Genomic DNA, 72,089 nt, shown 5'->3' on the forward strand with positions numbered 1-72,089 from the left:
GCAAAACGCAGGAAAAACACCCTCACCTCACACACCCTCAGCTCAGTGTCCCGGAATGAGCAAGGTGAATTAGTGACCCCAAGAGGCCGGTATCTGAAAATGGCGGGGGAAATGCAACTCTAATACCCATTGTTAGTGATTATAACGCATAACAAATCAGCTTTCAAAAGGAGAAGGAATTTCTCTCACCTTGGAGTCAAGCAGAGAGAGTCGAGTCTAAGGGCGGCGTTGGAGGGGTGTTTGGTTTCAGCTGCCAAATCCTCAATGGTATGATGTTATGTGGTATGACTAGAGTAGAGTGATACTAATCCCAATCAAGTATCCACTTTTCTCTCTCATCCCTCTCTCCTGCTCTTCTGCCTCCTTCTCCTCCCTCTCCTCACCCTAACATCTGATAGCCCTGACCACTTGCCAAGTAGCCTACTCTCAGATCAATATGATGAAAACCTCTCACTCTTTAACGCTGTATACTTTTTCAGCCCCCCTATCTTGGTGCCCCCTCTGTTTTGTTATTGCTCCCTGCATATGTTGCACAGATAAGTGATTTTATCACCATAAATCACTATACATTTGGTTTGGGGGGGTTGGGCTGTGAAGTCGGGGGACAGATGAACATTCTGATGGTTTAATCTCTCTCCAGTAACTGGACTGCTTCCGGACTCCATCAATATCAAACATTGTCAAACTGCTAGAGAATTTAAATGAATGAAATATGACAATGATGATATGATGCCACTATTTCTAAACATGAATATGTATGAAGAGATTGACATGGCATGATAGTCAGTCTGTGCTTCCTTTCCTTACAGTTGATATCTGCCACATGAATCAGGGACATATTTTCCAAATGAGATTAGTGCAGTCAATGTGTCTGCAGAGCAATGCAAGGCTACAGTAAAGATATGTGACCAATTGGAAAAACCGATTGAAAGGCTAAAGGTCAATTAGGTGTGGCATCAAACTGTACTGAAAGCCATATCCATTTCATGGATACACACACTGCGTTCGCCCCAGGGATCTGTGGATGCCAGCAGCAATCTGAGACACACACAGGCACACACATGCAAACACACATACGCATACTGAAACACATACAGTTACTGTAGGAATGTGGTCTGTTCTGGTGTTGCGCGCACACACGCACACACACACACACACACACACACACACACACACACACACACACACAGCTATAGCAACACAGTGTAATCCCTAACGCAATAAGGCTCACAATGATGCAGACATTCAACTTGATATGCCAATTCATTAAGTACATTAAATTAACTGTATCATTTCGACAGCACTCTGCAGATCTGTGAATCAGTCACTCTACAGTTAACAACACTCAAATCTGCCTGTCGGCAGACACAAATTGTTTCTCAAAAGTCTCCAAAGTAAGTCCTCTGATATTTGTAACGTGATTTACGTAATAAATATTTTATTCAAATGGTATTATTGACTACAAATTGAATTTGTACAATCGTGCAAATTACTATTATCAGCTGGGAATGTGATCGCTGTCAACCGTCATGTAAATCCCAACCGTCTGTAAAAGCTATTACTGTTTGTACTATTTTATTACTGTAATTAAAGTGTGGGACTAATGTGGGAGTAAATTGTATGATGCAGTGAAGTCTCCACTAGGAAGATTAAAATGTCTGAAGTTTTGTATGTTCATTATGTTGCTGAAAATACCCACATATATTGTCTAAGAATAGGACTCAACTGTGTTTAGATAAAGGAGAACATTCCTCTGCAATGGAAAAATCTTAAAAGTTTCACTAACAAGCATCGGAATCCCTTTCAAATAACAGCAAGTATATCAGGATTTACATGCAAAGTTTTGTCCGTCAAATATTTGTTTAAATTTAATGGAATTTCCATGACTTACCTGTAGCTGCACAAATACATCTTAAAGTTAAACATGTCCTCTAACAGAGTGTAAAAACAACTGAAAACTGATACTTGAAAAAATTGACAAATCACCCATTTTAAGGGATGATTCTTCCATATCTAGGAAGTGATTACTCTCCAAGATTATCTAAATTCAAACAAGCTTGAAATTTGAATTAAATTTGAGAGCTGACCCAGGCATAGGAAATAGCTGAAAATCCTCCCTGGCCCACAATGTTCTGGAAGATGTCCATGTGTACTGAGCTCATTACCCGTCATGGCTGAAGATATTCTCCTGTTGGGTTTGGGTTTCCACAATACACGGCAGACACAGGGACAGCCAGGTTGTTGCTAGTCTATATCCTTGACGTTCCACTTCTGCGCTTGCTCCCTAGCCGACGGAAATTCCACCAGGTTTCACTCATTTAGGCCGGATATCTGTTGCCTTGGGCTTCCTTTGTGTTGGCATTTTAAACTCTGGTCGATTTATGAGGACTATGGTTAACTGCTCCTCAGATCTCTGCAGGGTAAATCCAGACAGCTAGCTAGACTATCTGTCCAATCTGAGTTTTCTGTTGCAGGACTAAAACAACTTTCGAACGTACACATGTTCTACCAAAACAAGTTCCTTTCCGAGGCTATTTTGCAGCGGCACCGAGCCTATTTTGCAGCGGCTTTTCCCGGTGCCTAGCACCGCCCAAGACGATTATGATTGGTTTAAAGAAATGCCAATAAACCAGAGCACGTTTTTCTCCCATCCCGGAATGCTGTGTGGACTAGCCAGACCCTCCTCTGCAGCGCCGCGGTGGAGGAAGGTCTGGCAAAGTGAGTCTAGGTTGTTGTTAATCATGCACAGAACTGTGCAATCTCTATCTCTACTGTCATTTACTAGGCCTACTCACCTGTCTGAAGGCATTCTGTGAGTCTTGAGCCCTGCAACGTCCTCCGCCATCTGCTCCAGGTTCATCTTCTCTGCTGATTCATTCTCAAAGCATGGTATAACCAGTCCACTCCACCTCTCTGTGCTCCTCAAAATGTTCAAGCTGAATGAGGCTGTGTAGTCACATCAGAGATTATTGTCACAAACAGCAGAAAGGCTTTACACACTATAGTGAAAAGTTCCTCAGTGAACGCAGAAGATCCATCATGAGCATTTTAGCATTTAGCATATTAGCCAGACCCAAAATGTCCTAATGTCCTATAATGTTGGGTCACCTGTTGGTAATGTTGCGTAAACATTATAGGTGTGTTTGATTTGCGTCACTTAGTTTGCTCACCGGGCCGTGCAATAAATCAGTGATCAATTAACCTTTTTTTTATATGTCAAGGTACAATAATGCTAACCATAACCCAAAAGGATGTGATCCTTAATTTGATTTGTACTGTTCACTAACTGCTAGGCCTGGCCCGGTGCTCGGCACCTCTCACCTCCTGAAACTCAGCCAGTGGATGTACAGTTTCAGTGTATTTGTTTTCCAGAGAGTCACATCTCTGGACATGGCCCTTCCTAACCTATACAGATGCAACGAAAACACCAAAGTTACTATAGAAACAAGAAAATCAAGAGAGGACTGGAGAGGTGTGGAGGCCAGATAGGCTTATTGAAGAGTGTTTAAAGTTCATCTGTGGAACATTGGTACCCAGCAGACCTTCTATCAACCTGACCTCCTTCCCAAAAGCAACAGAGTGATTCAAGACAATTCTTTCTTTGAGCATTTCGATTTGTAACAGTACTCTTTGACACTTCTGTTTCTTCAGCATCTCAGTGAAAAGCTGACCATAAACAGAAACAAGACAGACAACCATATTCCCAGATCCTATACAAATCAGATTGGATTCTAGATAGGAGCCCATTTTAATTAACATCTTGAAGACAGTAAAAAACAATTATATTTATTTAGTCTCATGACACGTAAACTACCACAAACACTGGATTTCCATGCTATGATTGCTATGCTGTTATGATTAATTAGCCCCGACTGTAGACCTGATCACTGCATGTGGATGTCTCCTCCTCAATAATTATGTTCACATGTCTGTAGCATGAGAGTTCTGTAGGCGACCACCTCCATTAATAAATGGGATGGGTAATGATACGGACATGAATAGTTTCCTTTCAAAATAAACAAAACCAAATGCATTGGATGTAACCACAATATATTTCCCCATTCAATTTGCAGTGAGTCTATACATAAAACATCAGAAACACTTTAACAACTGTAGTTGGTTCACTATCAAGTAAAAGACTTTTGGAGTGAAAACAATTATTAGATTGATCCTATATCTGGTAATACATTTTTTTTGTATTTTAATCTTTTACCTTCATTGGTATTGTATTTGTTTTTGCTTGTTTATTTTCTGTTTTGGATCCTACTGTATTTTAACAAATGTTTATTGTGTGAAGCACTTTGTGACTGTCTGTAAAAGGTGCAATATCAAATACAATTATTATTATATTATTATTATTATAATTATTTAGTGAGTAATTGGAGTGAGAAAGGTAATTAGTTTATTGTCTCATATCTCACAGCTGTTAAAAACTCAACCATGCAAGCAGCATGGTTGAGTGTCATCACAATGAATGCATTTGCCGACCACAGACAGAACACATTCAGAGGTTATATGATCAGGGAGTTTTCACGTGTTTGAAAAAAAATGAGAAACCTTTCCATGTCCCAGAAGGGAAAAACTGCATCCACAGGCCATATAAACTACCTTAAACTCACTCAGACACTAGATTTAGCCATTTAAGTTAATGTACATGTGTTTTATATTTGATTATACTTAAGACACGCATGTACAATCAGCATGGCTCATTATAACTTGCCAGTACAATACAATCTGAAAGAGTATTCCTTAAACTCTGGTACTTCGATACCAGACATGCTGAACCCCACAGCCACCTTTGTGACCCTTGATCTCTAATGAGAAGAACATGGGCCTGATCAAAACCTGTGTGAAAGCGGATATGCATGGATGCACAAGGCCAACTGACACCCGATATCCGATCAGCAGCAACGACCCCGCGGCCGAGAAATTACAACTTGCATCCCGCATCTACAAAGCATTTGCCACAGTGAACGGCGAGGCAAAGAGCTTTCAGAGGACACATCTCATTTACATGGATTTTTTTTTTTTAAAGCAGCTCTTCACACAACAAATGAACACATCTATCATTGGGTGTGTTCAGGTTATTCACTGCATCCTGCGTGTCCTTCCACAAATTCTGGAGCGAGGAGAGATCCTGTTCGTCCGTAAATCAGGCCGAGGGAGCACAGGTAGTCATTACTTCCGAGGGAACAACTGTTTGGAGCTTACACACATACCTCTTGCCTTCCAATACCCCCAGGCGGCCATCAATACCGCCAAGCCCGACAGCTGCAATACAACACTGGCTGTCTCCACCTAGCCCAGAAGTTCACTGTCAACACCTCACAAATACACACATCTACACAGCTGTAAATACCCTGTAATATAGAACCAGAAACACCTCTGTGTTCTGACATCTCAATTCCGCTCTCTTCTCCTCTTTATCTCCCTCCAGTCTTCCTGTCATGGTGTTTGATATCTTGATTCTGGCGTGGTCCTGTGGAAGTTTGCTGTAGGACAGTGTGAAAACATATTTGCTTTGAATTCTTGCACCTGGGCACACTTGCATAAACTAACACAAATATGTGCTCACTGTTGTCAGGTTAATGGCAATAGACAGAATTACAGATTTGGGTCAACAGATATCTGTATGGTTATTTTTATGTATCAACTCATCTCACTTTGCCAGACCCACCTCCAAAGTGCGCTGAAGGAGGGTCTGGCTACTCCATGGGGATGGGAGGAAAACGTACTCTGGTTTAATGGCATTTCTTTACACCAATCAGAATCCTCATGAGCGGCGCTAAACTCCGCACAGAGCCGCTGCAAAATAGTTGTGCGAGAGAAAACTCAGATTGGACAGATAGTCTAGCTAGCTGTCTCAATTTACCATGCAGAGATCTGAGGAGCGGTCAACAATAGTCCCCGAATTTAAAATTCCAACACAAAGAAAGCAGAAGCAAACGGAAAATATATGCATCCGGCGGAATTTCTTGCGGCGGATTATCAATTAACACCAGGTGGTGAAAGTCTTGATAATTGTTTTTTTGAGGCATATCTTGAAGTTTGAGGTGCTCTCCCTTTAAATCAAAAGAGACACTGAATTGTGTCACTTGGGGCCCGTTTCAGGAAGGAGGTTTAACAAACTCTGAGTGTAACCCTGATGTCTGAGTTGATTTACCCTGAGATGGGAAACTCTGAGTTTTCGGTTCCAGAACAGCTGATATGAGTTGGTTGAATCAACTCAGAGTAGGTTCATGCGCGTGCACCACCACAATAAAAAGGCAGCATGAATGGAGCCATGATACTACGATTCACCATGGTAACATGCGCACAAACAGCGAGTTTGAACTAAGGGGGTAAGCTTTGCTTCAGAGCTCGAACCTCCTATGGCGCCATTTTGATGCTACAAAGCTTGTCATTTTGACGTCAATTTGACAGCGAATAACTTTACATCTGAAGCGTTTAAAGACTCTATTTGTCCATTGTTTATTTCTAAAGAAACACAACAATGTATAAAAGGCTCCATTACCTTGTACCTCACGTTATGGCTCCGTAGTAGACGTTTTTGTAAAAATAGGCTAACGATTGTGTCATAACCATGCGACTTACTGTCGCATAGTAGAGGAATTACCGCATAGTACAGGAGAAGCTCGCAGGCAATTTCGACTTACATTAGCTGTTTAAGTTTAATTACTAATGTTAACTAGCATTTTAGTTAGCAATAATTAGCCTGTGTCCATGTTATCTCCTTACATATACCTACGCTCTCCGTCTCTGCAAGATTGGGAATGATTGAGATTTCTCTTGGCACAGCTACCAGAAGACTTACAACTTTCAGACACGTTGCTCACGTCACATTTATGTCGTCTCTCTCAGTTGGAGGCTGCGCAGTAACGCTCGGCGCTCACCGGAAAAGTGCTTCTAAAGGCCTTCACTGGTCTCCGTCCAGAGCAACGGGATCTGTTGGTTAATTCTTATATACAGTCTATGGTTTGAACATGCATTTTGTTAAAAAAAAAAAGCAAGACAGTGGCTGCTGTAAAAGAGAGAGAAGTGGTGTGGGACAAATGTGCTGCTCGAGTCAATGCGTAAGCATTAACAGAGTATTAATTTCATATTTAATCACAGTTAACTTATAATATTACTGGTGAAAACTGGAATTGTATTACACCTATAATTTCATTTAGGTGCAATCCTGCGGTCGAAAAAGTAATCTACTACTATATCCCATTCTGAGGCTGCAGCACCATGACCATTAACAGAACTATAATGTATAATCACTTATTTCTTTTTAATGGCTCTCACTGGTTTGTCTCCAACACAACAAAAACGTTTAAAAAACGTTTCAGAGCGAGTCACACTTTTCTGACGGCTCTGCATACAGTGGCTTTACTATTACAGTATGATCCGCATCACCAGTGTTATAAAGAAAACTGCCGTTTGCAAAAAACGTATGCGACATAAATAATCTGCTTGGATGTTAATAAAGCATGTCCACGATGGTGGATGTTAGTGATATGAGGACGGATATCTACACATCTGATGGACTGTGAAAAAAAATAGCCTACCTCTCAAATCGGTTATGTGGAAATGAAAATACATCTAGTCGGGACTCAATATCATCTCCCGACGTAAACTCTCTGTGAAGTAATACATCAGGATCGTCGTCAAAAGGACATGACATGTTTGAGAAATAATCGTTTTATAATCTGCCTAACATAAACCAATACGTTTTTTTATTCATGCAGATAACAAACTGCATTAAAATGCGCCTGATACAGACTGAATGAATGAAAGAGGAAATGAGAGAGAAGAAACCTCGAGTTTCTCTCAGTCTCCTCCCTCTGACAGACTGAGAGAAACTCGAGGTTTCTTGAAGAAAACCTGCTCCCGACCAGGTTAGGTTCACAGACTCAGTTACCATGGTAACTGTCTCTGAGGTTAAGTTACCTCTCTTTCTGAAACAGAAAACCCAGAGTGTCCCTCATCTCAGGGTTAACAAACTCAGAGTTTTCACTAAACCTGCTTTCTGAAACGGACCCCTGGTCATTCCTAAACTAACAAAGAATAACAAGTGTTTTATTTTGATTTTTTGAAAAATAAAAAGCTCTTACTGACCTATGTACTAGTTTTAAAATGATTAAAATTATAGATTTCTGATCCAGGGGGGCAGTGTAAACCACTTGAAACAGATTTTTAAACCAGACCCAGACAACATCAGTTAATTAGAGAGCCTCCAGCGCCAGTCCAACCTGTGCCTCCTACTGGGAAGACCCCAGTCCCATGCACTGTATCTGATCTTGATGTGTCCACGTGGGTCACTGGACACGGAAAAAACACTTAAAATGGAGACAGTGAAAAAGGAGTATAATGTGTGAATGTGCCTTTGTCTGTGTATCCTGTAAGACCCCTACAGGGGTTCTAAGCAGACTGGCTTGCTCATTACACCAATCACATCAAAGTAAGCACTTCCTTCCGTTAAATCTCGTTTATTTTCCTGAATTCTGGTTCCTAGTTCGACCCCCCACTGCCTCTGTCTGCCTGTCTTTCACAGCAAGTCATCTTTACTCATTGTTTTTTCTCCAGCCAAATGTGAAGCTCATGTTCACTGGCAACTGCCTGACCCCTACATTTGGGAAGAGCTCCAAATGAGGAAGCACAACATCTGACAATAGACTTCTTATGTAAGAAAGGACATCTACTTCAAAGCATGAGTGCAAATATGAGATTACTGTAAAAATAACCTGCATAAAATTGTAAAAATCTTGTTCTGTCACTGACTTGGTATTGACAATGTCTAAATGAGGACAAACACCACCAACAAGTACTGTAGTCCTTTTTTTTTTTACTATTGCCACCCTCAGCTCAGTATGCAAAATGGTAACCTTTACATTGCTAAAGTGTGCTATTACTGTAACAGGGTGTGGCAACTGGTGATTTCCATACATGTGTATTATGAGGGACTTTTCTGTCTCTCAAAGTTTTCATCACCTCTCAAACATCACATTTTGTAATATGTTTTTTGGAATGTTTTGCTTCTCCCCCTCACTATTTCCTTGACTCTCGTCTGACCTCAGTGAACTAATTAGTTCATGGCATTGCAGACCCATGAAAGTGAGAGGCAGAGCGGGTAAATTATTGAGTTGCAGGACCAGAAGAATGCAACAGCACTGGTTTTTGCCTAGAGAAGACTAAAAAATAAAAAATTAAATTTAAGAAATGTATGCATTTGCTGTGGTGCTTATCCAATAAATGATATTGTGATTATAGTGTACGTGGTTAAAACATTTGTTTTATATTTCTTGAGTAATGCTGTGCTAAAGCCTGTTCTAGCCCTTTCCTGGTGTCCCTTTGCAGTTTCCCTTTTTGGGGAGATGTAGTTTGTTCTTTGCAGCTGACTGATAAATAAACAATAGACAAGAATGAAGTTCTTGAAATATTTATTGTCTTTGTTACAAGAAACATGGAGAAATCACTGTGGAGACACACAGAATGGAAGACTTGAATGCTGTTAGTATGTGCATACTTATATAAAGGCCAAGTACAATAAGCACAATTAATTGAGGTGAATGGTGGTTTCTGTAAAAGTTAAGGCAAAAAAATGTGTTTCACTAAGAGATAGTAACAGTCATATATTAGGGGAGGCCTAAATATGAGATCAGTAAAATAATGAAAGATTTTAAGCATTAGAATTAAGTTTTTCAATGCCTTGCAAAAGAGTACTAGAATACTTTACTCAACAAAAAGTAGTGTTCCTTTAAATGCATTTTACACAGGTAAAAGTAAAAATACTTGTGTAAAAATGTACTCAGATAAAAGTAAAAAGTAGGTTAGTTAAAACGTATTCTGAGTAAAAGTTACTGTGCTACAATTTAAAAGGTAAATATTCTTATAAGAATATACGTATGTAGGCTAATATAGATTATACCCATTTAATTAAAGAAAACATTTAGGCTACAAAACAACGTCAATGCATCAATGTCAAACCACGGACACCTTATGTCCACACCAACACAACTGATTATCAATTATACAACACCTTACTCAGTGCAGCCTTAGAATAATTAACCAGGAAAGAGACAAAACCTAGACAGCAGACAAAATGGCCGACAATAAATAGAAAGTGTAAGGACACCGTGGCGGGTGCAACAAGCAGCCACATAAAGTAAATAACCTGCCACTTCTTACAGAATCAACAGTAGAATAAAACATCACCTATAGGCAGACAACACAGAGATGTATAAACAATATAAACCCCACAGCAGCTGCAGCCAAAAAAACGCATATTAAAGCATAGGAAAGACTGCACTGGTTTTACACAACTTGTAATGTAATGAACACACACGTACACAAAACTGTCTACTTTTGTACTAGCAACTTTGAAGTTCTCCTCTGGAGAGAGTTAGAAACATTAGAATGAGTGTGTTGTTGTGCAGAATGTTTGCTCATGAAACTGATGTTGATGCATTTAGAGCTTTACCAGGTTATTCTAGGAATTCTGTAAATTGCTTAGTTTGATCACAAACTTTCCTATTTTGGATGGTTTCCTGAAGATGCCCATTTTCCCTCTATCTTTTAGACACACACACACACACACACACACACACACACACACACACACACACAAGAGACCAGCTGGTCCTGAATCATTCTGACATCTGCATACAGTGCACAGGGACTTGTGTTGCTATATCAGGAAAGGCTCATTTGAACTAACCCAAACCCATTCTCAACCTTGTCTGCTGTTTGCTTGAGATTGCCTGTAACTGCACTTTCATAGATTTTCTGTATACTGATTCATCTCTTCACACAATGTAAGTAATTTATTGAACAGAGGCTACAAGACAGATTTATTTAAATAACTTTCAAAAACAGCAATTGAACCTACAGTAAATAGGAGTAACACATTTGTACAAAAATATGTCATTTTCTCTGCCCAAACATGATACATGATTATCATTTGAGGTATACAGATCAGTAATAAGACTAAATTGCGCTTGCTGTATCTCCTGTACATGGTATATAAATATTTACAGTCATTCAACATGAATGCATTGTCATCACCACAAGCAAACTCTTAGTTTTTTTGGTATTTTCTCAATCTCACTAATTCAACTATATGTTTCAATATCATCAAATGATCACCTCTAATAACTGTCAGTCTGTACTGCTGGGGAAACTACAGTATTTAGCTGGTGAAAGCTGCAGGAAAGACCTATGTGTCATGTTCCAATCCAGGAGAGATGAATGCAATTAGATATTCACAACCCAATACTACATAAAATTGCTTGTCGAAATCTTTTCAATACTTTAATTCTGACCTCTATATATTTCAGGGTTAGTCTTTCACGCCCCATTACTGTAACTCTGAGTTCGATTTTGCTTGCTCATGAATTGATCTGTGATTGCAATTTTGCAGTTATTTGTCACGTTCTGCTTCATCGTCCAACCGGTGAATATAGACAGCTAACCCTGAATGTTTTTTTACCACACCCCTCACTGCTTTTCTGTCCTCACCACCCTCCCTCGCTCCTGTTTTTCCCACTCTTCCTCCCTCTCTCTGTGTTGTCTCCTGTTCCTGCTCTTCTTCATTTCCTGTATATGTTTCCATTTGCCAGCTCCTAAGCCTCTTCCTCGCACCCTTGCCGGCCTCTTCTCCAGCCACAGTGAATCGCAATACTCCTCCAGAGAGCCAAAGGGAGAGCTCATCACTCTCAGGTAGTCTTTATAACGCTGACGGGACTCCACGCTGTGGCGTAGCTCCACCATGGGGTCTTCACTGGGCTTGGGCTTCCCATCCAGTTGTCCATGTGTAACAAGTTGTAGCGTGAGACGGAGGAGAGTGTGGGTGAAGTGTGTGTGCTCTTGAGCTACGCAGACATACACGCCAGCATCAGAGGTTTGGAGGGAGCGAATCAGGAGACCTCGATCTGTGTGTACGACACGATCATCCAGCCTGACCTGGGAGACAAAAAGAAACATACAGAGCTTCATCATAAAGAATGAGGTCATGTAACTACAGCTGCCTTCGCTTAGTACACAATACAGACTTATGTGATATATTCTCTTTATAATTTAAGATTTAAAGCTTTACTATAAAACAAGAAATTCTCTCTCCCAACCCCCAAACAATCAATCAGAATGACAGCACATTACAAAACTTTGGTTTGATACCTGCCTTCCTGTTTACACACATACAATTCCACGCCTGATTTATATCCAAGATGTGTTAAACATGGTACTGACCCCTGAGACAGGAAATGCATTGAATTGGGTGTGGTGAGTGTCTGGGGCCAGGGGTCATTATCTGGTGTAGAGAGATCTATAGATGCATGATGAGTGTAAGCAGCAAGCAAAGGCTAAAGAAGGTATTTGACAAAAAGTGTGTGTGTGTGTGTGTGTGTGTGTGCGCATGCGTGTGCTTGTCGTTAAGGTGTAAGGGTAAGTGCTAACGTTTATGATCCGCTCTTTTCATTTAGCATCCACCATGATTCATCAGGTGGCATGGCTGATGTCAGGGCCTAAAACAACACAGCTGTGTTCAGAGGACAGAGAAAGAACATGACAGTGTGTGTGTGTGTGTGTGTCCCCGTGCATGTGTGGATGCTTCAAAAGGATACCTCCCACAGCTCAGACCCCCCAGAGGTGTAAATGATAAGAAAGCTTAAGAAGGAGGCTAGGCATAAACTGCATGTAGAAAGCAAAACTGTTGTGTTTATTCTTCTATATACTTAAGGACATGTGTGTGTGTGTGTGTGTGTGTGTGTGTGTGTGTGTGTGTGTGTGTGTGTGTGTGTGTGTGTGTGTGTGTGTGTGTGTGTGTGTGTGTGTGTGTGTGTGTGTGTGGCTCTGTGGTGGTTTCTAGGTCTGACACTGATGATGTGTTGTCCAGCCAGAGGCAGACCCCCAGGCCTCAGAGGCTCTCTGGACCTTAACCCTTACCCACATTAGATTTACTAGTCTGAATCACATTTTCACATTTCATGACACACCTCACTGACTGTGACAAAACACATGGGATATATATATATATATATATAAATATAAATCTTACTTGTGCAAAGCCTCTGTGAAGACGGTGGTCAATTTGTAAAATCATTCAATCAGTATTTATGTGTTTTTGTGTGTTTCTTTAAAGCCATCCTCCCTCTGCCATCCAAAATCAAAGGCATATGTGACTAAATGGCAATGCCAGACTTTTAAATTCACCCAGATGGTCTGTCTTTATTTGTGTACCTGTGTGTGCGTATGTGCCTGTGTATGTCTGGGCATGTGATTAAGCCAACAAATAGCGATACAGCTTTTAAGCGTATTGTATGGAGCTCTGTGTTCATAGGGACACTAACATGCACATTTGTGTGCATGTGGGAACAAGTGTGCATGCATGTGGAGTAAGGGTAACCTAATGAAACACTGCTTTTAATTGTTAAATGAAGCACAAGTAAGTGTGCTTAAGCTTTAAGATATGTTTAAGTGTCAGGTTAAAAACGTCCCATGCTTCCAGGAAGGCTGTGCTTTGTTCTAATGAACACCATGAAATGTAACGTCATTCATGCTTTTTTTATTGCAAATTTTCTAATGGGCCTGCATTCCAGGCTCCAGGAGGTGACTACACACACAAGCACTAACAGACACAAACAAACATGCTGTGAGAGAGTCAGAGGAATCTCTTCCAGCTCAAATATTTAATAGCTGACTTTTTACAAGGGGATAAGAGGAGAGTAGTGTGTGTGTGTGTGTGTGTGTGTGTGTGTGTGTGTGTGTGTGTGTGTGTGTGTGTGTGTGTGTGTGTGTGTGTGTGTGTGTGTGTGTGTGTGAGTGTATGATGAGAATAAGTGTTGGGGTGTGGGGACTGCAGGTGCTGCGAGCAGCTGGTCGAGGATGCCTTCATCAAAACCCATCAGAAGGCAGAACGTGTGGAGAGAGACGCAGAAGGAAAGAGACTGTGGGAAATTGTGGAGACGACAAACAAAGTAGACGGAGTAAGTAGCGTGAAGGCAGGAATAAAGTGAGGAGAGATTAAGGTGGGACTGATGAGGGAGGTTGAGGGACAGAGGAGGACAAGGGATGACAGACAGAAGTGAACAGGGTGGGAACAAAAGCACAGGGAGTGAGAGGTTGACGTGAGCCAGACACTTCAGAAATCACCTGCTCCAACACCACAATGTCCAAAAGGCCACCTTGTCCTTCATGAGGGAAGCCCTAAATCACCACAATCATCTGGTCTATAAGAGCCACTCTTGTAGGGCTGTGTGATAAATTCATTTTACAACCAGATTTTTCTTTTTTTTAATATGGGTTTGATATTCTTTCCAATAAGGTTTCAGTTTGTAAAATGCAGGTAATCAGGCTGCAGTATTTTTTTTTGTACTTGACACAGCTGCCAGTAAACGCAACTTTACCGAAGGATGGTGAGAAGAAAACATTGACTAAAACTGGAAAGAACAAAAGCAACAGCAAGATGAGGAAATTGTCAAGTACCACCAATTACAAGAAAGCTATTTGAATATATTCAAAGTAACAAAGCTCAGATAAAGACACTCTGAAAAACATGCCGTGCTACACAGTTCAAACTAAGACACACACACACACACACACAGCTAATCTCTTCCATCACCTGAAAAGTACACAGAGTGTGTTTCTTTGACCTCCAGCTTGGTGTGGTTCACTTGGACTCCTTTACTTTGTTTTGACTGTCAGCCACATTGCTAGCGTTCAGCCAAAAAAACAATCAATCAAGTGCTTAATCCACATGAGAAAGAAGCAAAACGGAGTGAAAACTAACTAGCACTTTTTTTTATAGCTAAAGACGTGTTGCTTGTAAGAGGAATAGAAATAGAACACTTATCTAAGCATTAGACTCAGTCATTATTAAGAAAATATTTCACTCAAACTACTTCATATTTTTATTATTCAGTTTAAAAGCCATATAGTCTGACATGTTACTTAAAAGCAAATTTATTAGCTCTTTAAAAACAATGTATTTTTCAGCCATGTGTAATTACTTAAATGTCCACTTGCTGCCCTGCCAAAGAAATACATTTGATATACGAATGTGGTTTCAGTAATTATCAGGACATTCTTCAAGCACCAAAACCTCCTTTTTAAGTTATCATGATAAATAAAAACATTGGTGTTGCCTCTGCTGTGTGTATCTTGTTTTCTCTCTCTCTCTCTCTCTCTCTCTCTCTCTCTCTCTCTCTCTCTCATTCCCCCCTCTCTCTCTCTCTCTCTGCCGGTTAAACACCTGAGTGTAATCAGTGCTCAGGTAGAGTGGGGGAGGTGATAAGAAGGCAGAGAGTGAAGGAACAGTTGCACATGGAGAGCACACTTGTGAGGAGGAAATTCCTCAGTTTTTTCTCCACAAGCAGGTTTGTGTTTCCAAACCTCCATGCACACTTAGGTGGTGGAGATTTGTTATTTTAGTTTATTGTGTTAGTTTGGGCTGGAGGTTAGCGGTAGTTCAGTTATTCGTCTCTTTTGTTTGTTTTAGGATTAGTTGATCCTTTTTAGGTAATTTAGGGGGAGATGCGGGGCGCAACCTCCTTTTGGGTATATTTTTGAATAATTTAATAAAGCTTGTTGGTTAATTGTTAACCTTGTGTCTGGCATCTTTTTAATATACTGCATCCTCCAATCCCTTTTTGAGCCTTGGTTTGATTCTTTAAATGGAGGCTGTAACGATTGGTCACTATGACAAACCTGTGTAAAAAAAAAATTTAGCTATGAAGCCCAGCCTTTGTCTCAATTATCATTCAATATGAATAGACATTTTACCCCCCCAAAAAAAAAATAAAAATTGTAACCCAGGTAGTGGCTCTCTCTGCCAATGAAAAGGTAGAGAAGACAGTGAGATGAAATTATGCTCGACACAGCCAAACCTCTTGACGTTATAATAGACACTGAACTTGCTGTTGATCTATTATATTCTATACTTTTTTGGCTTCTGTGTCTATCACATCACAGTCCTGAGGGAGGAAGAACTCCGGCATTCACTGCTTCATCACTTTGTCTAGAGTGCAATAAGTCACATATCATTGCATGCCTAGGCACACAAACACAGAAAACTCCCCATTGTGTTCATTACCCAAAAACACATGGCTGTCCCTGGGGAGCGCTCTGTTATGATTTCTGCTGTAGGGGATCATAAAGAAACACACATTCACTCACACACACACACACACACACACACACACACACACACACACACACACACCAAGGGAAACAGGGCTTTCTGCTTTGCGGGCCTATAAAGGAACTCCTGGGTCTTTAGTGGCCTCTGCACCTGTCACTGTGTTTACATTCACCCCTAAGAGAGAGGACAGGGGACCAGTTGTGGGAGTAAATAAGTGTAGCAGGAAGTGGGGAGGTAGAGGAGGAGTGAGTGGGTTGAGTGGTAAGAAGGCCACTCGCAGTGGGTAAAGGAAGGTTTTTATGTTTGGATAGGGGAGGGGAGAGCACTGAGTTGCTGAGTAAGCAGGTCTCTGTTGTCTCATTCAGGAGACAAGCGTCCTCATCACACACCTTTCCTTTCCACACCTCAAATACAAACACATTCAACTCTCTGTCCCTATATGTCCTTCTGTCCACCACCTTGTCTCCCAGGTTCTGAGTTTTAAAGTGACTTTGGTCCTGTGCAATGACAGCAAAAATGAAAAAGTACAAATTTGTTTAACACTTATGTAAATAAACATACATTTGCACCACAGATATTTATTTGAACTTCTTTACAACAGCTGGGAATTCTGCTTCCAATGTGCTCTAAAAGGGCCATTGTCTATACTCTGTTTTAAGTGATGCCTTGTTTAGGTCAGTATTTTATATATTTATATTTTCTGATCCACCACTCCATTTTCCCATCCAGAACACAATCATAGTCTCCCTTGAACCTACCGTGTTCCACAGGGGAAAGCAGTTGCATTCCAGCATGAATACTTGCAAAAAATGCAACAAAAATAAGAAGGTTAAATGTAGGGTAAAATGCAATTCGCATGTTTCTTCTCCCCCATTTTTCATATAAGATAGATTATGTCCCATCCCCAGGTGGGTCTGGTTTAAGTCATTCATCAACTTCCTCAAAACCAGAGGAGCTGCAGAAAATTTCCGAAAGCCCTGGACACTCATAAACATCAATAATGACATTATTTAAGGATCTAGTGAGAACCTGGATTGCTCCCTTATTACCTATAATTCTACAACGGATGTGACTTTTGGGTATTCAAGCTGTGAACAGTATCCTATAGGACCAAGCACTGTTTTCTATCTTCCCCGAAATAAGCAGGACCTGCAGCAATGTGATTTGTGGCACAAACATTTGCTGATGGGTTCAAGACTCAGACCACATTGCCGGTAATGTTTAAGTCAGGTTGGATGCTTTGAAGTACTTATGTAAGAAATGATTGTTGCAGTGAAAAATGTCTTTCTTTGGCCCTGTAACTTCCCTGCTTTGTGACCTGGCATGAAGAAAATGTAACCCCTCAGGTCTATTAGGAAAAGGAAAAAGGACCACCTTCAGACTTTAGAGAGAGTGAAGAAAGAAAAGGAAGTAAGGAAAGGAAAAAGTGGGGAGATCATTCATGTTTGGGTGGTGTCTGACCTCCTCCCTGCGTTCAGATCCATGTCTCTGTATGTACCACCGGATCAGAGCCTGTTGAGATTTGGGGATACACTCGAGGAAGGTGGAGTTGCTCTGCACCCCATAGAGGACCCTCTCCTCCACCCGTCCCCCAACAAGACCTAAAGAAAACAAGACGTTTATTGATCCAATGGTCTTTTCTCTGGTTCTAAAAAAAAGTATGTCATGTAGGTATCCTCTAGCGACTTTTTAAGTGATTCATTTATTTGATTGCTGGTTGTGTGTAGCTAGCAATGTAGCTTGCAAAGAGAAAAACAGAGTCCTTACAAAGAGAGATAAAGGCTGAACTTAGGATAACAAAGTCTACATACTGTCTTCTGTGTCCCAGCACTGACTGGCAGGGTCTCCATGCTTGATGTCCTGTCTTCTGGCTCTCCTGGAGAACAAACACACAGAGTTTATTAAGATTAGATTATGAAATGTCACCAAGGTGTTTTCTCTGATTTTGTTCAAATGTAGAATTGATTATTATATTTAGGAATTCACATTTTAGCTTCAGTAATACCGCCATCAGGGTTCAAACACAAAAATAGCCAAACTGAATGTAACACTGGACAAGCTGAAAATAATAGTGCCAATAACCATATTTTCTCATTCAAATTTGTTTTCTGTGCTTTTCAACTGGGCCAGAAGTTAATAAAAAGAACACATCTCAAACTGGAATATGTTTTCTCAAATGTCAGATTTGCATATTGGGAAAATAAATAACGTAAATAACGTTTCTTTGGTCTCTAGTTTGGGGTTGCTCACTTGGGCTTCTACAGTTTGTATTGATTTCACCTCTTCCACCTCCTGTTATTCTTGGGTGATTGGACATCTGTAGCCTACACTCACTAATATCAGCTTTCAAAAAGATGTGGAGACCAAATGCAGGGCCTCCACTTTTCCACAAACCATAACAGCTTCCCCACTGGCCAATAATATGGCAGTGTGACCTCTAACTGTAGGGTCTAGATTCTGTAGAGCCTTAGTTCATGCAAGCAAGCACACAAACAAAAAACACAGCTACACAGGCAGTACGCACACACATGCATTTCCCCTCTCAAGGACTTCACTCTATGTAGAGGTGTGAAATGACAGCAGCAATATCAGCTGAGGAACGGCATCTCTAATCAAACCCTCACATGGACTAATACCCTCTGGCATGGAATAAATGCTGAAAACGTGACGAGAACTAACAGTTCCAGAATAAAGAACCAGCCCCAGGAACAAACACACACACACACACACACACACACACACACACACACCATGGAGAAGCAGGGCAACAAAGGTTCAGTAGATACACTAGTCTTTGCTTTTTTTAAATCCCACATATTTTCAGGCTTATTGCTGTAAAACATACTATGCCGCAACAAAATAATTAAAAAATCCTAATCGCCATGACGCCAATGTGCACCAGCTCTGCACACATAAGAGCAGGGTTCTTCAACGTTGTTTAAGCCAAGGACCCCTTAACTAAGAGAGACAGAGCAGGGACCCCCTACTGCATATATTGTAAAAAAAATAAGTTGCATATTAAACTGGACCAACAATAATGTGTAGGGCGGCCTAAAGCCTTCATACATAAAATAGCCTAATAATTGTTGGCATGATTTCATAAATCATGTTTTAATGTTAAACATACATGTGGCACAGTGAATCCTTAGGATTAACTGTATCTGTGGATGGTCTTAGTGACTACCTTACCTATAGGCCAGTAAGCAGTGGGGATTTATATTTACTAATAATATGTTGGATTCATGTTAAGACTTTTTCATTTTTGAAATTGTTTAAAAAAAATTAACAATAGCTTGACTCTGAGGACCCCCTACGCGTCCCGGACCCCCTGCATAAGAGGAAGTAAATGTAATAGTAAATTTAAAGTAGTACATTTTGAATTTGCATTGTGTGTTTTGTGGTTACACATGTACACATGAGTGTATGCATGTTTGTGTACAGGTTACAAATGCATATGTTTGATTTTGTAATTTCCAATCCAAATTTGTGTAAAAAATGTAATTTGAAAAATGTAAAATGTAAAAATGTAAACTTACAGTGCTTACTCTACTTGTTTCTAAGTGTATATTGGGTGGTGTTAAGCAGTGTACAACGGACTAACTCTGTACAATGAACTGACATGACCTGTTAGCTTAAATATTTAAAAAGAATTATTCTTGCTATATTTTTCATCTGTATGTTGGAGTGTGGTCTTGTTGATAATGCCAGTACTGTGTAACTTCATCATCTCCATTCAAGAAACATTTGAGCACAAGTTGCATGGGCTGTCATTAGTGTCATTGGTATGTGTTATGATCATATTATTATCACATTATATTATGAGTAAAACAATTAAATAAATTAAAAATCAACACTAGACACTCCATCCTCTTCCCTACCTTATCAATGTGCAGATATAGTTACAGATTTGAGCTGCATTTTTACTGTGAATGTATGAATCTACAGGCTCTGAACAAAAAATAAATAAGTAGGTTGATTATCATGCTACATGTTCGGCAAAGTGAATTTTCAAGAGTTTAGCATACCTCTTCGATGCAGGGACGTATCGTGAGCATGTGTGTCCGTCCCATGCGCAGTAAGGGTCTCGTGCCAGGCAGCATTCAGCACAGGCTTGGCCATACAGGTGACATCTACTGAGTGAAACCTGGGCTAGCCCTTCATTTGAACCCACGTAGAGCTGTTGCTATAGTGAAACACACACCACACTCTGCTTTAGAGAAGGTAAACATACAGATCAATTTCATGTTCAAATGTATTATCCATAAAGGAAATTCCTTTGGTTAGAAACTGTACTGTAAATAATAAAACTGTACATTGTGTGGTCTGTGCTAAAACAATATTACACATATACTCTTTATATATCAAAAGTCCTCAGGGTTCCTACTGTTAATTTAAGCTCAAGAATAACTGGGGGTCAAGGCTTTATAACAACAAGACTCATTTAAAATGTCAAAACCTTAAACAGACACATGAAACAAACCACAGAGATTTAAGGATTTCTCAATGTGAGGACTCCCTAACAGAGTTTCCAAAGAACTTTAAAAAAAACACTAGGGAGCATGCACAAACGGCCACACGCACATGTCTAACACTGCTGGGGATTAATGGAAGCATTGATTGGGGTTGAAGTGTCTGCTGACACCCCTGACCCTAAGATAATGAGGCAGAAAGGGGAGAGAGCGCTACAAGAACATGGGGAAGGCTAAAGCGAGCGAGAGAGCGAAATTGAATAGATGAATGATTTGGGGATAAAACGCAGTATGTCTTGTGCCACATCAGGCATATACAGTACACACAGCTGAATACATGTGGCATGAATGAAGGCAGAGAAATAGTGTGGGAATAACATGGATGAGAATGAGGTCGAACCTGTTTAGAAGACATCTCCATACTGAGGATGGGAGTGGGAACCTGCAAAAAAGAAAACAAACAAACATCACCAGCTTTAACACCTCAATAAATAAACACTGCTGGGGCACTGTTTGAGTAAAAAACAACTAGATTAGTTTGTTGATTAATAGCTCAGAAAAATCCATCAGTATTGCACAGTTTGTATCAATTTCATGATGAATATTTCACTGTCTGATGAGTCAACTTTCCCACCGAGGACAGCTCGAGAATCAAAAACCTCTATCAAAAAGCTTAGAGCGACTCAAAGTGTGTGTGCTTCTGTATCTGTATTTGTGCATGTGGCTGTGTTGCGCCCAGTACCTGGAAAACTTGAAGTTCTTCAAGCACCACTTCCTCTGTTGACCAATTCTCCTGAGTGATGCTCACCACCTTTAGAATTGAGCCGGCATCTACGACAGAGAGTGAGACAGGAGGGGTGATTGGGATAAACCAAGCAAACCACACAACATGATTTTTTTCTGTCAGAAGTGAATAATGTAGCCAGGTATGAGTGCTGTGTTGTTTTTGTATCCAATGAAAATGGACACGGTCTGTACACTCATTCACACTCTAGTTCTCAGACTGTGGTTTGAGAATTTCTGTGTTAAAATGAAGGCCTACAAAAGTCCTAAAGACAGGATAGTTTTTTGTTTTTTTTATGTAAAAGGGACAACGCACATTAATCAACATGAGCACAGAGTCCAACATGTAAATGTGCATGATTTAGCCATGCAGGCTAATTTCCATCTGCAGTCCCTAGCAGGTTGATGGCTTAAAACAATAGATAAGTTACACCAATACAACACATAAACATAAAACAAGAACACATAGGCATAGACAAGCAAAATGGCATGACCACTATACCAGATCACGACAGCTGGCAGGTTGATGGCAAAGACAGGATAGTAGACCTAAATGCAACCTTACATGTTTTCATCTTTCCAACTTCAAGACCATAACAGCATCAGCAAAAATCTCAGGCCAAGGACAACTCATAGTGATCCAGTGCCCTCTGCTGGTCAAATATGGAATTTCAAGAGACAACAGAGAGGGAGGGGTGTTTGTCTCACCTGTTCCCAGAAACATGACCTCATATTGTCCATCCTCCGCCAAAACTCTGTCCACCACGATCTGAGTCAGGGTGTAGTCCACTCGGACGCGCGTGAACACGGGTTGACCAGTCAGAGGGTAGACAGAGCGATACATAAGAGGGTGGAATCGAATAAAACTGACCACCTCATCTGGGAAGTCTTTGGTGGTCTTGATCCTTGGATCATATGTCTTGCTGGGACACTAAAGGGCAAAATAAAAAATGTTGATCTTGTGCAAAAGTCTCACAGTCACAGACGATTTCACTCCCTGAATGTGTTTCCCATATTTCTTTTCAGATAACTTGACTAGTGGTTTCTATCTAACAATGTAATGGTGCATGTCTCCCTCTGGTGGTCAAATGAAGGAAAGCAGGAGACAAAGCACATCTGGAACATCTGTGTCTCTCCAGCTTTCCCTTTCTGCATATACTATAGCTCAAACAGCTGTACACCTGAAGCATACTTTGAATTCTCTATCCGCCCCTTTCCCTCCCTTGATTACGTTTTTTAAACAAAATGAAACAAGAATCTGACTAGCATGCCGAGTAACCTCATTGAAGCCAAGGTTATGTCATATATCATGTGCAGATGTGAGCATGCATACCCTACAGCATCTTGAACATTTCACCCTTGAATCCACCACTTTTAAATTAGGCCATGTTTATTATTCTGTAATTAGCAAGAAAGTTGAGGAGCTTATTCATCTAAAATCATCTTAAGCTCGGAGCTATCAAGTATGAGCTGTCGGTTTTTCTCTGTGGGAAACGCACCGTTCCAGGACGGGGATATGGTATCCTCCCCTCGTATTCTACCCATCGGTGGTCGGGCCCCTCCTTGTGGGCGTAAGGTCCGTTAAACACGGCCCTTATGTCCGCCATGCTGTACACACACACTGCTGAGCCACGGAAAATTGAGCTGAGAGGAAGGAGAAAACAAGAGACCAGGTTAAAGCTAGCAAAGAAAAGGGAGAGACCATGGGTGGTGTTGATGATGATGATAGTGTGATGAATAATAAACTTACCTGGAGGTGGTGAAGACTGCATACACTTTGGGGTTTTTGTCATCTCTGGTAGGGAGCACAAATATGTCCTCTATAAGAGAGAGGGGAAGCAACACAAAGGTTATTTGTTTTTATTACCTCTATCTGCACAGAAGAAATGTGTCTACCACTGTGCCATAATTGGAAATGCTGTGCCTTTCTAAAGTAAACCCAGAAGGTTGATTCTGACAAAAATAAAACTCAGTTTATTGGCCCAGATTTTCTTTTTATTCTCACAATCACTTACGGAGCTCATCAAAGTGTGTGTCCACTCCATCTGGTCCAGGGATAGAACACACAAGTCTGGTTTTGAGGAAGGTGGTCCATTTATTGGTCAGACTTCTCAGCCCACCCACATCATTCTGAAACACAGCCACATACAGTGTAACAAAACCACAGTCAGCATAGTGTAGCTGTCCAATGTGACCAAAAGAAAAACACAATTAATAACACACACTTAACCACAATCCGACTGTAATCTATCTAACGGACTTACACACAAAGACAACACACAGCATCGCAGCCTGACTCCGATTCCCTGCACTAATTAGGAAAATAAACAGGTGAAGCCCATGCCTGTAGTATGAATCTGCTTATTTAACCAGCACAAAGGAGGCCTTCTTGTTAGTATAATGACAGTCAGGAGTAATTGAAAAGGGAGAGGAAACAGAGAGAGACGGCGGAAAAACATCAAAGGAGAAGAGAAACCAATGTTAGTGCAGCATGTTGGAAGAGAGTACTAAAATCAAGTGAAGCTGCAGACAGTGCATAATGCAGGATTTATCTTTGCATATGAATTGCTGTTTTAAGTAGCAGCCTTTGATTGAACTATGGTAAGAGCATTCAAGTGCACCTCTTTGTAACGCATAGAACAATTAAGAGATCCTCCCTATTTAAGTTGGCCAGTGCACTAACCTAGTGATAATAGAAAAGTTGTTATGGTTCAACACACACAAAAACACACTCGTGTTTAAGAGACAGAAAAAATGTAAGCACTTAATGAGGATGTTTCACAGTGGTAATAATCTTCAAAGAGGATTGAAGTGAAGTGCCCTCACTCCTTTTACATGCAGGGGAAAAGACACAGATAATGAAGGAAAAATACAAAGACCAAAAGAGAGAGATGGCAGAAAGAGAGGGCTGTAATCCAGAGGAATCTCCTTCCAGTCTGCTTTACAGCTTACTCTTAAGTCATAAATACGCTGAAAGCTTTTCTCTTAGAATGTAGCAATAGGCCACCGAATGCTAATGGAAAACTGCTGTGTGGGCTAGTCCCATTTGGAATGACTTATGGCACACTGTATGGTATACAAAATGTCCCAATAATGAATCTATTCGGCCCTCAGTCAGCTGTGCAGCGCCATCAAATAGAACTTAATAGGCACTGAAACATGATATGCTTCTTAAATGTCTTGCAGCATCTAACAACTGAACAGAGAGAACGTTTGTATTACCAAAATGCTTCGGTTTGGGTATGAATTTGAAGTTTGGCATTTTGCTTCAAGCATAGACCTTTGAATGATGACTTGTAGTTCCAGTAGAGGTTCCAGTATAGTATCATGTAATGTAATGGTACCACACAAAATATGTCAAAATATGTTTTCTTTATCACCCTTTTAATAGAGAATACATGCAAAAACAATGAGAATGAGATGGCGCGAAGATCTATATCAATCTCAGCGATAGTGTAGGCAGCAGCCCTAAGATTGCACTGTCAGCAGGCCATAAAGGGGCTAAAACCATGATTCACTGCCCCAGACAGATTCTTTCAGATGACAACAAAAGAAGAATGTATCAGAGAGGCCTCCTTCTGGGGTACATAAAACACTCTTGTAGTGGCCGACACAATGATCTTTATCTGATCAAATCACTGCAGGAGTTATGACTCCCTCACACTCTGTAAGAGGTATTGCACTCCTACTGTCTTTCTCTATAGTCCCACTATGTTGCACCTATCTATCTTCCAAGGATTATTTCTCTCATTACCAACTGGGTCTTGAAGTCCATGTACAAGTATCTTACAGTAGTTGGGGCTTTCATTCTTCCAACCCCTTCTTTCTCCCCTACCTATCCAACCATCTGTCATATCCTCACCTCCATTCCTCTGTATAGCTCCTACTTTTTACAGTACACTTCTGTTGTGTAATATCTCACCTTGCACACACGAGCCACTCGGGACAGGATGCTCTTGCCGTTGCCTTCCCATGACACCTCGCGGAAGAAAAAGTATATCTTATCATCATCTGGATTGTAGGTGTCTGCAATGGGATGAGCAGATATAAACCTGGCCTCTGAAGACACGGTGAGGAAAAGAGAGAGAGGGGAGGGTGTTAAAATAAGTCAGGTAATGGATTTGCCATGCGCTGCAGCCTTGAGGTGGCATTAACACTACACCTAGCACATGTTTATTTACAATATTGTTCTATTTCTACAGAAAGGTCTGACATATTGCCTTTCCTATTTTCTAAACTAAAGCTTGGGCCGCACACTCAACCTGCCGTACAGTTTGATGTATGGATAGACAAAGTGATTGCCAGGATTTTTAGGTTAGTTTAAAAGCAGTTTTGTTTACTTTTCTGTGATTTTCAGCCTGTCTGGCAGTATCTGTTAGGCAGCATTGTGGCATAGAGATCATCTTGAGCTGGAACCAGAGGTGTCGAAAGTATTCACATTCAATCCTCAGGTAGAAGTATAGATACTAGGGTTTAAATAGACTTCTGTAGAAGTTGTCAGAAGTATCAACTCAAGCTTTTTACTCAAGTAAAAGTGTAAAAGTACTGGTTTCAAAACTACTTAAAGTATAAAAGTAAAAGTAATGTAAGGGAACAAAAATAATATCAATATGCTTTTTCAAATTAGACGGTGAGTTTTGGAAACAATTAGCTTGTGGTACTTGGGTGCGCAGAGCTTGCAGCGCATTCAAAAGGAGTTGTTTTTGCATTCAACCATTTCGAAAAAATTCTTTCCAAGGGTTGGCTGGTCTTCCTGGCTACCAACTTCCTTGCTGGTGCTTGGTTGGGACATTTTGCTCGAGTTCTCTTGAGTCTCTGCCCACGGACATCTTCGTACTAGGCTACATACGTCTGCTATTTCCTTGCTGGAGTGTGACGTGATTTGTGTCATGTGCAAGTGCGATGGATCGCAATGCAAGTATTAGTATAATTGTCAAATGCATAATAAATTAATGTGGTGCAGTTACTATTACTAATAGCAATACTATCAAAGGGTTTCTGGGCTGATCTTATGTGAATTACAGTACAGACATCAGAAAAACAAATACTAAGAATGATGAGTAATTACTATTTTATAATGTTGAACAGTGTGACACGAAGAACATGGACAATAAAACATGACGTAGGAAAAAGCCTGTGGGGATCAACAGCATGTTGCCATCAGTGTCTTGATTCAGGCGGGGACTACAGTCTACAGGCTTAAGTGTTGCAGTGACATTACATCAACATTAGCTCAACCTCTAGAAGCCGAGCCAAACACCAGGGTGATTCCCCAACTGGAACAGCTTAATGTACGACTGCTAACACACTCGACAGAAGGTCATTGTTAGTCCTGCAGCACTGGAAAGATGTTCCACGAGGCTCACAGGAATAGAAAGACTGCAAGGCGGGATGTGCTCTTTCTCTCTGCCTGCCCTGCACCAACACATGCACTCTATACACATACTTAGAGAGAGAGAGAGAGAGAGAGAGAGAGAGAGAGACATAATTACTCCAAACATCTCTGACTGTGTGGTTGTGAAATGTGGAGACCATGTGTAAGGATTTAGATCCCGGTGACAACTGTTGATACATGACAACCCATCAGTGGCTGTAAAACACTCAAGACTGGAGATGTATACAGAGAGAGTCGACTCCCTCTTCAGTGATGACTGTGCATGCCTGTGTGTGCGTGCGTGCGTCCGTCCATTCGTACGTGTGTGTGTGTGTGTGTAAATGTGTGTGTGGCTATAGGGTTGTGTGACTAAGACCCTGCATTTTGTGGAACACTGTAAATTCCCCTGTAGGTGTGGTCCCTGTTCAGCTATGGCATTCATATAAAAGTTCCAGCTAAATGAATAAGTGGGCTGTTTCCTCCGCACTGGAATGTCAATAACCATCCTGAGGGCACAGAGGGGCTCTTTGTATCAGTAGAGAGGCTGGAAGTTTGGAGAAAAAGCAATAACAGGTTTTGAGGGCACTCAGCGTGCTAATGTGGATATGTGCAAGCATGTGCGTACCATTGATCCAGTATTCTTCAGACATGTCTGTGCGTATGTAGTGCTGGTCAGGTGGAGGGCCAAGGGAGCGTGTGAAAGTTGTGTCTTTGCCCAGGAAGTCTGATGATGTGCCCGCATACAGGTACTGATCTGGACCAATTACAGACACAGGTCAATCAGTCATGACATTACTATATGCAATAGTAAAATCAGCACATATAGAACATTATTGTACATAAAAGGTCAAATAGCAGTAGCATCTTACAATCCTATTCAACATGTACACCACAAAAACAAAAAACAGATATTATTGTTTAGCTTTTAGCATTACATAGGCTTACCTCAGTGAACCTACATAGAAAAACACAGACTGAGAAACATTTCAAGAAACAAACATATGAAAGACAGATAAGGCTCTAAAGCACTTGTGTTTACAAGGCTCTGCCAAGTGAATGTGTTGCTGACTGAAAACTGTCTGCTTGCCTCTTTCTTGAGTAAATCATTTGCAGAAAAGTGCTGGGAAAACAGACACATGAATACAACAACTGAGTGGAAACTTGAGGAGAAGCATCATTTATTTAGCAATAACATGCTGCACAACAGATAAGGCAGGCAGAGGATAGCCATGTTGTGTGAGTGTTGTGTGATGGCTCGTATTACCTGTGAGGACTGAGGTGAATGGCTGCGAGGGATCAAAAGGACATTTCAATCTGCCAGACTCCACTGTCCTAGACAGCAGTTGAAACACGCCATCCTGGGAGACGAAAAAAGAGATAATATGAAACTTTTGCTAATTTAAATCCAACTCCTGAACTTGTGTCAAAATTATCCCTGCTGACATTCACTCGCTCATATCTACTTTACCTCTCTGCGGCCAGTGATTTCAATGAAAGCACAGTTGGGATGGAAGGATCCTGTCCCACAGGCATAGACATGTGTTCGATTGTAGTTGTGGAGGACCCTGACAAAGTTAGCACACTCCAACTAGGAAAAAGCAAGGATGAACAATTATAAGATGTCGGATTGAACAGGTATACTGTATATTACAACACACAGATATACTTAGAATCTAAATGACCTACATTTGCATTTTTGCCTGCCAGTTTGCACATATCCACTCGGTCCCGGGGAGCAGGCCAGTGAATCTAATGACAGGTAAATAAGAAGAGAAAACATTTTACATTTCATAATGTCGTATGTGAGCTGTCACTCAATCAAAGAACTTGAACACTGCCATTTACACGTTCATTAAATCTCCGCCAATCTCTGCTATTGCAAAGCGCTATAACCCTTTAAGCCAATAAAATAACAATGTAATGTGTTTGAGCTGCAGTAGGTTCAGAATGCAGCAGCCAGACTTCACACAACATCTGGAAGGAGAGTACATAATACTCCTGTTATAGCATCTCTACACTGGCTACCTGTGCACTTTAGAGTAGAATATAAGATTTTATGGATCACTTTAAAGGGTACTACTGAGTAAGCTCCTGACCCCCTAACCAGATATGAGCCTAAGTGCAGCCCAAGAGTGGCTCTTAAAAGCTAAAAACCAAAGGAGGCCAGGAATTTGCCATCGGGGCCCCTTTAACTCTGAAACAAACTGCCAGAGAAGTTCAGGCAAGCCAGTTCTTTATTCTGTATCAAATTCCTTTAAGAGACACAATATTTAGCTTTTACTGTAAAAATTCAATTTCTGTTTCCCGGTGAACTCGTATGGTTTATTTCCATATTGTATTTTAATTCCCTTTGGGCTATACATGTTCCACTGTTATGTTATAAAGTTGCGATATAAATTAAATGAGCGTTGGAATATGTTCGCTCCTCGACTTTATCTGTAACATTTTAAGGGATTATTGTACAAATGATCTCAGTTGTACAATAATTAACACCTCCATGTGCTGGTACGAGAGAGCAATGGACGTATAACATCCATTGTCCATGCAATGTATTCCGCCATGTTCACACATGTGTTATAACAGGCTTATGTGCTTAGCGTATTACATCCCTTAAATCCTACCAAGGAGAGCTATCGCCAAACTTATTCATGGGTCTACAGAGCCTGAATACGCATACAAACACACCGTCAAAAAAATCAAAACATCTCATGATTCCAAATCAGTGCATGCCGCCTAGGAATTCATACAGAAAACTAGTGTTACAACGTGATGTGTTGACTGAGTACGGTGTGGGGCCTGTGAAGGGCTGTTTTTAAAACAGTATGAAGTTTAAAATATGAAGTGATCTGTGGTCTAGTTTTACCCCAGCATATGGGAATATATTAAAGACAGTGGAAAAAAGTTTATGACATAGCAGCTATCTCCTGAAAATCAAGGTAGAAACAACTGGAACGTTTGCTTGCAGAATATTTGGTCGTGTTTTAGTGCCTGATGGTCCATTCTTCAAGGTATGCCTCATCATTAACTGATGAACACCAATATTGCTTTTCTAGATCAAATTCACTGTGAAGAGCTGGGCCCAGAGGGCAGAGGGAATTGGACCTTTGGTGCATATCTCCCCGGCATCAGTATCAGTAACCAGAGAGGTAACAAAAAGCCAGACTAAGAGTTAAAACAACCAGATAAACGTCACACTGTCATCATACTTGCAGATCAATCTCAGCTGCATAAACACACACTCAGTCCTACAATTTTGAACATATGGCATCCTTCTAAATGCATTTGTGTGTTTGTGTATTTGCATAAGGGTGAACTTGCATACTCCATAAATATGTATATACTTGTGTGAGTGCCCTATAACATGATGACCCTGACCTCGCCAGACAGACAGTTTTAGACTGCTGTTGACTGAAAGGTGAGCTCTTCTCTAAAACAATACACAGTTGAGTACAACACATGGGGGAAAAATACCTTACATCACCCCAATTAATGGCAAGACAGGTATAAGTGTCAAGAGCTGAAGCGTGGGCTGTCTCTATAATAATGAGCTGCTCACAGGAAATAACAGAGGTTATTAGGGTGTCTCAAGGGACTCCAAGCATGAGTTTGCACACCTGGGGATTGGGACCTTTACAGTGTGTGGAGGAGATACTCCATATCCTGTTCAAACTTGAATTTCTTACAGTCACATTATCCTCCTGTCACAGGGTGTGGAGATTCTTAAAACTGCTGTAAACACTTTGAAGTCTACCTAAACAACCTTAAAGTGCTCATATTATGCTCATTTTCAGGTTCATACTATAAATGTATTTAGAGGATGTACCAGAAAAGGTTTATGTGGTTTCATTTTCAAAAAACACCATATTTTTGTTGTACTGCACATTGCTGCAGCTCCTCTTTTCACCCTGTGTGCTGAGCTCTCTGTTTTAGCTACAGAGTGAGGTATAACACTTCTGTTCCATCTTTGTTGGGAGTCGCACATGCGCAGTACCTAGGTAAGCACAGCTAGGTTGTCAGTTGCAGAGTATGAGGGTGTGCCACGCTAGCAGCTAGGCGAGCATTATAACGTGTGTTACAAAGTGACGAACGTTTGTCACAGAAGTAAAGGCTGGACTACAATAGAGCAGTTTGTGAACAGTGTTTCCTCTGGAAGATGGTAAGTCCCTTTGGGTGGACTTTGGGCTTTTTCACTTTGTAAACCTATAATGTGCACAAAAAGATATATAACACAATAAAGGAAAGGGAAAAAAGCCCAAAAGCATAATATATATATATATATATATAATTTGCACATTCTGTGCTCTTCACAGCATAGCGTACCTTTCTGGGGGCTCTGGCCAGATTGTCAGTGTCAAGCAGGTAGATGTGATCTCTGGCTCCCAACAGAAGACGACCTCTCTCCTCATCCAGCAGCAGCGAGTGGGAGTGGAGGCCATCGGAGGGGCCCAAAAACAGAGATACACTGCCGGCTTGCAGCAGTTCTGGCCCAGAGAGAGTGACAGACAGGCAGAGAGACAAACAAAGAGATTAATAAATCCCTGCAGTACAGTGTATGCATAGAGCTTACTTTTAAAAACACACCATCTAGAATTGAATTACAGTACATTGGAAAAATTATGTCAGCAGGATTACGCTGTTAAATTGAACTTATTCTCTTCAGTTCACTGATACAGAAATCCCAAAGACAAGCACTGGGTTTCCTCAAGACAAAAAAATGTGTCTTGGCTTGACTTGAAACTTGCCTAATCCTCTGTGGTTCAACACCTTAGCTTTACATGCTGATAGAGAAGAGATACAGTAGCAGAAAAATTAGACGGCACACTACCTCAGTGGATGCATTATCAGATATCTTTATCAGGGTATTTTCATAGCTACTTCATTAACCATGAAGACATCTCTCACTTTAAAAACAGCTGTTTAAAAGGAGGCAGGGGTTTATTTATTGTAAAACTATCTGTCTCTCTACCAGTACTTTCCTGACTAGACCTCATTTGCAGATGACTGAACATCTTCATAAACATGAGCTGTGGCTGCACGGTATGCCTGTCATGGGCAACGTGAGATTAGATCATGAAAAGGGCAGGTGGAAAACCTGTTGCTCACTCATAAGACGATGGTATCGTTTGCTGTTGACTTCAATAAGATTTATAGTGGTAACACTGTAAAGGACAAATATCATGCTCATTTTCAGGTTGATACTTTTGGGGTTCTACTAGAACATGTTTACATGGTTTTATGTTAGAAAAACACATTTTTTTCATACTGTCTGTCTCAATACACCTGTATTCACCCTTTGTTCAAAATGCTTCTTTTTAAGGCTGGCTTGTTGACTCTGATGTTTTGTGACCTAGGCAGCCCACTGGGTTGTCTTATTTCACAGTTTGTTGGTTGGTAGGCACTCCAGGTGTACTGCACTGACAATTTGAGTTTTTCACGACATCTCAACCTTTAAATAAACTGTATATAAAGAGTTAAAATATACTGTATTGCTGTGTTTGCGTTGGTATCGTTTGGTCTCCCAGCTTCCATGGTCCATTTCTGGGAGCTGAACACTGACTACATTCTCAGCTCAGTACTGTGTCCTTGATCTACTTGATCTAAGGAAATCTCTTCTATCACCAGGCTCTTTTCAGTGCACCAGTATAGCAACATGCCTTGAATAAACACTGGCTCAATGTGGGGGAGTCCTGTGGGAGTCACTCTGAAAGGATTGACATTGTGATTACCCTCTTGGTGTGAAGGATTGGAGAGGTTACCAACCCTCAATATTTGAACTTCTAGGACCCCTCCACACCACGCAATCCTGGTTAATACCTCCTCCTATACAGCAGCTCACACACAAAGCACCCCCACATGCTCATATCTCTCACCCCTATACATACATCATGCCCCCAGAAAACTCACAGAGAGATTAGGCCTGCTAGCCCTTGGCTAATGCTAATCTGCTCTGTAAACACGTAGCACTATGAGCCCACTGAAACAGCCTGCTTATCTGTTGCCGCTTAGCATAGTGCTCCACACATTTCTCCAGAGAAGAAAGCCCTCATCTTCCTTAACAGCTCTTGATTAGTTCCTCAGCTGGAGCTCTGAGGCACTCTCATCCACACATTTATGTGAGTAAGACATGACTTGCTGCCACCAGGTTTAGGCTGACAAACTATTTAAGCTCTATAATACTATGACGTCTGCCGTTGTAGAAGTGCAGACCACCTTACACAGCTGCATCGTTTCCTTTTGTCTGAATGTTGAATTATAAGAGGATTAGGTCGAAAAGATACATTGCTGTAATGATGCTGTTAATGAATCTGCCATATGGGCTGGAAGAAGAGTCACATCTTTTAAGCATGAATTAAAACAATATTCATTAGAAGAACCTATCGATTGTTGTACCCTGCATTAAGCTAGCTGTAATAAGGCCGCTGTTTTCATGTTGCATGATCCAGGCCTGCGATTATTAATAAGCAGCGTAGGAGTCACGTCACAGCTAGGATTGTTGATAAGAATGTATAAACAAAGAAACCAAGAAAGATGAGCTCAAGAACAGCCAAAATGAGTTCACTAAATTGAGGTTAGGTTTGGATCAACTGTTAACAGTAAGAAAATTGTCCCTAAAATTGTCTTCTTACTGTAACTAATGAACTAGCTTTTGAGTAATACAGGCCACAAGACTAAGGATAGAATGCATGTGGTGTAACTTAGTCCCTTTGGGCACGCATTAGAAACAAAGGCATACCAACAATATGAATGTGCAGCGTATGAAAAATATTTAAACCAGATGATTTTACGTCTCATTTGGCAGAAGGCCACAATGTCTATGTTGTGACTCTAGATGAAACTTAAACTTGTCCCTCGAGATGTGTTTTTTTAGAGGAAAGTTTATAAGTTTGGAGTAGAAGGCAGTTGTTTTTTAGGTGTTCACTCAATCAGGGATGATTTCACTTTGATCATTTCACCCTTCACTCATTAAAGCCGTGCTTTTCACAGGAGGGCGATGCTATGTTTGAAGAGTGATCTCTGCTGGGTGGTGTTGCTTTTGAAGAGTGTGCACTGATGAGATGATGACAAGATGTGTGCATGATGTGCACACTGGGTTGGAGATGGGTTTGCTTTTGATAGATTCTTCTTTGCTTCAGTCATTCTGACTGAGAGAGCCAAAAATGGGCATTGTTCTACTGTTGTTAATCTGAGGTCCAAAGGAAACCACTGCAGATTCGCCTCTTGACTGAAAAGTAAAGTTTACTCAGCCGTGTGCTCAAAGTCGAAGCCAAGAGACACACCCTGATAGAGTATCAAAGTTGTGGTGATGGCGCAGTGGATATGACATATGCCTTTAGTGTACATACATCAACCAATGTGTCCCAGAGCAAGACACTTAACCCCTAGTTGCTCCAGAGGCGTGCAACCTCTGACATATATAGCAATTGTAAGTCGCTTTGGATAAAAGCGTCAGCTAAATGACATGTAACGTAATGTAACGTCTCAGATATATGGCCCCATTAAAATTCAATCATATATGAAATGATGAACAGATTTATTTTGGTTGGTTTGGAACAAACATTAAATGAGATAAACTGTAGAGATAAATACTAGCCTAACTGCTGAGTAAACACTGTCCCTAGCAATCATTATTCCTTCAGCTACTTACATATATTTATTTTGGACACTCAAGACATACACGTGTCTCTATTTCCAGCCATAGGTTTTGGAAGCCTTTGACCAGAAGAGAGCTTTTGGAGGTTGAAGACAGAGGGAGTTTACTTTTAGGTCACAGTAGGGATTCAATTTTATGGAGCAAGACTGAAGTTCATTTTTGTGGTTTCTTGTAGCTAATACATAGCATGAGGGATGGAGACTTTGAAGTAAAGTTTGCACTGGAGTCTAGAATGGGTTTTAAAGGGAGCAATAATTCAGCTTTCCCCCCGGTGGCACAAAGTAAACAGCTGACGCAAAACTAAACACATGAACACAGTGCACTGTTTGAACGACAGTCTGTTATGAACCAAGAGCATCCACATGAAATGTATGTTCTGCATGTGAATTAAACATATAGGACTGGACTGCAACAACACTGTATTTTATTAAGTGATTGCAGGTTTATGAAATAAAGATTTATATGTTGTGTTCATGTTTAAGGAAAAAGTGAGAAGGGAACATTATGAGGTTGGCAAATGGATCAGCAAGTGAGTCTTAGATCTCTCTTTACAGTGTTGTTTTAAAGACCATTTACTTTAACAGTGCAACTGAGTGTACTAATCTCTCTTTTCACTTTTCCTCTTGGCTGTGTGCACAAAGCCACATGAGAAATAGAGACAAGGGAAGACAATGTTACAGGAAGAGAGAAAGATAAAGCTAGACATAGCCTTTGAAGATGCACACTGAATGGCTGAAAACGACAACAAATTCAAGAGCTTCATAGGTATGAGTCAACAGGGTCATAATCTCATGTAGCTATAACTATAATTCCATCTAGGTGCCAGTGCACATGCTGACGAAAGTTGTTGGCATGAGGTAAAATATCCTCAAACCTCAAATTACCCAAAATTGTATTTAGCTTTAAGACTGCCCTGGACACATACTGTAATAATACAAAAGTATCAAAGTAAATGTAAATATGTAAAAACAATACAATTAACAGACAAATCAACAATATTTCAGTTCTTACCTCTGTGGCTGAGTTTAACCCTGGGGACACTTTGTTTGATGCTTGCTCCAAAAGGGAGGGTGGCCAACAAGATCAGTACCACCAATGGGACCCCTGGATGGGATGGTACCTTAATTATCTTCCCTTTGCCCTCATAATTACTGCCAGACATGCAGTGCAGAGCCCTAACTTCATTCAGACTCTGATTACCAGAGTCCCCTTTCTTCATGGTGTGTGGAGTGGTCTTGTTCAGTTTTCACTCTGTCCTTTTCTGCAACCCTGGAAAGAGACGGGAGTGAAGAGTCAAGCTAGGGAGGAGCAATCATAAGTGTGTGTGTGTGTGTGTGTGTGTGTGTGTGTGTGTGTGTGTGTGTGTGTGTGTGTGTGTGTGTGTGTGCGTGCGTGCGTGCGTGCGTGCGTGTGTCTGCATGACTGTGTGTCTCATCTAACTTTGTGCAGGATATGTACACAGGATTCTGTTGTGACTATTCAGTCGTTTCACCATGGAGCCCTACAGGCATGTCCCCTCTCTTTACCCGTCCTACATCAGCTGTTGCCTGTCACTGGCTTCCCTTTTGTGTCTGCTTTAAATCTGTTTGCCTAAAACAAAGGTCAGGCTAACAAAACAGTCACATTCTACTATCTTTCACTCGGCCATGCCTTTTTCAGTTTCTCTCTCTCCTCTGTCTTCTTTTGACCTGGATAACTCATTTAATTCTTTAGCTAAATGATACTTGCCAATAGTTTTAGCATTGGCCAATGACCCTGTCAGCTCCACCTTTATGTCCTGTAAAAAATGGGCCACGTCCTGTCTGGGACTTCACAGTGCATTAATGATGCCTGTAGCACAATCATTAGTTCACACTCAACGGAAAGTGAGACGTATGAGTTAACAGTCATGGGAATGCTCACTAGCTTTTCTGGCACTAATAAGCAAGGAGAACTTGAGCGATGTGCACTAATTGAACACAGGACAAAGTAAATTCATTCTGTAAGAAACTGGACATTTTATTGGTTGATATTCAGTGGGGAACTCTAACATTTAAACATTAGAAATATGCAAATGTGACAATGTTTCAATCGCAGTCATTTGGAACTGACAAAAATCTAACTGGAATTAAAAAATTGTCCATTTAAATACATTTGTGGTTTGGTTACTCTCTGATTTCCAATAGCCTTGCACTGTATATGTGATGAGCATATACAGTAACTACACTCTTTCAAACATGCAAATGTGATCATAACAGGACATAGGTTTTAAAGGACGTATGAAGGAAGCATGCAACTGCTGGTTAAGAGTCTGCAGAGTGGAAGTTTTTTTTTGGTAACATTTAATATCAAGAGACAAGTTAGAATAAAATCAAGAACAAAGTGCTAATTAACGAACAAGTTGTGCCTAAAACTAAAAATTATTGCAAGGAACCAGTATCAAATTATTTATAGGTATCTATGAATATTCACTGTGATTACTTTCTTAACTTATTGTTACTGATTGACTTTGATTCAGGTGCTAATCAGCATAATTACACACACATATTGGTTGTGTGTTGTGCCACCTCAAGACAAGTGGTGCACTGTACTACATTGGAATGCATTGTTACCTCATGTAACCTTACCCTTAATCAGAATTGTTGTGGATGTAGTGCAACACTCTACCCAAAGAGCAACTAAGTATGAACAGTCTTTTTAAACCTGCATTCCTGCACATTCCACAGCCATCTAGCTATTAATTAACCAAACAATCGATGAAGAAATTAATGAATGCATCAAAAGAATGCCTCCCCCCTAAGGCCTTATTGCTACTTCTCCCTTATTACTTTCCTTCCACCCCCATTTCAGATAACACTATCAACCTGTCTAGTGACAACATAAACAATGTCAACCTAAATTAATAGATCTGATGTGGAAAATTCACACATCTCAAATACTAAAACCAAGCATGTTGCTTCCTGTTGGAAGAATTGAACAGATAGAGAGAAGATCACCTTTTGGGACAAATGTATTGGGACAATATTGTCTATGCAGTGCCAAGAAAATTATATACTGTAAGTTGACATTCTGAGAACATACATGCATTCATGCCTACGTACACAGATTTGCATGACATGTTGGCAGACAGATACAAGCTGTAAAAGTCATTTCACTTTATTTATTTTCCTTGTCCAGTTTTGGCATCTGGTGTTCGAAACTTGAGTTCATTACGGAGCATCAGGACAGAGTGGCACCCATTCAAGCGCCCCGTAGCTTTAAACTGGAGAGGATTAGACCCTGATAAACAGACTGCTGTTTACTTAAGATGACAAATTGAGGCACCTTCACACCTTCAGGGTTGGAAACAGAGATAAAGAGCTGTGTGTGATGGATGGGCAATCAGCAAAGAGAGTGAGAAAGTGAGCAGGTTTAAATCTGTGCGGTCTTTGCACACTGCGAGTGTGAGCGACAGTGATAGTGCTGGTGGTGGTGCTCATCCTCCCTGCAGTATCTTCAGGGGAGCAGTGACACGATCTCACCCATGTGAGTAGCGTTCGAGTAATGTATCTCTCTTTACCGCTTGAGTGCCTACATCTATCAGCAGTACAGGCCTGTTTAGCACAAGAATATGTCCCAAACAAAGGAGAAAGCTCAAATCTTAGAAGAGGAGCATTAAAAACTCTCCATCTGTTGAGAAAAGGATGTCAACAGGAGATCGTCATGCAATATAGCATGGAAGGACATAATGTGTTGCCAGTCAGTCAATACTTCGGAAAGGCTGAATAATAGAGATGAAAAGAGAGATAGAGGAAAAAGAGTGAGAGAGAGTGAGAGGTGCGAAAGAGAAGAAACAGACAGCTTGTGCCATGTGGGTTAAGCTAACACCCCTGTTTCCTGGCGGCTAGAGTCCCTGTTGTCTTTGGCAGCATGGCCGGCACACGGTGCAGGGGGTGATGGGAAACAATCCTGATGGCGATGGTGACAGATTTAAAGCTAGCAGCCAATTATGCGCTGCTGGCATCTGATCTCAGCCCAAAATATAGCATCTTATAGATGACACATCCTCAAATATACAGGCTTTTCCGATTTGGGCTCAACATCAAACAATTACGGTGTACATTTGCCATAAAACAACCATTTCACCAGCAGCCATTAATTAACAATGATCCAAAATATATTATTCAGATGCTATGTAAAGTACTGTAGCTAAACCTTTAAATGAAACAATATTCCCAGCAGAAGTTGTCAGCCGATCTGAGGAAGGAGCAGATGGTGAAGAAGTGCTCTGGCCATGGGCATTCTCACACAGAGACCACCCCTAATGAGGCATTTAGCAACACCCGGCTGCCCTGTAGAGTACACTATTATCAAACCCCTCCATCTCCACAGGACAGAGTGCATTCACGGCTATTTGTCTTTATTCCCCGACCACAGGCACTGACCTGGCAGAACAACATAGGTAATTGTTTCTAACTCTCAAGACATTGGTTGTTTTTCTTGGCAACAGTCAATCATCTTTTTTTTGTTTAACCTTGCATTTAAGCAAGCATGTAACTCTCCTGTGAGTCTGTGTGAGTTTATGTCACAAAGGGAAAATACAGGACAGCCACCAGGCCAAACTGTTTGTGTGTTCACTAAACACAAACTATAAAGCATATGTGTACTGTGCAAGGAGCATTAAAGTTGTTCTGTTGGCTATAACTCCAGTTATAGATGGCAGTAAAGAAGGAAACAAAACACTGTTCAAATACAAGCGCAGTCTTTTGATTTCTGTCTTGGCACTGTCATATACGGTATATTTTATTTCCATCACAAGCTAATAGACTTCTAGAAACAAAGTAAAATAGAAACGTCAGCACTGTTCAAAATTCTGTGAATAACAACTATTAATATTGATCTGAAGGGTCCAACATCAATGTCTTCTAACTTCTGTTTAAAATATTTTGCCTTAATAATGTTAACCCATGCCACACTTGGTGCAGCTCTCATGGTGTTTAACTGTACGCAGAGAATTAACTGTTGCCAGACAGAAAGTAAATATGAAACATGTGATCCTTGTTTTCTGGACTGAGATCAAAAACCTCAACCTGCATACTGTTACACTAAAGCTTTTTGGTAACTTTAATTGTATCACTTACAATTTTTTTTCTCAAATTTGTTTACTCAAGTCATAAAGTAAACATCTGGGCAGCAAACTGCGATTCTTTTTACATGTTATCCGAAAAAATCAATTCCCCACCTTATCTGAGGAAAACACCGTATCTATCAGCACAGCATGTGTATCTCTTGGGAAATTACATATCACTCCAAAAAATGAATGCAAAATAAATTGCCGAAATATCCCCTTGCGAACAAAATGTAATCATCCAAATAAAGTGATACAGACAGAGATGGGCTTTGAAGTTGAAAATGCAGCAGTAAATTAGCCCTAAATAATGAATGAACGCATAGTACAAAAAGGATATCTAATACCTCTCCATGGACTAGAACAGGGATCATTTGATCCCTTGCCATTAGGAAAGTCTGTATTTCCTGCAGCCGTTTACCTGCTAATTAATCCTATATATCAGAATTCCATAAGCTGTCTGATTACAGAATGCCCCTCACAAGACTAAACAACTCTGACAGTTAACTCCAATGCCCTAGTAAAAGAGTTTATGTGAGGTTTTGTCAGAATGAACCATTCATGCCCTGTTCTGCATCACATAAACACATTCACAACACCACATTCAAAATAACAGACATCTCATGAAAATCACACTTTGCTTGAAACCTCTATGCATGAAATCAGTGAATGGTTTTGCCCAGATGAGACAACATTCCAGTGGAATTTCTTCCGTTTTAGAGGTGAAGAGTATGTCTGTGGAGAAAATCCTAAGGATATGGATAACATTCCAACCCTGAGGTCCTGTCTGTCCACATGTTGTCCCTCTCTAAGCTGTTATCAGGAAGAAGAAAAAAACTGGTAAGAGAATACTCTGGGCAACTTCTGGTATGGTAACCAAATACACCAAAGACACATTATAGTGCTTGTGCTGCCTTTGTTAAAGACTTGCTTTATGTTCAATGTTGCTGTTTTATCCTTCAATCTTTGTAAGGGGACAACTGAGCCCACAGCTCTGGGACGGTGTCAGCTCTGGTCTGCTGTTCACACCAAGGGTGAATGGAAAGGTGGAAGAGCCGGAGCAGGAAGTGATACTGGATCTGTGGTTTAACTCATTTCAATAGAGAGGATGGTAACGGAAAACAATAAAGTGGAAACAAAGTTGAGAGGCTATTCAAGAGACAACGGCATATAGAAACACATGCCGATAGGTTTGTTGATAAGGGACAACATAACAAGTAACTCTGCACATGCTGAACAGGGCATGACCCGGGCCTGCAACTCTGAATGTGTCTGAGTCTGCATGCATGAACATATGTGCGTAGGTAAGCTGATACCATCCTGAGGTAGGCAGATGGGAGCAATAAGGCATGAAAACAATGACTGACAGTTGTAAGTGCTCTCACTTGTCTCCTGATGGCCTGAGGATACAGGTACACCCATGTATGCTATGCAACAACTCCTCTCAAGAGCATTACTGTCTTTTCCAAATGTGGGAAGCAACTCTACTGTTCTTTCTCAGTCCTAGGCGGGCTTCTGTTAAGTGGTTAGCTCTACACCAGTTCCAGTACAGTTCAGTAGAGACAAGGAAAACACGGAGACCACTCCACTGAAACACGGTGCCTCCTAAACGACCAGTATCCACCGAACTGAATAGCAATTTCGGGGCCTCATTTAGGTGCCACTTAAATGCCTGCATTGCCCTCTGATGATCCGAAACCGACATTACAGGCAACAGAAGCATCGCTCCACATGACGCTAGTTAACACTTGGCAGCAGGTAACGTTAGCCTACTGTTAGCTAGTAGCTGGATTAAACACGGTTTAAATGCTGACAGCTAACATTAAATGGTGTAAAGTAGAGGATTCCAACACCGGGACGTAACAGTCTGCAGCTGCCGTTGTCGGAAAAACAACACAGACAATGCGGTGCGTTCACTGAAACTGGTAGCCTAAGCCCCGTGGTGCATTCAAAGTTTTTGTAAAATACCCTTTTCCCATCTGGTGGTTGTTTTTGTCATTTACCAGCAATTTACTGGTGAAGTAAGTTATCGTTATGTTATTGTTATTACATTATTAATAAATCATTTAATTTTGACCATATGGCCTTAGCAATAAACAAGTCGTTCTTAAATATCGCCGACTGTTATTTAGAGCTCTTCTTTTTTTTTTTTACTTTTTAAAAAAAAGTATCAGTTCAGGCACCGTTTAGGCACCGACATTGTTTTAAAAGCAACGTTTTAGCACCGGTAACCCGGTAACGATACCCAACCCTAGAGACAGAGCAGGCATACCCAGCCGGACTGTCTGTCTGCAAGTCATTGGCACCTAGCCGTTGTAGACTCTTTAAACTAATCACATCACTGCTGCAGTAAAGGTGCCCTAGCTGCTTTGTCTGTGTGCACTGAAGGATCTCTGGAAACATGACCATTTAAGGTGAGGCTAGTGTGCAGCATGACTACAAGTATGTTTGAATAACACTTTCCACCGAAAAAAATTAGTTTTGAGAAAGAACTCTTTCAGTTTTTCATTTTCATCACCGTCCAAGCCTCGGCATGAACGGCATGACGTTGTCACAGAGCGCAGGAATGGTGCTGTAGGCCATTCAAAACACAGCTGAATATTGTTGCTGTGATTTTTAGGGTAATGATCAGTCCAGACACGAATTACAGAACAGGAGTGGATAAAAGCACACAGGAGGCTCAGGGTTAGCACAGCATGGGTTTGAAGTGATTGATACAGTGAACAAAGGTACCCACATATGCTACATAAACCCTTCACCCAGACACACATTATTATGAAATCCACTTTCCCAACCATACTAGAGCTCTCACGGAAATAAGACTACAATACAGATTCAAAGTTTGCTGTCACTTTTCAAAAGTCCCTTCAAAGCCCTCAAAGATTATTAGCATACATTCACATCTTGTGATGTCAGCAGCAGTCCTTAGCTTGCTCCTATCCACAGTTGCTGTGTATACAGCAGTCTGCATTAAGTATGCCCAGCAGACACTACTTGAGTGGCATAATGATTGGACAATGTTTAAAGGAGAAAATCAGATTCAAGACTTTCTGAGTTGCCTTTCTGTGGCCCGAAGCAGAAATCATTTATTTACCCCAGTCATGCTGATCGAAAGCCCTGAAACGGCAAGAGAAATCAATAACCACACAAATTCCATCGCTTCCTCTCTCTGCCTCCCTTCAATAGTTTATTTGCTTCTTTCACAACACCCCCTCAACCCAAAGTGCCTTGTAGGGAGTTAGAAAAAGCTTTAGAAGTGCAGTAAGTGGAGAGTGGGTCCTTGAGACTGTTAGGTATACAGACAGGGGAAGGATGGTTTAATAACTACACCACTAAACCCACATGAGTGTTTCTTAATTCCTGTATGCTGCACAGTAAACCACAGAAATGCACACAGTGCAGTGAGCTCCAAAAGTAAAGCAAATATGTTCACTGCAGCACGTTTGATGTACTGTAGATCCGCAATGTGAATATTTTGGGTCATTGAAGAGGACCTGGCAGTTTAAGTGTGTGTCACATTCAATTTGAGGGTATTTGGAGCCCCCCTCCTCAAAAATAAAAATATTCCAAACACCCACACATTCGGTATCCTAACATCCTGCAACTCACAACTTACATTTATATATATATAGATTAATATCACAAAACTGCTTTTATTCATAGAAACCCATTAGTGTTAGCACTGTTAAAAACACATTACGGCTGTCTCATAAATAGCATGTATTACAAAGATTTGTGATTTTTACAATTCCAGTAATTCAAAAGGATTACTTGTACCTTGCAGGTTGATTAACATTCTTCATATAATATCTGGAATTACAGTATTATGTGAAAAGTTAATTGTCACCATGGTTTAAACAAAGCTCTTCAGAACCATTAAACGTTGACATTTTGGAGACACATGTATGAAATCCTGGTTTTTAAGGGTGAAATTAAGGAAAGATGTTCTGCAGAACTTAGAGTCGGGATATGATAGATAGACACATCAACGGTAAAGGAAGATATGTAAGTGTAGCGGGGGAAAGTCTAAAAATGCATACAAATATACAAACGGTACTGTGTCAAAAACATTATATTGCCTAAGAAGATGAAGTTAAATAAAACGTGTAACGTTACTGATAGATGTCTGTATCGGCTAGGTTACTTTAATAGCCTCAAAAGTTAGGTTAATTACTATAAAGCAACAGATGGGAAAGGCAATAGCTGAGTAAACATAAACTGAAAAACAGTAGGCTAACTCAAAGTTATACGTTTTAAATCAACTGCACGTGATTTCCATTACCGTTGTTGTCGTTATCTTACCTGCGTATTCAACTCCGTGTCTTCTCACATGCAACACATGTCCTCGCTGTGGACAGCAGCGTCACTTTGCTCAATTGCCTGACGCATAGAGTAAAGTAACCAAACGTATGGATAGACACTTGCGAAACCTCGTCCCGACCGAAAGAAACGTGGATGGATAAACTGAATACTGCCTCAAAATACTTCCACTCCCCTTAATTGTAGTCAAACACACTCTAGCGCTCTTGAACTCTTGGTGCACTCTGGCTGTCTGTGTGTGTGTGTGTGTGTGTGTGTGTGTGTGTGTGTGTGTGTGTGTGTGTGTGTGTGTGCGTGCGTGCGTGTGTGTGTGTGTGTGTGTGTGTGTGTGTGTGTGTGTGCGTGTGTGTGTGTGCGTGTGTTGGGTGGCTGGTTACTCTGTGGCAGTTCGCTGCGGGAAAGACAGACGGTAAAGTCCCAATTATGCTGCTGCTGCTGCGGGAGGGGAGGGGCCCTCAGCATCTGCACCGCGGCCAGCCAGGACTGAGTTGTGAGATTCCAATGCCAAAGCACACTTGCAAAGTGTGCAATAATGCATCAAGTCCGCAGTTTTAACTGTTGTTTAAAACTGGTTTAGAAATGGATTCTGTTCCAGATGCTCTCCAGCCCTTTGCCAGAAGATGAGTGGTTGAACAGTCCATTGGATGGGTCTTCCTGATGGATGAATGAGCTAGCTAAATATGTTCCACAACCTGGCATCCCAAATTATTTTTTTGTAATTGATGACTTATAACTGATCTATAAAGCATTAATAAATAATTGATTAAACATTAAATCATTACAGACATTTATAAAGGAGGTCTTATTAAAAGGAGGTACTAGGAAATATGATGTGATAAATGTGATATATTGCCTATCATAAAATACAATAAGCTAATTGATTTGAGTAGCTTAGACATATACTAAGTATAAGAATATTAGAATGTCATTGGGTGTAATGATGAAGAGCCTTGCATGACTTAATTTTTAGCAAATGGAAGTGACTTAAAGTGCTCATATTATGCTTTTTGTCTTTTTCCCTTTCCTTTATTGTGTTATATTTTTTTTGTGTGCACGTTATAGGTTTACAAAGTGAAAAAGCCCAAAGTCCACCCCAAAGGGACTTACCATCTTCCAGAGAAAACACTGTTCACAAACTGCTCCAAACAGCTCTATTGTAGTCCAGCCTTTACTTCTGTCACAAACGTTCGTCACTTTGTAACACACGTTATAATGCTCACCTAGCTGCTAGCGTGTAACGCCCTCATACTCTGCTTCTGACTCGCTGGTTGACCTTACCAAAGCCGGTCTACGGAAAGCCGTTCCACTCCCTATTCAGCCCCATTGTACCGAATTTGGTTGCAGTTCCACCAGAGTTCCACTGGGGGATGATCGCAGGCGAGTGCAAAATGAATGGACTCTATGAAGCTAGACGGCTAAATGTGTCTCTTTCGCCTGATTGTCGTTGAGAAATCTCAGATTTGATTGTAGTTTTTGCAAGTTCAACATGGATTATAGGTCAAAAGTTGAATGAACGAGTACTTATGTCATTTTGATTTCTTACAGCTTGAGTCCTTGTTGCCCATAACACGCTAGCATTCTGCTAATGAATACTGATTGGTCAGTGAAAGACTGATTACGATCGGAGATTCCGCTTGACGGCATCCAAAGCAGAACCAGAATGTCAGAGTGAATAATTCGGCGTGATCTTTAAAACATTAGCAAACCTCTTTCTAGCACGTGTATTGACAGGGAGAGCCTAACCTGTCAGCTGTGTTGTCGATGCCTCGAGAGAAAAAAGGAAGCGACTCAGAGCTTGCCATAAAGCAGTACCTCTGGCCGTATATGCGTATGATGTCATTGACATTTTAAAAGGCTTTTTAGAACAAAAAAGCCACTTTAAAAAAATCTAACACCCAGCAGTGTGTATTTTCTTAGCCCCCCCCCCTTTCGAATGCAACATTCAAATTACTAGACAAAAAATTATATCCTGAGAAAAATGGATTTTGAGGGGTATAGCTCCATAGAGTCCCATTCATGAAAATTAAACCATGTAAACCTATTCTGATACAACCTCTAAATACAATTATGAACCTGAATATGAGCATAAAATGAGTACTTTAAATGGATTAGATAATGAAAATGTGTGTCATGCTAGCCAGATAATACGATAATTGTTAAGTTTGGAATATGTGAGCATGCTTGTACAGTCAAAGCCTTATGCTGATCATCTTCCTGAACCTGGTATTTGCTCCTCATGGGTTTCCCTCGCTGGTGAGAGGAAAGAACAGCTGTATTTGGGCTTAGGCAGCAGATTCTGCTGCGTGGGATGCCTTGGCCGCATGTCTTTTATACAGGAGTGTGCCGTCCCAATTCCCCTGGTTGATTTTCAAGTAAACACTGATTTCTTTGGCAGTCTCATAAATGTACACACAGACATGAGTTAATCCAAAACCTTTTTTTTCTCCTTCAGCAGAAGTTGTGAAAGGGTCAGCGCCAAGTACACATTCATTTAAGATGAGAGCTGTAATATTGGACTCAGAAAAGAAAGTTGCAGTGTGTCACACTCATAAAGTGAGATGGAATAAGCTTGTTATTGCACTTTGGTGGTAATTATTGCTGCTCCGGTTCTGGGTGTGTATCTGCAGCAGATGTGACTGGGTCCCAGTTACCTAAGAGGGTTAGAGTAAAGGTTAGCAGGTTAAAATAGTGTCCTCCCTCCCTGCTGGGAGGTTCAGTGTCAGGGTGTGCACTTCCTCATGACCCCCCCCACACACACACACACACACACAGACAGAGTAAAACCATTAGTGATGCAGCATTGATGACATCAATTGTGTTAAATACTGCATACTGTCCATCCCATCCCTGCCCATTCTCCTGAGAGTTGTGCTAAACATTCAGTGAGTGTGTGTGTGTGTGTGTGTGTGTGTGTGTGTGTGTGTGTGTGTGTGTGTGTGTGTGTGTGTGTGTATATATATCTGTGTGTGTGTGTGTGTGTGTGTGTGTGTGTGTGTGTGTGTGTGTGTGTGTGTGTGTGTGTGTGTGTGTGTTTAAGGACAAAATGGCCATTAAAATAAAACAAAATGCCCAAATGTTTGTTATTTTTGGGGACATTTTTAAGGTGCTCTAAGCGATGTCACGCATTTTTTAGGCTACAACATTTTTTGTCACATACAGCACGGAAGGGAGGGGGAGTGGATGGGTTGAGTAGAAATGAGGGGCAAGCAAGCCAAAATGTTAAGCAACTACTCATAGCCCCTTGAAAATGTTCTAAAATTGCATTCACAGTCTCAAGAAAGAGAGTGGTGCTGACAGCAATGTACATATTCTTTTTGTTAATTGAGAAGCTGTTTTTACTGGGGTTAAGAGGATTTTGGCAATGTTCCCAGAACAGCTGTCAAGTTATTTAAAAATCAGAAGCAAAGACCGACGACAGCACAGCAAGCGGTCCATTTGTCCAATTAGGGGCAGGAGCAGTTAATTGACGTTTGAGTGAAGAACAAAATTGTGGTCATCTATTGTTCTGCTTCCTTGAAGAGAAAACTGTCCCAAGCAAATGCAACATTCAGTGAAATACAGCAAAGTGAAAATTTTGGTTGAACAAATTCTGATTATGGTTTAGGGTTACAATAAGTGATTTTCACTCTATAGTTAGTGTGTGGATGCATATTAATGTGTGGTGTGCACAACACACACACACACACACACACACACACACACACACACACACACACACACACACACACACACACACACACAAAGACATGTATACACCATTATGTTACTCCCCACAACTTACACAACGGTAGCTTGTTTTGGGTTTCTTCTATCCCTTGAATTATAGAGTGTGAGTGAACTGAGGGGATTTGGCAATGCAAGACATGATAAAGCAAACCAAAGAATAGCCCCATAATCCCCAGTCATTTCTACAATGCTGATCCTCCATTAAGGAGGATCAACCGTTCACTCTGAATGAGGTGGGAAGCTGCAGAAATGTGAGATCAGTGGTTTTCAGAAGAATATACCATCTTGGATAGTACTGATTATTCTCAGGCACAATTGTGACGGTATTGCCAAAATGTAAACAACAGAAGATCATGGGCATTGGAGGAGGAAGAATATGTTATCTGAAGTCATAGAGGAGCAGAGATTTCTCTACAAGGATGCAAAATCTTCTCCATTCGAAGGGATTAACTCTTAACAAACTGGAAACACTTACACTAGTACATTATGTGTTTGGGATATGTAAGTGGCCAGTTTATCACTTCACAGGGTTTGGTCCATATTACCTGTCTCATCTTCTTGAAGTTTTGCTAATGCACTTGGCAGTTGGTAAAACATTGAAAATTAAGATATAGTCTCCAGTAGGGTTTAATGTTCTGTGAAATGAGGTGAGAGTGCAGAAATTCTTATAAACTTGGGCATTACTGTTCCATTAGTCGGTCCGCAGCCCTCAATTGTTTAAAGAAGGACACAGCTTCTTTTTTTTTTACATGCTTGTGGTAGGCCTGTGGGAGAAGGCCTTATGCACAACCACACAAACAGTGGATGTCGAGGTTACAGAATGCAGTGCAATCTGTGAGTAATTTCTAAAAGTAATCGTGAAGATCTCCAGCGAGAGGGCAGTCAGCCAGGCCTGGGAGACTCTACTGTACTTGGGACATACACACACACACACACATGCAAGCCTCCAAGCTTTAGTGCCAATAGACTTGAACTGATTAACTAATCGTGATTACATGAGCCACCAGGCTCGTAATGCTCTACCTACAACTGGAACACAGATAATTATCAATGACTGTTACTTATCAATGATTAGGGATAAGGATCTTTAATTAGATCTCAACTAGACATGTCAACAAGCAAGGAATGACTTTGAGTATGCCCAGAAAATTCTAACATAGAGAAGTGCAGCAGATACACACAAAGTGTAATGTCATAAGAAATAGGTTAATGTATATATTTGTATTCATGTATTTCTCCGAATGATTTGTATATGCGACAGGAAGATGTTTGTTAAATAAGTAAATTTGTGGTGTTTTGTAATCCCATGTGGGATGGGCCAAAATGTTTGGCATGACACAGAAATAAAACATAACTAACTAACTAACTATGTATATATGTACTTTATTGGTTACTTGCATAGGAGTGGTAAATGAAGAGGTAAGTGTCTCATTGTCTCAGGACACCTTAGCATATACCAGAACATCCTCCTATAGGTTGATTTTGCAAGCAGCTCATAACGACCCATAATTATGTTTCTCGCTAGGCAGCGACCTGTCGTGGCTGATTATCGCCAGACCAAACAAGGAAGCGAGGTAACAAAGTATAAGAGCACCAACCTTTGTGTGAGAAGGAAGGGTGGGGATGCTGGATGGCTCGTGGATGGTTCAAACAAACACAGGCCTTTTACTAAGGAGACTGGGGCTCGTGTCTGTGTGAAACCATAAGTCAACTGTCACATTTTGAAAACAACCGAGTTTTACGGAGCTTAGTCCGTTACACAAAGATGTCTGTGATGTCATGTTGCATCCTCATTTTAGTAGTTTTACTTTGACTTATTTTAAGCCAATCCCTGATGTTTTACCTAAGTATTTTTGTTGCCTAAACTTAACTAGTTAAGTTTCACCACGTGTTAGTCATTGACTAGACCTATTCTGTTGGTTAGGTAGGAGGATGTGTTGGCATATACACTTACACACAGTCCACCTTTAGCTTTTCCTTCAGTGTTTCTAGGATAGGTAGCCAAAAAACTCTTTAATGTACCGTGAAAATGATGAATGACAGTGAACGCAATACAACTAAATGGCCAACATTCAAACAGCGGTCAACATACATCCAGGTTATGGCTGTGTTGGGATAACATCAACAGAACTGTATATTACATGAAGACTGGCTGTTTTATAAACTATGGGTGTCACTTTGTAACAAATAGTTCCAACTCCAACTGCCTCTCTGCAGAGTGGAACTGGTAAGATGTAGAGGTATAACATTAATTTAGAGGTGCTCCACTGTAAACCGCTCATGTTCTCTGCTTGTTTGAAAATCTACTGAATACACTGTTAGAGATTCTCACCATAACATACAGCTGTAGCAGCAGAAGTAAAAACAGAAAAATTAGGTGCATTGAGTGAAGCAATGCATTTAATTACAGTTTTAGGGGCCATCCACACGGAGACGCTTTTTGGTGCAAACGCACGTTTAGCATCGTTTGGGCCCGTCGTCCACACAAATCCAGTAAACGCACTGCCTGAAAACGTACTTTTTTGAAACCTGGTCCCAGGGTGAAAAAATTCTAAAACGGCTCCCTTTTGGCTTTGTTTGGATGGCGAAGCCGCATACTTATCGTATAGATGATGTCATCGCCACACCCCTCGACCTCTTACCCGCGGCCACTGACACACACGACTGCGGTGAAGCTATAAGCGAGCATATCCCATCTCTATGGTCAAACAAGCTCACTTCATCTAAATACTTGTCTAAATAATAATAAATGTCTCTGCTCCCTGACACTTCCCTCTGCTCTGCCGGTCCTGGATTCTACACAAGATATATTGCTAACGTTATGTAGCTGAAGTTAAACATCGCTAAAGCAGCTACGTCAGCTGCTATGGTTATCTGTTTATAAAGTGGAAGTAGACAACTTATCAACTAGCTAGCTAATCTGTCTGCTTACCAACTCCTTGAACGGATTATAGTAACTTTTAGCACAGCTTATTGTAGAAAGGCTAACGTTAGCTCTGCCAGCTAGCGCGCTGCAATCATGTCCGATGGCAGACAGAATTGCAAAATAAAAAGCAATCCAACAGCACATTATACAATGTAAACAAAGACACGTTTTCTTGCGGAGGCCTTTACAAAATGAGCAGTAGTGAAAGTTATTATAGTCCATGGATGTATTAAGAGAATGTTAGTCTAGCTAGTCATGTTATGATGGGAAGTGAAAGTGAAAATGCTCTTCTCCGTTTTTTTGTGAATTTCCGTAGCAGATACAGCGCCGCCTATAGGCCTGGAATATGAAGTAGCGCGTGGAGTCTTTTACAACTGGATCCGTTTGGACGCAACTATTCTTGAAACGAATCCAGGGAAGAGGGGTAAAAAAAAGATTGTTTTGGTACGTGTGGACGTGGCCTTAACATGCTTCTTCCTTTTGAGTATTTACATTTTCTGAGACTGCAGCACTACATTTCAGAGGATTGTTTTTGTAGTTTTAACTTTAAAACATGTATTTGATGCATGTACTTGCCAGATTCTAGATCTACATTAAATAGTTTCATAAAACATGGGTTGTAGTTAAAACAGCAAGCAAAAAGACCTTTTTGCTTGCCCCTTTTTGCTACCATTTTCTTTTAAAGAAATTGTCATGTTGACCTTTAAATGTGGATAATGTAAATGAAAAGCCTCAGGCAGAGCTCTTTTTGGCCCCCTGTGTGGCCATTTATTGAAGCACCATGTGCACCAGTGTGACAAAACAACAGCAACCAAAGCTCACCCAAATACCCTCAGACTGGACTGAACCATTAGTGAGAGAGGTCACTACAAACATATGGATTCACATACTATTTGGCTACATCAATACTGTATACATTATATAATTTGCTTCCTTTAACAATAAACTGCATGACCTAATCATAATCCTACATCATTCTAATCTTTGCTTATTTTCTACCTGTAACTTCCCATAAAACCTTTAATAGTTTGTAACTTTTATTCACTGGTTCATCTTAGTCGTAAAAGAACATTTTCTATGTAGCCACTCAATGGAGTGTTCTCTTTTCCTCCAATACACACACACAGTGACCCAAAGAAAACACCAACAGACTGCATTTCCCAGACTAAAAAGGAGGCAAACAATCACAGCTTCAAACATCAGCAACACAGTCTAAACAATAAACCCACAGCCCAATTAAACGCTTTTAGAAATACACACATTCAATACACACTTCAACACACACATTTCAAAATTCACCAAGCCATACTGCCAAAGGTAAACACCAAACATGTAGGCCCATTAGACTGCAACTGTAGCAAAAACATACACCCAGAGAGGTAGAAAGTGAACACATGCTTAGAAAATGAGTCTCAGTCTACATTTTGTTTATTTATATTCTGAGTGTGTTAGTGATTGTCAAGTGTCAGAGCGTGGGGTTATTTATTTATTTTCACCAGTAACATGCAGCTTTGTGGCTTACAGAGCAACATGCTCTACAGTAGGAGTGAAGTGACCTGAAAGTAGAAAAAGGTGGGATGTACAGCAGCTGGGAGAAGCGAAGGATTGAGAATGTGTGTGACACCAAAAGGTATGTTACTGAATGAATGAAAAAAGGAAAAATAAAAAAGCACAGTAATGTCATACCCATAGGCCTACTAGAAGAGTAAAATGAAAAGTTAACTTCCTGTTCTATGCAGCCATTAATAAACCTTGATCTCAAAGTTATTTCATAGGTGAAGTTGGAAAACACACAAAGAAAGAAAAACACACGTGATTTGTACAATATTTTCTTTATTTCTCTTGTTAAATCTCTCCTTTCTGATTATTTGCAGTCTCAGGTCTGCACTGCTGGATACCAGCTGGTGAACAGGGTATTCCTCTGTGAACAGTTAAAGAAGCATGTTGATTCTGTATCTGAAATTATTCTGTGCAAGAAATAACCGAAGGGAAACCATGAATGTCTCACTCAGGTAGTCCCAAATGTTCCCAAGTGAAGAGCTGCCAATATCAGCATCACTTTCTCTCGAACATTTATCTTTTCTGCGCAGGAGAGAGGAGGAAAGTACCGATTATGAAGGAGGGAGTGTCTGTGCTAGGAAATGGATGGCTGTTATCTTGCCATGACTTGTAAAAATGAATGTTATTCTAACAAAAATCATTTGCAGAAACGGGTGTAACAGAAATTCAAACTCACGGATCACGGAGGTTAGCTTGAGCTTCATATTCTACAGAATAGACAACCCTTAACCTTAACACTGCCTCTACTATCAATACAACCTGTCAAAAAAGGTACTTTCCTTCAAGTCAAATCCAGACAAACTGTAAAACTGTCCTTTTTGTTTGCCATCGTATCCAGACTAAATAATTGAGCTGACGTCTGCCTGAGATCTTGATAGGCCTTCACATTCCTCACTAGTGAAATAAACATCTGTGGATCCCATCGGATAAGCCAATAGCACTACTTTGGAGAAGACGAAGACAGAAGGATAGAGTGTAAATTAGATCTTCAGGGAAGGAGGCTGACATGCGGCCTCAGATGGTCTACATGTCTTTGAACAAAACACATTTAACAACATCCTCCCCTGTGTGTGTGTGTGTGTGTGTGTGTGTGTGTGTGTGTGTGTGTGTGTGTGTGTGTGTGTGTGTGTGTGTGTGTGTGTGTGTGTGTGTGTGTGTGTGTGTGTGTGTGTGTGTGTGCACGTGCGCACATGTGATACGGAACAGCTGTGTTGTGTTGTTTTATCAGGGAGACCTCTCCTCCCTTGATCAGCTGTTCCCACTGTGTAGAATAAATCCAAAATCTAAAGTGATGGTTCAAACACGGGAGGTTTTCAGTTGCTGATCTCATTATCTTTCACTGCTGAGTGTTTAACAAAGATGATAGCCAATACATTTAAACTGTATACATCTCACAACTCTTTTCACTTCTTCTGTGAAGTAGACATTTAAAAAGAATAAAACAAGTATGTGCTTTTTGTGATATATAGCAGCATGAATCAGACCAACTGGAACCAGATATAAAGAGACAACACAAAAACAAGCCTACGAAAAGCTCTCAGTGAATAGGCTTCCAACCATTATGTTATTCACTGGTCATGTAGAGGTTCTAATTTGTGTTGTCATCAGAGAGGGTCAGATGTTGGCAGCAGGGAAAGGAAGGGGAGACAGGAGGCATGTGCACTCAGCTTCCTGTTAGAAGGCTTAATTGTTGTGTGCCAGTGGGGATGGTGTTTTTTCTTTTTTTCTTAGCTCATTCTCTCTCTTATTCAGCTTCTCTCTCTTTTACTGCTACATTGTTGACATGTGATCCATATCTACACCTCCAGGCAATCAAATAGTGGGGGTAGGATAGATAATAATAATACATTGAATTTGTATAGCGCTTTTCAAGGAGTCATTGCCGATAGAGACATAGCACTGCCTGTGGCCCAACTTGGTTGAAATTACTGCAGCATTCTCCCAGCTTATCATCACAGTTCACTTATTCAGGGGTAGTGAAGGGGGGTTGGGGGGGGGCTCGTCCCCTGAGGTGGTCCCACATTCACAAACATTGAGACAGGTCGCCTTTAAAGATGGATTCAAGATTTGACATGCCAGAGTAAACAGTGTCTGTAAGTTTGATTCCAGTATTCCTGTAAGTCTGATTCCAGTGACCAAATGTGTGTGGCAACCCTATGGAGAAAAATAACAACTCCAATTCATTGTTACTAAGACCTAGAAGGGCAGAATTTTTTAATGTGGTTCTTTGGTATGGACATGTGTGTACTCAATCAATACCTGCTCTGGATATTTACAGTATTAGTGCTCTGCATGTAGTCTTTTTTAGTGTTTGTGGGTGGGATGCAGGGCTGCAGTGGGAGTACGTGAATTCAGTGTGTCAGCTCTCCGCATTCCCTAAATGAATCATTTTAAATCACTACCGCATCCTGTGCTGGCTTCGGCTTGTAATTGTGGTCACTCAAGCATAAAGAGCAAGGGGAGAGCAAGAGAGAGGGACCGACAGAGGAGAAAAATAAATAATTGAAAGGGAGATGGATTCTATGATAACCCTACTGCCCTTACCAAAGTACTGTAAATGTTCAGGTTTGGAGGCCATCAGCATGCTGATGATCTTTTTCGGTCTTGTGAAGAAATATCCCTCTTTTTTTATCTCTGCTGTCACTGTTGTTAAATCCTGTCAACAAACACCAGAAACTGTGATTTTGATAAACATTATCAAGAACCAAAGTTCCTCTGTTCCAGACTGCCAGTTAGAAGAGACATACCAAAATAAACTATATGATCAAATTACTGATACAGCATCAATTTTTCCTGTTATTTCTAATCTTCTTTACTGCAGCACTGACTCCCCCATTCAGCCAGTTATTATTGAGCTTGTATTTCTGCACCTATTCATTATAACAATGGAATGCATTTACATGACTTTCATTAAGTCTCAGAGGATGGCATTGACGATAATGTGCGTGCCAGTGGAGTGTGACCTCCATATCCCATAAGTCTACCTCAGGTGTGTTTTTAATCTACTGATTCACTTTGGGGAACACTTGGTGTCGATGTCTGGTGCTGGCTGGCCTGTTGGAAGTCATAAATCACTCCATTACAGTATTTCAAACAATTGAAAACAATTAAAAGCAGTTAAGCACCCAATTACCAACACATTCAGATTATTGTGGGACCTCAGCATCGTTACAGAGAAGTTCAGTGCTAATATGGTCACAATACATGCTGAGGTGATTCAGTAAGTCACTTACTTCCATTATAAACCTAAGATTTAACTGACCAATTTAGACTAATTGGAAACAATTTGCAGCTGTTAGGAGTTTCAATAAAAGTACCAGCACTTAGAGAGTTGTTCGGTAGGGGGCCCATGATGGAGGCCCATAACAAAATTCTGGGTGGAATGGTGCAAAACCCCAGGGCCTCAGCAAGGTGGGAGACATGAGTAATTCCAGGTATATGTGTGTATCTGTAATCGTGTAAGGACATTTGTAATAAGGCCCTCAGAGAGAGTCTTGTGTGGCACCTGACTGGCTGAATGGGCCAGACTGAGCCATAAAAACACCTTCACCTCCATTAGCTCATAATGAGTGCTGTGTCAGGCTGCTGGATACTGCACTGTGGCTGCTACCACACAGCTCAAGCCTTCACTAAAGAGGAAATAAGGAGTGATTGGTACAATGACTCACTGTGAAGTGAAAGTGGCACTGGGACAAGCCAGGGATATATGCTAGAAGTAGTGGCAGGGTTTCCATTTTGCGTGATGCTTATTAACCAGTAGGGTGTTGGTGCTGAAACAGGAAGAAACTTGTAACCATTGCGTCTGTGTGTGTGTGTGTGTGTGTGTGTGTGTGTGTGTGTGTGTGTGTGTGTGTGTGTGTGTGTGTGTGTGTGTGTGTGTGTGTGTGTGTGTGTGTGTGTGTGTGTGTGTGTGTGTGACTGCGTATGGGACCGATAAAGTAGCAGCTCAATGTTTTAAAGATGGAATTTCACTCTCCGGCACCATTCTCTCCATTGCTCCATGTTAGTGCACCTCCCTTTTCAACACTGTCACAGGCTGGTAACACCTAATTGTGTCATGCAACAATAATCTCTAACGGCTGATTGCATGAATACAGATGGAGTACTGTGTGGAAGAACATAGAAAATATGTGGTGTGTATAAACCTGAACAGCTAGAACTTCAGCACTGCCAATATGTAACTTGAGATATAGAATAAAACTGAATATTGTACCCATGTCTTTATTTACAGGGCATGGTAAATCCTTAGAAGTTACTTGTTTTGTGATTATATTGTAATCCTGATGTAAGAATAAGTTGCTGTAAGTGAAGACTGGTTGTGTGTTGGTCACACTTGGGAGTCTGGGGCACTAAAGCTGCCTGACTTTGACACCCATAACAAGATAAATGGGCAATAAATAGAGAGAAGAGAAAGAAGAGGAGAGGAGAAAGAGGGGTAAAGCAGTGATCAAGTTTGGAAAATGAAACCTTTTATCTGCTTTTCATTTGTAGTAATGGCCATTGGCTCAGTTTGTGCTAGCTTGCAGTGAATTTTTAACCTTTCAAATCACAGGGGTCATTCCTTAGAATCACTGGAAAGGAGCCGGTTATAAATCTAAAGGGTTTTATTTTTTTCTCACATGGGATTGCTCATTACATTGGAGTAGTGCAACTGAAACCAATACCATATGGTTGTAAACGGAAGAAACTCAATTAGCAAGCTAAGAGGGTCATATGAGGGCATTGGGTTTCAAGAGAGCGATGGACAGACAGAAAAGAGGAAGCTACATATGGTGGTGGACCGAAACACAGGAAGTTTCTTTGCGTAGAAGAAAGTTATTCTCATCGATTCTCAGGATATTCAGACATGAGACACAAAATGTTATGGGGTAAGGCAACCTTATATGTATACCTATCAGGGTTATCATATTTAGCTCAAAGGAATAGTTTGACATTTGCTGAGAATTAGTTGAAAGGATCAACACCACTCTCATGTCTCTATAGTAAATATGTAGCTACAGCCAGGAGACGGTTAGCTTAGTTTAGCATAGAGACAGGAAACTGGGGAAAACAGCTGGCTCACTAATCAAAATGTATAACTCAGGTTGAAATTTTTACACTTTAGTTTTTTTAATGGAAAGAAGATATAACGTGTTAATAGTGAGCTGTAGAGGTGCTGACAGCCAGGCAAGCCATTTCACTCTGCTTCCAGCCTTTATGCTAAGCTACATAAACCGTCTCCTGGCTGTAGCTTCATATTTAGCATTCGGACATGAGAGTGGTATTGATGGTGTTGTTGGTGATTGGTGTTTTTTCTAACTCTCAGCAAGAAAGCGAATAAGCATGTCTCCATCAATGTCAAACTGTTTCATCATCTACATTTTTACTAACACTTTGCCTCTTCAAGAAAAAGGATAGTTCCCTCCAGCCCAACCTCCCATTTCTCTGGTCTCAGCCCAGAACTTAACCTTAAACCCCAACAATAACCAGTGGCTTTCCTTTAGACCCCTCAACCCCGCCTTTCAGCCCCCTCACCCTCTAAGCCAGACCACCTGGGAAACTGTCTCTGATCTAACCTCTACCTGTTTGAAGACCCTGGTCAGCATAAATCATGACCTCAATCTGGTGAGTTAATCACATCACAAAAAGCAGTGATCCTCGCAGGAAGCAAGACTTAAAAACCAGGAAGTTCAGGCAGAGGGACAGCCTGAGGCTGGTAATCAATCGTGAGTTGTCTGGCGTGAGGTCACCTGCATGTATATGTGTGTGAGTGTGCGTTTAAAGCATTCATTGTTTCCAACATCGTGTAGTATGTATCAAGGTCTCACATTTCTGACTTTCTGACACTCTCTGACTTTGGGAATTGCCACTACATAACATATGACCTTTGTAAAATAGCAAAGGCAATGGAATAAGACATTTATGTTGCCACAGCAACCACTAGCTTAGTTTTGGCTTTACTGAAATGTGGACCTATCCTGACAGGAAACCTCATTATGACTGACATGCAGTAACAGAAAAAATACTTTTATCAGAAGAATGCTTTTCAGTGAATCTTCTTGCACAGATTATGATTGTGAGATGGCTCATTGCTGCGTTTTGTGAATTTAGCATGACCCCTTATTTCCAAGGTAACAACATGGCACCGTCCAATTAGTGACAATGTTCTGACTGACAGGTAGACACAGTAAGAGCGCTGATATTCTCCCAGCTTCACAACCTTTTCTCCCTCTGATGCTGGAACAGAGGAAACTGGGATAAATCGTTTTATATTTTATTTCAGTATTGTTTTCCAGTGTCTTATTTGTAAGTGTGCTCTCTTAGTTTTACTTTTCCATACTACTTTGACTACTCTTGACTTCCCTTAAGTCTTACATTTGTTGCTTTTTGTAAATTTTAAAGATGATCATTGATAATCGAAAATGGATTATAAGATGTGGCTACTTGATTCATGTCTGAACAAGGCTAGGTTGTTAATGAAGACGCAAAGATTGTGTCATCTAATGCCTGCTCTTTTGATTTGATTTCTTACTCACCCTTATAAATTGTATTCTAACGAGAGACTGTGTTCACGTTCATCATTCACAGTAAAACTAGAGCAGACTTCTTCAATCCCACAATCCCTTAGGGCAGAACAGAAGAACACAGGCTGTCAGCAAATAGGAAAACAACACATCCTGGGGCCCGTGGCATGTGTCGTTAGTTAGAATTGAAATAGATTCATTCCCTCTGCTGATGGTCTGCAAGATCAGATTTTTGGCTACACAGCAGTAATAAATCACATTAATATGGAATGTATTTCATTTGATTAGCTTCCTGCCTTCATGTGCGTGCGCACACATACACAACACAGGCATGCTCTCATGCACATGCAGGGAAACGCACACATTTTTCAGGGAATGGCTCTGGAAATTATTATGGTGTTAATGTTTAGTCATATGCAGCTTGATACACTACACCTGTTCCACTGACACATTGGCAGAATAAAAGAACAGGGCAGGTCTATTAATGCTCTCCTGCTGTTTATACCTTTGCTCTTAAGTACCCTAACCCTCCGCCTTAATCTCTTTAAGCCATTTTTGTCAGGCCCTTCTAATGGGTATAGCTGGTGGCTATGGTTAATGTACCATATCATTGTATGGGACACATCTTCCTTTAATCATACCTCTATACCAAACTCCAAATGTATGTACATTATGTGTTTTAGTGCGATATAATCCAAGTCATGCAGCAGATTGTTTTCATAGCGTCTCCATTACCGTCAGCTCTTGTACAGGTCTTAGGAAGTGTAGAACATGCTGTCACTTCAACAGTCCAGAATACAGTGAATGTATACACTTACCCTTTTCATACACCAATGGGATCCATGCCCTAAAAGCCATCTTGTCTAAATGGATCTAATTTTAATGTTACCCTTGGATTTCTTCAAGTAGGCCCCAAAGTCAGTAAAACATCAACCATGTCACATATACTGCATGAACACATATTATTTGTGCTGTATGAGCTTGTTCCCGCATAAAGGCGACAGGAATAGTTCAACAATTTGGAGAACACACTTTGTCACTTCTTGGCCAGAGTTGGATGAGAAGGTTGATAACACTCACGTATTATGCGTCTAAATATAAGGCTACAGCCAGGTAAGGATTATTTTAACTTCACAAAGAGAAGAAAATGGGGGAAACAGCTAGCTAAAGCTAACTAACGTACGCGTAATTTACACGTTATATCTCATATGTTCAATTTGTGCAAAAGTTGAAGTGTCAAAGCGACAAGTTGTGGTATTAGAGGGGAGCTATGTGCAGGACTATTTCTTGACCTGGTTCAGTGACTTCCTGATTTTACACTTCCGTTTTTGTGTGGATTAAACAATATGTATGTGTTATTAGTCTTAGTGAACTGGTTCTGACACGCAGATTTTGTTACCTTCAAATAGAGCAAGACAAGAAAGTAAATAAGGTATATTTCCTAAAATGTAGAACCAAATAGTAAAACAAAGGATTTATTTTTTGTGGCAAATGAAAAGATAATTTTATATTTTTTTCTTTTTCTTTGGAAGTCTTGCAATTTGGACCACAATTTTGAATTACTGTGAGTGTGGCCTTGCAACATGCATTTGAATGATAGATTCACCAGTGAGGGAGAATATTTAAGCTTTTATACAATTAAGATGTGAAATTGAGTTTCAGCAAAACCAGCTGCAACTCCATCCTAAGATGTGGATTTGATGAATTAATTTTGAACTCCACCTTTGTAGCTGCAGCACAGTTTGTCCTGGCGCACTGCACTTTTGCACTTTTCTATTTGTTGAAGCTTAAAGGACATCCAAAACACCTGGCTATAGAATAAACCTTTTGAACCACCTGACTATCAATATGGTCAGTGTCTTTATAGAGTGTGGTCTAGATCTGTTCAGTGTCCTGAGATAAGGTCTGTACGGTGGCCCTGAAGTGCAAATCACAACAGCAAATAGAAAAACGCAACAGCAAATCATAAAACACAACGGCAAATAGGAAAACACGACAGCAAATAGGAAAACACGACAGCAAATATGAAAACACGACAGCAAATATGAAAACACAACAGCAAATAGGAAAACATGACAGCAAATAGGAAAACACGACAGCAAATATGAAAACACAACAGCAAATATGAAAACACAACTGCATTAACTTCTACCGGAAAAGGTAGGGCCTATCTAGTAGAGGACGGACCCTCCTGATTGGACAGACGGACTGTCTGTCTTTTAACAGGAAGGAGAGGTGAAAAACACGGAAAAGCGCCTACTTTTAACAGAGAGACAGTCCGTCTGTACTTTCAGGAGCCTCCGTCCTCTGCTAGATAGGCCCTACCTTTTCCGATAGAAGTTAATGCCATTTTGTTTTCGTATTTGCTGTCGTGTTTTCATATTTGCTGTCGTGTTTTCATGTTTGCTGTCGTGTTTTCATGTTTGCTGTCGTGTTTTCATATTTGCTGTCGTGTTTTCATATTTGCTGTCGTGTTTTCCTATTTGCTGTCGTGTTTTCATATTTGCCGTCGTGTTTTCATATTTGCCATTGTGTTTTCCTATTTGCCATTGTGTTTTATGATTTGCTGTTGCGTTTTTCTATTTGCTGTTGTGATTTGTACTTCAGAGCCACCGTAGGTCTGTAATGATTTGCACTATACATAAAATTTAATTTAATTTAATTGTCTGCATACAATATCTGTTTAGCTTTCTTATTGACTGAGCCATACAAGTAAAATATTGGTTATAATAATACAATTATCAAGCTCATGGTTTGTAACATCATCACTGTTAAAAGCTGTAAACATACACTGTAAACCTTTTCACCATACATTTACAGTAATATACTGGCAGCAACTTGACCAGTAAACTACTGTTCATTTACAGTAAGCACACAGTTTTTAAATTTTAAGGTATTTTACTGTAAATAGACAGTTTCTTACCGTATTATTTGAATTTACAGTAATATACTGGCTGCAGTGTAATTCCCGCCTTTTCCTTTATTTTCCCAAGATGCATTGGTATTAACATTAAATACCTGTAATCTGTAACATTCATACAGATAGTGCTGTAATATTATTATTTTCTCCCAGAATGCATTGCCATTTACAGTATGATCCTGCATAACATTAAAACAGGAAGACACTGTGAGATTTTAGCTGTAAATTTACATCAATGGTTTACAGTGTAGCAATTGGCTGAAGCTCTTTTATAAGCCATCATTGGTTGTACAGTACAAAGAAAGTGATGTTTGATGCTTACAGAGGTTCTGTTGAGGATGAGCACATGAACGATTCGGGGGCCCCATGCTGGAAATACCAAGGATTATAGATCTCTATTTTGTTAGAGCTGCCCTTGGGCTGTTGACAAAGCTCCCTAAGCTGCAGCTCTGCTGCCTTTAGCTGCAACAATTTTGTAGACTCTGTCAATGAATGTCAATGTTGTAAACCGATTTTCATGGACTCACTGTCCTCTTTATACCAGTGAATTGTATTATTACTTGTACCTTTAAAAGGAAATGTTCTGTTGAATGCCTATTGCAAAGAGTTGACACAGTCCCTCTGGGCCTCGGGAGTGACTGGAAGGAATGAAAGGACAGATCGAGCCAGAAAATACTGAGACCTTTTGATGTGTTGTTAGTGATAGAGCTTCAGTTGATGTGTTTGATATCTGTGAGCTGGGTTGAACCTGTCATGTCAAACAGTCAATTTCATAGCATGCACCTGGAAAACTGTAAAATAGATATTTTTATCAAAGGATACTCAATAAAGTCCACATATTCTAGTCAGTTTTCTGAAAATGTTTGTATGTTTTGCTGTCTAAACTTAACCCTTTGTAATATTCTTCATAAATGCAAAGAATTTTACCCACTCTCAACCCGAGATGAAAAAAAAAGCTGAAGACACCTTCATCTTTATAAACACTTACAAAAGAGACAAAGAAAACAGAATCAGCAGCACTAAAGTCAACTATATCGCCATTTGTCTACTCCCTCTGGTGCGATGGACCCAGTGCGATGGAAGACTGTCACCATCCATCCCGGCATACTCTGATGTCATTCATGGCCGCGTTGGAAACTTGATAAAGGCTTCTGCCATGGAAATAAGCTTGTAGTGGCATTTGGTGGCATCGCCAAAATTGTCAATGGCAAATCCTGGACAAATACACTGTGTTTCTGGCTGTCCTCCTCCAATATCTTCTAAAGAGATGAACTGCAGACATCAATGAGTTTCTGTATCAAAACCATAAAACCTCTATAATGTAGTAAACATCTGGAAGTAAATCCAACAAAGCAGCATGACTTTAACTATGGTTTGTGCACAGTTTTGAGTCCTGGGTCATCAAAAATAATGGGAAAAAGATATGACTTATCATAAACAACATGTACAATAAATATGCATCTCTTAGCAACCAAGTTGGAATTGATCCACTAGGCCTATAGATTACATGTTTTATTATAAAAGTTAATAGGAACCACCATAACTGGGTCCAAGAAATTTCCAGGAGACTAATATTTATAATATCTGTTGTTATATCTATTCACCCATTATTTTTGATGACCCAAGACTCACAATTGTGCACAAACCACAGTTGAAGTCATGCTGCTTTGTTGTTTTTACTTCCAGATGTTTACTTCATTATATAGGTTTTCTGTTAATGATACAGAAACTCCATTGATGTTTTTTAAGAGCATGCCAAGTGTGCTCACTAAGGGTAAAGGACTGTAAAAAACTGCTTTTGTGGTAGTCATAAAAGAGTCTTAGCAAAGCTTCTCTGACAGTAAAACAGTGGGACTCTGTATATAGCGTGCACAGACACACACACACACACACACACACACACACACACGCACACACACATACACACCTATATGCACACACGCACAGACATACAGATTCAAAGACTCCCCTGATGATGCACCAATTAAGCTCTACCACATGGAAGCCATTGAGTGTGAAATTGAAAACAGGAACAGGGACGCCATTATAATGTCTGTGCTCTTACTTCATAAGGGCAGTTTGTCGTAAGATCATATAGTTATTTTGCAGGCAGCCTGTCTCAAATCAAGATCTCTGACACTTGTGAAAAGATGAATCAGTGTTTTCTCTGGCTCAGAGTTGGTGTTAATAGATGGGACATAAATAAATTGTCTTCATCTGGTACGAGATATACAGTAGAAATGTGATTGTTTATGACAGTTCTGTAATGAAGCTGCTACAGAGCTCATTTTTGGAAATACAGTGATGCTTGAACAAAGAGGCAATTGCCCATAAAATGCTCCAAACAGTGCAGCTTAAGCTCAAGTGGTTGATATATACAGTATAAGCAAAAGTTGCATTAAACACAAATATCACAATTTCAACTGAAAAGGGGGCCTTACATTAATTGGACAAATAACTAAAGTCAAGAAAAAGACTGAAGAGGCTTTTCTAATGAGCTCTTTAACTAAATTAGTGAAGGGTTACAGGCCCAAGTATTGAGGGCAGAGAGAAACAAAAATAAACAGAGTGAAGGAGTGTGTCTCAGCATCTCAATAGGGGTCATATCTCATAAAGTTCAGCACCCTGTGGACAACACACACAAACAAAAGATTATCCTGTTTCCCTCAGCTTATTTCAATTTAGAAATGAAGCCCAGACATGCAAGCTTATTGTCTGTGACCAAATAATAGTACTGTACTAATAATATTATGCCGTACCAAATCTGCATAATAACCATATATAGTAGAATAGATAATGCATAATGAATGAACTCTTTCATCCTTTATATTTCCTTTTCCTGCTGTTCTGTTAAGCTAAGGCTTGTGGCTTTGGACATGTTATTCCTCTCTGCAGCCTCAAGGTTCCAAAAACAGAGAAGCAGCAAATTTCCATCCTCTCTCCATTCCCCTCTCTACTGTGCCCAGGTTACAAGGGGGGAAGGGGGGGGTCAGAGGGGTGGTTGCAGCTCCAGGGGTCAGATCATCTCCTGGGCTCTGGTCTTCAAAGAAAACCCAGCAGAACCACAACTTTTGACCTTCCTCTTTTAACACTCCTTCCCCTCGTTTGTCATGGAGCCACTCTGCTGACAGCAGACCCACTGCACTGATCCTCTACACAGAAGGTGCTGTGCTGTATGTTCACATCTCTTCACCTCGGACCCACAATTTCCCAGGTACTATCTTTTTGTCTGACCTGAGTTCACACTGTCATCACAAAGTTATTTAAGCGCCAAAAATGTTACCTCTCTATACTTCTAGGATTAAACCAAAGGGAGGGACTGAGAGAGAGTGAGCGTTGTCTGCAGGGATTCATAAGACCTTTGTGGACAAGGCATTGATATACCGATCTGTCATCTCTTTCTATCTTCTTCTATTCCATCTGTATGTCTGTTCCCTGTAGGGATTGTGACGTGCCTCCTAATGTGCATTTAACATCTTGTCTGCCCTGTCACCACATAGTTAGGATGATGTCTGCCCTGCCGTCCAGCAGGACGTGCTGTGGTTTTGATGACAGTGGAACCATGCTTTGCCGGGGCCTGAAAAGCTCTGTATCTGTCTGCCTTTTTATCCCTCCATCCATCCTGTCCCTTCATCCCACCATCCCTCCTCTCCTGGAGTTTATGTCTCCTTGTCCACCCCTTTGTCACAGTGTGTCCTGTCATTACTTAGACTGGCTATTCGATGACAGCAGAACACAGAAGACAGAAAAATGTCTATGTGTTATGCGTGTGTGCTTGCATGTGTGCTTGCGTGTGTGTGTGCGTGAGTGCGTGCATGTGTGCATGCATGCGTGTGTGTGTGTGTGTGTGTGTGTGTGTGTGTGTGTGTGTGTGTGTGTGTGTGTGTGTGTGTGTGTGATGAAAGACACACAAGAAAGAAAGATGTAGCGAAACAAGACAAAGGTTTATTGGCTTGCCAGTGAAAAAACACAAGATAGAATCAAAGCTGAGATACTGGAGAGAAAGTCTTGCACACCCTTTGGGAGCTACATTGTTTAACTGAGAAATAAGCAGTGCTTTTGTTTGTCATCAGCACAGGTTTCATCCCCTTACTCAATGCACAAGCCTTATACTTTTCAAAATGACCACTAGATGTCACTATTATCTGTGTTAAATCTCACTTTGACTGCCCTTGCTGACATGTTTGGCTCACATTTGCTTTACTGTTATAACACATTCCCCTTATGTTTTGTCAAAATGATCAATTGTTTTATTGCTACAAAGCAGCTGATCATTTTTGGGATGTCTGCAAACATCCCTCATAAAGAATAATTTTTTGTTAAAGCGTGATAAATGTGCAACTTGTGCCTGTGTTGTCATTTCTTCTAAGGTCACCTCAACTCTACTGACGTAAGGACATATTGGCTTGAACCAAGATTATGTAAATGAGCAGCAAGTAAAGTAGCAGAAAAGTTCAAGCTGAATTGTTTAAGAGTTCATTGAACTGGAATAAAAAGATGTGGAGGAAATTGCTTCGGTTTGTCATCGCTGTGGCAAATTAGGCAGGACTGAATAAATGGATTAGCAGAAATGTGTGTGCTTGATGGGTGTGTGTTGGAGGAAGAATAAGTGCATGTGTCATGCAGTCGTGTATGTGCATTTGTGTGAACACACTTTATTTCATCCATACACAATTACACAATGTTACACATGTTTTTGTGTCCGCATTGCAGACGAGATACAGGAATACACAACATTGCTTCCATCTTTTTAATGGCGTACATCCTACTCCTCCCTGTGTTGTCATGGTGATGTGTCCCTTCCCAACCTTTTTTTAGATAGGTATGCAGGGTTTTTTCCTCCTTTGCAATTTGACACACATACAGCAGAGCTACCATGAACATATAGCGTATTACAGACTCATTGAAAAAGTATTCTTGCAGTCTTCTAAACTTACTTATTATCAGTAAATAGAGACAAGCTAAACGTATACCAAGGCTTATGATAGACCTAATGTCAAACATAAATAAACCTTGAAGGGATTTGAATTTTAAAATGACATTTCCCTTTGAGGTATTTTGCGTAATGTAGACTTTCTTCACTTTAATTTATTTTCATTTGAGTCCTCTTTTATAAATCCACCCTGCTCCACCCCCTGTGGTGCAACTTAACAGCACATAACCCTTATTAATTGATTAGAAGGAGAAACGAGGACCTGGCCGCTGCCAAAACTTTAAACACCCAGCTGATCTTATTTAGATTTAGTCAAGGAGAGGAGAAGGGAGAAAAGAGAGGTGTGGATAGACAGGCTTGACTTTCTTATCTGCAGCCTGTGGTCACATCCGCTTTTCACACCTTCTGTTCTATCTTCTGCCCACACAAACACAGAAGCGCGCACACACACACACACACACACACACACACACACACACACACACACACACACACACACACACACACACACACACATCACATAACATCACACACACACATCACACACACACACACACACACACACACACACACACACACACACACACATATACACACACATCACACATACATCACACACACATCACACACAAACAAACAGGCACACACAGGTACATGAGCAAACGCACACACTTGACATGGTGGCTAATATAAACGTCGCTGGATGATTAACAATCACATGTATTGGAAATGATTTAGCACAGTTAATACATTTACCGAAGCAATGGGTTGTCATCAACATCCTCCTGTGTAACTTGGCTTACATGATTGTAACACTGATTTGTTCATTACTGGTGCAGACAAAAGAAAAATGGTTGTACCAATGTCTATATATGCAACACACCTGTAGCAACACCATTATCCCCATCTGTAGCCTGTTTCCTATTTTCCAATGTCCCGTTGTCTGCACCTAAACAAAGCCTTTGTCCAACAACAAATACACACAGACACATTCAGCAAAAGCACCTTAACACATTATTATCAAGGCAGACAAAACAAACCATTTTCCTGTATGAGTGGTTTCCTATTACATTTGAACAGGAAGCAAATTAGGTTGAGGAGACTGTTGCTGATGAGAAGTGTGTGTCTGGATGCCAGGTGCAGTGGATAGCTCGTTTTGCATATCAGAGAAGTCCTATTATGAGTAGAGCCACGCATACTCTGCGTTAGTGGATGTAATGACCGAATGAGGGGTGACTAAATGAGAGGTTACTGTAGACACACACCCACACTCACATATACACACACAGGTACTCATGCAGATAGACACTTGCACACACACACACACACACACACACACACACACACACACACACACACACACACACACACACACACACACAACGAGATACAAACTAAAACACTCTCAGTCGTCTATTGTCTGTGCTGAGTGCAGGGTCATCAGTAATGGAGCAGACTATGGGAGCGAAAGCGACTGCGATGGATGTGCATCTCCATAAAACCTGTTCTCTCCTCGCTCCATACATATTCAGACAGGCTGACTGAAGCCGTGCCACGTCGTTAGCAAATGAAAAGTAGTTTAGCATGAGAATGAGCCCAGGGGTCACAGGAAGAGAAATGCACAGAGACAGAACACATTCCACCCAGCCTGGAATTGGCCCAAGGGGAGAAATGAGCTAAGGGAGGACGAGGCAACAAGGACCATTTATTTCATTTATTTGATAAGCATTAGATCTACAGTGCTGCCTGTATCTGGATCCATTTTTGTAAGGAACATCTGTTTGCATAATAGAGGTATTGTTATTAGACTGAGCCATCTGATATTGAAATCACAGTGGCTTTAGTTAGTGGAAATCCATATTCAGGTAGGGTGATACATTTGCATCAGCGAGGGTTTTGAGCTCTGATTTGACACAATGCCACACTACGGCGGCACTTTAAAACATCAGATTTTTTTTGTGAGGATTGCAAACTAGCTATACTTTGAAAACTTTAGAGAAAACAACAGTATATGATGAAAGCAGCTGGCATTTGTGCTGTTGGCAAAGATTCATTAAGGTTGGTTTGACATCTTCTGCTTTGCCCCGAGTCCTCCACATCCGTCCAATAGTGCAGTGTATCCATATCTCCACATTACAATAAGACACTTGTTGACTGAGACATGCTTGCTTTCAACAAACCTTATCTAGCTTTCTGCGATTTACAGACTCCACCAATCACACTGGCTGAAGGACAGGAAGATTCTCAAAGTTTGGTAAAGGATAGGCAACTAAAACCCCTTCGACAAGGTTTGGGGAAAGTTCAGTGTAATTCTGAATAATTAAAACGTAAATGCTAATGAGACCGAACTTGTAGCTTTTAATGGGTATTGCTTACATCCTGACCTCTACAACACGTATTGCATATTTTCAATTTAGTAATAGCCTTGTTCAAGAACATTGTGTGACAGTCCTTGCTGCCAGTCAAATTAGTAATTTAATTTAATTGTTGTGTTAGCAGAAGGGATATTTATGACTTGCTACACTCATCTGTTGAAAATGTGTACTTTCTGTAAAAGGAAATCGTTATGAGGAAAAGCGTTTATTTGCTTTACACAAGGGGGCCCTTTTTTTAATGCGATTAATTCCCAGGTCAACAAAGTTTTTGAAACTGTTGTTTTTGCCAAGAGTACTTTCACAGATGAAAAAAATGTATGCGACGAGCAAAGAGCAAAACAACATCATTTTGGTTTTTATTTGAGTCGATTTTTCTGAGCTTTCGCACCGTGAGTAAAGGAATCACAACAATACGGAGGCTCCATAGTTTAATTGCTTTAAATGCTTAATTGGCTCAGTTCTGTTGGCGTCCTTGCCGGGCCAGCCCCACCCCTCTTTTGTTGTAGCAGTTTAGATTTTAGAAGGTGTATATACAAAAGTTTGTAGTGGGGGAAACAAGAAAGTCTTTCGGTCCTTTGTCTTTCGTAGTTTTCTTCAGCTAGTGATATCTGTTCTACAGGCGTGAGGCCCGGTCTTTTTGACTCACCTCCAGCTGGAAGCAACCTTCTCCGAAACCGCAATCCTTCCACAGACCAACAATAGTAAACTTGTATAAGTATAAAAGCCAGAAGGAATGCTTTAATAATGTGTTGTAATGACAAAGTTGTGGTCTAAGTGAGTTAAAATGCGATCTTAGCTGGACATTGCAAAATGTGTTATGTATCTGAAAAAGTTACTTAGCTATGTTTAATATCTGTCAAGCTGAATGGACTCATAGTAGTAAAACAGATTTTATTCTGTTCCAAAGACTGAAATAGAGCTCTTTCTGTGGGACAAACAACACTGCATATGTCCTGGAAAGCAATTGTAAGACATAAAGTATGACGCTTTTGAGAAAATATTGCAAATAAAGCAAACTGTTCTGAAAAAGAACGACACGCCGTAATCACATACTACTACTACTACTACTACTGGTTACAACTTTCTCCAGCATAATCTGTACGTCAGGGGCCACACTGGGGACCCGTAACAGAAATACTATTTTTCATTGCTGTTGCCGGTCCGCACTGTAGCTACAAGTGTACCCTCACTAATTTCAGATGCACCCTAAGTAATTTTGTTCTGGAACGGCCTGGTTAGATGAGAAGATTGATAACACTCTCATTTGTGTCCATTAAATATGAATATAGCAGTTAGCGTAGGTTAGCATAAAAAACTGGAAACAAGGCAAAAAAAATCTGCCTACTGGCATCTCTAAAGCTCACTAATTAGCACATTGTATCTTGTTTGTTGAATCCATACAAAAGTAACCCTGAAGTCACTCCCTTAATGCCACGACTGTTAGCACTTTGAACCATAGTATTAATTTGTGTTCCACCAAGAAACACTGATGCAATTTTAAATAGTAGACAATGATGTGTGCAATCATTGCTCATTGGGACGGTTCTGTGAAATTCTTGACAAACATTTATGAACCAATGCCACTGGTGGCTCAGCCTTCCCCTGTCTTGCTTTTGAAAACTCACCACAGCAAAATATTGATTTGCTGACATGATTTAGTTTAGCCCAGATGTTCAGTTTACTGTTGGCTGGATAGTGCAGGGCAGAACAGGACCAGGACCAATCAGTAATCAAGATCAACACCAGTCTGAACCAATTTACACCACCTTAGAGAACCTGCCATGCTTCACTGCTCAAAACCCCTCTCTGTCTCTCTCTCTGTCTCTCTCTCTCTCTCTCTCTCTCTCTCTCTCTCTCTCTCTCTCTCTCAAACACACTCACTTTCTTTGTCTTTCTCTATCCTCTTCTCTCCCTCAGTCTTTTTTTATATGTAATCTCTTTGGCCCAAGTTGTCCGCGGAGCAGAAAGTCATTAAATGCTGCATAGGCGACAGCGAAGTGATGGTTCAGCTTGAGCGAACACAGTCTACCATAGCAGGCCTGACCATGGCTGCACACGGATTAGCTCATTACAGGTCGTACACTTACTCTCTGTGCAAAAGCCGAGAGGGAGTCCAAAGGGAGGCCAGGTGATGTTCTCAATGGGACCTTTTTATTTGCAAATCAGTTTGATTCTTTTCTTCATTGCTTGTTCTTCTTTGTTGAGGCATCAATGGAGTGATTTATTTTATTACACAAAAGTAAGCCTTGAAGTGTCCTGCTCAGTCCCCATTACTTACGCCTAATGTACCTACACAAATGCATACACACAAACACAATTCAAGATACAAACCCAGGGGTGAACATAGAAAAATAAATCCAACCCCCTCAAACTTTGCCCTGTCAAGCTTTATTAATTATACAGAAAAACATGTTTGCATACTAAAGGCCAAACAACCATTGCAGCTGAGTGTTGATTGAGAGTGTGTGTGTGTGTGTGTGTGTGTGTGTGTGTGTGTGTGTGTGTGTGTGTGTGTGTGTGTGTGTGAGTGTGTGTGTGTGTGTGTGTGTGTGTGTGTGTGTGTGTGTGTGTGTGAGAGAGAGTGTGTGTGTGTGTGTGTGTGTGTGTGTGTGTGTGTGTGTGTGTGTGTGTGTGTGTGTGTGTGAGAGAGAGAGAGAGTGTGTGTGTGTGTGTGTGTGTGTGTGTGTGTGTGTGTGTGTGTGTGTGTGTGTGTGTGTGTGAGTGTGTGTGTGTGTGTGTGTCTTCTTGTCTTTCCTTTTCTCCCATCGCCCTCCCACCTCCCCCTTCTCTCTCACTCTCTCTCTCTCTTCCTCCATCTTTCCCCAAACTCCCCAAACAAACACGGCCATTTGCATATTGCTTAATGGATTGCAAATCATCAGACCCCCCAAAATGAGCTTAATTGAAGTAATGCATCATATTGTCAGCTGATTTAAGAAGGATAATCATTTTTTATGTCATGTTCAAACATTTTGCCTTTCCTTACCCATTTGTTTACACTGAGCAAAGGGTATTTCTTTAGGATTTGAAAGCCCAGTCCTCAATGTTGCAATGCAGAACTATGAAACACAAAAATACAAAATCACTATCACTGGAAAATACGGCAATAAAAGGTTAAAATGTGACTTTTGTTTTAATTGATTTGCTTTCTTCCATGTGTTGTGTATTTCCTATTCAGACTGTGTAATTCTGTTTTCTAGGTTGGAGTGTTTTGATATGTGGCAGCATAACTCTGCCACCTATGGACACCGATCCGGAAAGACATGCGTTATAGACCCCTGCGTAGCTCAAAGTGTGGGGCCAGTGGCCCTCAGGGTCTTGGATACAGGTTAAGGCATGTATA

The 72,089-nt window shown here is 40.6% G+C and overlaps 1 protein-coding gene across 2 annotated transcripts; it reads right to left on the reverse strand.

Moving 5' to 3' along the window:
* Positions 1-9,408: 9,408 nt before the first annotated feature.
* Positions 9,409-44,157, reverse strand: sema3d (sema domain, immunoglobulin domain (Ig), short basic domain, secreted, (semaphorin) 3D). 2 transcript variants are annotated; one of them, XM_078256852.1, is made up of 18 exons: positions 43,786-44,157; positions 35,409-35,666; positions 31,067-31,227; positions 28,433-28,495; positions 28,215-28,334; positions 28,011-28,104; positions 27,372-27,500; positions 25,295-25,398; positions 23,388-23,502; positions 23,123-23,192; positions 22,872-23,016; positions 22,081-22,303; positions 21,332-21,420; positions 20,990-21,031; positions 20,146-20,303; positions 17,932-17,996; positions 17,582-17,721; positions 9,409-11,946 (listed from the first exon to the last, which is right to left on the reverse strand). In XM_078256852.1, exons 2-18 carry the CDS (start codon positions 35,614-35,616, stop codon positions 11,482-11,484), a joined length of 2,391 nt encoding a protein of 796 aa, XP_078112978.1. In that variant the 5' UTR covers positions 35,617-35,666; positions 43,786-44,157; the 3' UTR covers positions 9,409-11,481. The 2 variants fall into 2 exon arrangements, with proteins under 2 accessions (XP_078112978.1, XP_078112977.1); XM_078256851.1 differs by having other exon boundaries at positions 25,295-25,431; positions 43,786-44,156.
* Between the last annotated feature and the right edge of the window lie 27,932 nt (positions 44,158-72,089).

The sequence above is a fragment of the Sander vitreus genome, chromosome 8, assembly GCF_031162955.1.
Source record: "Sander vitreus isolate 19-12246 chromosome 8, sanVit1, whole genome shotgun sequence".
Classification (NCBI taxonomy): domain Eukaryota; kingdom Metazoa; phylum Chordata; class Actinopteri; order Perciformes; family Percidae; genus Sander; species Sander vitreus.

What these genes read in the sequence shown, in the direction of transcription:
- sema3d (XM_078256851.1), bottom strand. Translation starts at nt 35,616, where the DNA reads ATGAAGAAAGGGGACTCTGGTAATCAGAGTCTGAATGAAGTTAGGGCT. An exon ending in ATTCACCTCAGTCCTCACAG is followed by an intron (nt 27,501 to 28,010) that starts GTAATACGAGCC and finishes TAATTGGTCCAG; the next exon opens with ATCAGTACCTGTATGCGGGC. An exon ending in GGTCATGTTTCTGGGAACAG is followed by an intron (nt 21,421 to 22,080) that starts GTGAGACAAACA and finishes TCTCTGTCGTAG; the next exon opens with ATGCCGGCTCAATTCTAAAG.